This window comes from Brassica napus, chromosome C5, assembly GCF_020379485.1.
Source record: "Brassica napus cultivar Da-Ae chromosome C5, Da-Ae, whole genome shotgun sequence".
Lineage (NCBI taxonomy): Eukaryota > Viridiplantae > Streptophyta > Magnoliopsida > Brassicales > Brassicaceae > Brassica > Brassica napus.
Genome location: NC_063448.1, coordinates 45054488 through 45123428, shown reverse-complemented (window position 1 = coordinate 45123428; position 68941 = coordinate 45054488). Strand labels below are relative to the sequence as shown.

Here is a 68941-nt window from a genome sequence, read left to right as displayed (position 1 = left end):
AACCGTTGAATGGTTGCTTACACAAGCTAAACCCAAGATCATAAAGATCGCGAACAGCCTTTCTAACAAGTTCAATCACGGCCGGTTCAGCAGCTGCGACGAGTCTCAACCCAGTAAATATACATTATTTTCTAGTTTAAAGTCTACTAAAGTTTCTATCTATTATGAAAAATCTTGGTCTTCTTCATGTTTAATTTGACATTGTAACTTTCCAAATTAATCAAGGACCGGCGTTAGGATTGATGGACACATCGTCTGATATATTTGAACTTTCATCAATGTGGACAGTCGAGGATAGAGGCAGCAACACTAACATGAACGGTATGTGGTTAGTCGGTTAGTCGGGAATTCGTTGGGAAGACGGTCACCGAGAATTTGTCGGGAATTCGTTGAGGTTTTAAAATTATTAATTAATCTATATGTTTGCATTAGAAACAAGAGGAAATAAGGTAGATAGGAGATCGGTGAGAGGGAAGAGAAGGATGTCGCAACCGCGAACTCCCATTTTGAAGAAGTTGTCTAAGGACGCGAGAGCGAAAGCAAGAGAGAGAGCAAAGGATAGGACAAAGGAGAAGATGATGAAGAGAAGTGCACAAGTGAATGTTGTTGTAGAAGAAGAAGTTCATAATCATCATGATGAGATAGTCCAAAAGAATAATAAAAGCAATGTGAAGGCGACGCCCTGCGAAGAAACGATCCAAGAACCTCTTTGCAAGAACGATCGTTTTGCAGTTTGCAACGAAATTGTGGTGGATAGAAAATATCACATTTCGGACGAATTCAATCCATCATTTCCGATGCTTGATCACCATCGCAGCCAATGGGCAGCTAGTTCCATAGAGGTACCTTTGTTCTGTATCTACGAGTCACATTTTATTAACTTTTAAGAGTTCTTATTGGTTTGTATATTCAAGTTTTATAGGCTATCTCAGATCCCGATATACTAAGATCAAATAATTAATGTTATATAATTAGATTAGGAGTTTGTTTATTAATCATTACTATATAGTTCAACATCAAAGATTAATGGGCGCCGTTTTTCTTTCGGTTGACCAAGTTTATGTAGTATTTCCCAAATTAATATTGTTTGGTTATATATCTTGCAGCAGCAGCGTCTTTGCGGATCTTCATCACTTCTTGGGGAAACCAAGAGACCTCGTGTACAACTACCGTAGTATGTGCTGATATCGATTTGTATCGTTACTTTCTCAAGTTAATAATACTTTGTTGACAGATATGTGTGAATCAGAAGTTCATATGCAAATGATTCAATCTTTTCGTTCATATCAACGCCAAACATGAAAATACATTAGTAAAGCCAAATATAACAGACAATACGGGGAAGAGGTTTTGCATTTTGTTTAGAGCATAAGGTTTGCTCAAGTGTATCTGTTTCCTATGAGGTTTTGTGTTTTGCGTAGAGGTTGTTACTATAGATACAAGTTAGGAAAATTGTCCAAGAAAAATTAAGTGTCGTCAATTTACTGAAAGGAATATGGAAATATATTAAATTAGTTAAAATAAAATTCTATAAGAGAATAGAATTATATAAAGTGAGCAAAAAGACATTTGAAAAAGATAAAACGAATAAGTACACAAAAAGTTACTTTTATGTGTTCTATAATTTATTTTAAAATTTTATATTTTATGTGAAAATGTCGAATTAGATATTTTATATCTTTATATCATATCACCTTGTCGATAAAAAAAATATGTTTATATTTTATTAGCTAGTCGACCAAAACATATGTCTACATTCTAAAATAATAGGAAGTGCTTTGCCAAACATAAGAACCCAATGAGATAGTTATAACATGTTTATGGTAGGTATCTTAAATTGTGTCTCTTAACGTAATATAAGATACGGTCTCTTAGCTTTTAACTAAAAAAGCTAAGAGACGTCTTTTATATCTCTTATCTAAGAGACGTCTCTTAGCTTTTTTAGTTAAAAGTTAAGAGATCGTATCTTATATTACGCTAAGAGACCCAACCTAAGAGACCTTCAATAAAAATGCTCTTAGAAGCCACTCAACAAAAAAAATTAAAAAAGTATTTGATCAAAGTGTTTTTGCCTTAACTTTGAACACGCCTAGCGAAGATAGTACGATGGTTTCTGAATAAGCAAAGCACAAATAAGGTCGAATGACATGTTTGGAAGATAATGAGAAGGAAATTCGGAGGATTCTATAACCAAAGAGTTACAATATTCTTAGCGGAAAAGATGGTATAAGATAAAGTAAAAAAAGAAAACCAAAATCGACTGTTTGAAGAATAACAAAAGGTCGAAGTAGGCCTGAGAATTTCGGGTATCGGTTCGGTTCGGTTCGGGTATTTCGAGTTTCGGGTAGTTCGGATAGGGGTTAGAGGATCCATTTAGTACTTGACCTATTTTCGGTTCGGTTCGGTTCGGATAGTTTCGGGTTCGGTTCGGTTCGGATAGTAAATGTAGGAACCGGAAAATATCCGGAAAAAGTTCGGTTCTCATTTGGATCCGGTTCGGGTAGTTTGGATAATTTGGATAAAATATCGGTTATTTAGGGTAAAATATCAAATAATTAAGATGATTTACATAAAAATTTTGGATATTTTGGATTACTTTGGATATTTCGGATAACACTATCCGGATACTTTCAGATACTTTCGGGTAGTTTGGATACTTTATAATAATTTAGTTATCCTCAACTATTTTCAGATACTTTTAATAGAATTTTAAATTTAAAATATATATTTAATGATGTTATATGTATATATAATTAATATTTTTATATATTCGGGTACCTGTTCGGTTCTCGGTTCGGTTCCGGTTCGGTTTGGTTATTTCGGATATAAAAATATAGGAACCGTTCGAATATTTGAGGATATTGGTCCGGTTCCGGTTTCGGGTATTTCGGTTCGGTTTCGATTCGGTTCTTCAGTTCCGGTTATTTTGCCCAGGCCTAGGTTGAAGTATGTATCGAAAGTGGTCCCGTACCTGTATTTGTCGAGATGTTAATACATATTTCGTGGAATTCAAAATAAACTTAAATTTATTATACGCGGCAAAGAGTAAATGCAAGAATTAAATGGGAAATTTTTTTGCAGACGAATTAAATGGGAAATTAGTGCCGACATTTAGAAAAACTCAAATTAGTTAAATAATTTGATTATTTATGTTGTGGAAACGCCAAAAATGTCAATTTAAAACAACTAAAAGGGGTTTCATCTCCTTTACAAGAACAAAAATCTGGTAAGAAGAACACAACAAAAACGATTAAACCAAAACGAAAAAAACAAGAACCAAAAGATATGCAAGATTTTATTTCTCCTCAATTCCAATCAGTAAAGCTGTAATAAAAGCCTAATGACGGTGAGCAAAGCTAGACGAAATTTTAAAAAGAAAAGAGGGAGAAAGCCCTAGATCTGAGTTACCAAAAGAAAGCCCTAGATCTGAAACCAGAACTTAATTTGATTGTTATTACAAATAAAAAAAAAAGAAGCAAAAGAATCCGACCACAAATGTACTTGATAGATATACAGATCCAAACAGATATATAGAGAACGAGACCCAGAAACTGCAAAATTAATTAAGCCGACATTGTCTTTTTTTTTTCCAAACCCTACTAATTAAAAGCCCTAGTGAGCGAGAGACAGTGGCTTTGAACGATAGATATCATCATACCAACCCTATAAGAAATAAGAGTAGAGAGAGAAGTGTACGTATCCGGCAGCAATGGCGAATTTTTAGGGCTTCCGGCAAATCTTGTTGATTTCGTCTTTCTTTATTTTTATAGATTTATTTTTGCTAGGTTCAGATGGAGAAGTGAGCCATGAAGAGGGAAGTGGCTAAATGTTTTTTCTTTCTCAGTTGCCAATTAGGCATTGCATCTTATTTGGTTCATTAGGTTAACAAATCCACTTTTTACTGCCCATCTTGTCATCAAATGCGGTACTGGGTGTTGAGCCTTGTCCCCAGCCCAGGTATAGCCCTCCCGGGTGAAGTGGACCGCTGCCTAACCGGGCCCAGGGAATGATCCACGTAAGTGGGGAACCCTGGATTATCAAAAAAAAAAAAAAAAAAAAAAAAAAAAAAAAAAAAAAAAACAAATCCACTTTTAATTATAACTAGACGATAATCCACGCCCGCTTAGAGTGAATTTTTTAAAATATATTGTACTTAATTATTATAAACAGTATACATTTTGTTATCAATAATTTTTTTTAACATTTGTTTAAATGTGTGCATTCGAATATCAATTGGTTCGGTTCGTTTCGGATCCTTGCGGATTTATTTTGGTTCGGATCTTTGCGAGTCTGGTTCGGGTTTGAGTTTAGATTATCTATTTAATTTTTTTTTCAAAAGTTAAAGTTCATATATACTTGAAATTTTTCAAAATCTAAAAATAAAATAATATATAACATATAAATTTGAATAATGTATGCCAAAATACTTAAACTTAACCTAAAAATTGGTTTACCTTAAATATTTGGATAGGAAATCAATAGATATTTGAATTATTTTAGGTACTTTAAGTATCGTTTAGCTATTTTAAACATGTACTTATAACTATTTGTATATATTTTCAAGTATTTTGGACAACTCAAGAATATGTTTTATATTTTGTATATTCTTTTTGATATTACATTTAAAAATAATTGATATATTTAAGTATATAAATTTGGTTCGGATATATTCGGATACCCGAAATATTTCGGTTTGGATCGGATTCGGTTCCGGTTCTCTAGATACCAAAATTTTGAACTCATTCGGATATCTAACCAATTTTGGTTAAAATTTAATACTATTTTTTGGATCGATTTTGGTTCTTTTTTTTTATTCAGATTTTTTGCCCAATCATATATTTTTAGTGTGACAAAACTTTAAACGAAAATGATGATGGTTCATATTGATTTTGGGTATGCAATAAAATTTAAACCAAAACACATTTTACTATGTACATGACCCATTTAGTTAATCATTAAAAATTGTTTTAGGCTCATTTAAGAAAAACAATGGACTGAGCTTAAAAAAAAGTTACAATTTCAGATTGTCAATAGACATAGACACTTATCAATTCCTATTGAAACATACTACCAAAAACAATTTGAAATTATCAATTAATTAATTATAAAAGTAAATTGTGGCCACTCGTTATTTACACACCATTTTCAAGATATATTTTTAGTAGGTAATATTGGAGAATGTGAATAAGTTTATTCTCGGATTTACGCGACCCACCGTCTGTGTTCTCAGCAACTTAGCTGGTGTTTTGTTCTTCCTCTTATCAAGCGCTCCAACAAGAAGACTTAGCAGTCCAATTGTGGGCTCTGGCTAGCAAATTTTCTTATTTTAGTGAAGAAAATTTAATTAAGTTGAGAATGGAGCTCATTGTAAGGTTTTGTTTCTGAAGTTTTCATTAACTTATAAATCCACACCAATAAAGCGATTGATAGACAAAGATCTTAATTGTAACAAGAAGCACAACATTGTCATTATTCTCAAGCATAAATAACGATGGGGCTTCTCACAACGTGGACACCATCAGACCATATCAACTGAGCTGACACCATTTTACCGTCGTCCAGACCATTCCCTGAGACAAGACAGTAAGTTTGAAGGATTTCTTCTCATGCATTGTATACAGACAATGCTTCTACAACTACTCTAACTTCAACTTAGTTCCCAACACGGAACCCATCTCCAAATCACGCGCTGCACGCGCCCCCTTTTGGCTAAAACAGAAGCGAACAAGTCGAACCCATCTCCAAATCGATCTTAGTGACCTCGCCGTCTGAATCGCCGGAAGGTCCAAGCTTTTCTCATCCCTGGCGTCTCCTCCTTGTCTTTCTTTCCCCTTGACTCACTCCGCCATGGCTTCGAACGGTACCTTGGCGTCTCCATCGAGTCAAAGCGACAAGCTTCAAGATCCTCCGCCTGTGGCCTTAGATTCTTCTTCAGCTCCACTGGAGGTGGAACTTCCGATTCTCCGTGGCTGTGACACTGACATCGTTGCTCCTCCTTGTACTGAAGCTCAGGCCTCTCAAATCATCTCAGCTTCTCATCTACCAACTGTAGAAGCAAACGTAACATCCGGTTCTACCACGAGTAACCAGTTTGTGCCTTCATTGGGTTCATGGGAAAAGCCACTCATCTTTGTGCCACCTACTACCCCTCCTGTTCCATCCACTCCAACGGAATTTGATAAAGCACTTGTAGGAAATCAACTTGCTTCTCTTTGGCCAACCCTTAATGACGGAATCGTGAACAAGCAAGACAAGAACAAGCATCCTAATCGTTCCTTACAGGTCCCATTAGAGAAGCTGCCACTTCCAGAGCTTAAAGCCGATGGATCTCTCCGTTTCCCGTGGGCTGCAAGGTTGGGTCCCCAGTCACGCAATCTTTTACGGGCAACATCACCTACCTATCGCCTTGATGGCACCCCTGAGGTAACAATACCTTCAAAAGTCCTTAGGTTAGGACCTGAGAACAAGGATGAATATCTCATTGGGAAATTTCATAGATGTTCTTTACCCCCGGGTGGACTTGTTCATGCTGTGGTCAATAAAATTTGGGGAAGAAGCTGCAAAATTTCTTGCAAGAAGATTAGTGATTCATCCTATATGTTTCATATCCCACACCAATCTACTCGTCAGTGGATTATACAAAGGGGAGTTTGGCATATTGATGACTGTCTGCTCTTTGTGTTGCCGTGGACACCTGAGGGCTCATTCAAAATTCCAGAAGTTTCAACTCTTCCGGTATGGGTGACTTTGAAGGTTATTCCTGACTGCTGCTACTCTAGACTAGGAATTAGTCATATTGCATCTGGTCTTGGAGAGCCTATATTAACACAAAAACCTCGGCTTGATCCTACTAACTTGGGGGAAACAAAAGTATTGGTGGAAATGGAATTGGATAAGGACTTTCCAAAGCTTATAGCCCTTGATGATAAACAAGGTAACATCTTTCTAGTTAAAGTTGAATATACTTGGATCCCTTCCACATGTGATAGGTGTGGGTGTTTAGGCCACAAATCTAAAAGATGCCTTCAGCCTCCTAAGACTCCAGAGGATAAAACCTTATCATCAAATTCAGTGGCTTCTAGTGTTGATGTACCCGTGGTGGATATTGACATCATTCTTCACCAAAATGAGAGTGTTGTCCCATCTCCCTCACCGTCTACTCAAAAGGTAGTCACTGAGCAAGAAAGTCTTCCTGCTACTAACTTGGCGTGCGAGGTTCCAAAGATATGTAACCAATTCAGTGCACTGGATGTGCTTCCTGTCAGTTCTGAATCGAAAGAAACAATCACTGAAAAAGCTGCTACAAACTCAGGTTTGGGTTTGGCTCAAGATCAAGAAACACCATTTGTTGCACCTAATGTTTCTACGGAAAGCCCAGGAAACAATGTAGCTGCACACAGTTCTATCTTATCCACAAGGATTCAACAAGGTATTCAAACTACCCCGCCAAGCTTGATCACTTCTACACCCATATTAGCAGATTTTCAGTCTGCTCAAGCTGCAACACCTTCTATGGAATCTTCTCCATCAACAAAAATTATCAACAATGAGGATCAAAACACTTATGTTGTTGATCCCTCAACCACAACATCTGATGTTAATGTATTCGAGAGTCCTTTTCGTTTTTCAGCGCTAGGTGATGTGGATGGAGCCGAGAATGAGTCACTGAGCTCGCTTGGCTTGACAAGGGGTGGGAGAGAGACTAGACCTCCTATCAAGTTCCAAGATTTGGAATGGAAGACAGTACAAGGACGAGGAAAGCATGGCCGGCGTGGTCGTGGTTCTAAGCACTAGCTATTGTCTACTATTTCATCATGGGTTTTCTAGTTTCTCCCTAAGTTGTTTCATAGGGATGAGATGTTATCTATCATGATATGTTCATGCAAGTTTTATCTCGCTATAGGGTTTCATCATCCTATCTTGTAAACTTTTAATGTTTTTTTAAATTTAAAAGCCTTTTTCTCAAAAAAAAAAAAACTTAGTTCCCAACACCTTGTATTTGGACTTCCGCATACCCACGTTTGTTACTGTTCTAGGGAAGCTCACTTGGAAAAGTTTTGCAGCCGCTCTCTAGCTCTTGTGTTGAATTAGTTGATTGTCCACCTCTAGTCAGTATTTGTCACCATCTTCCCCATGCTCATGAGCAAGAGCGAACCTACACTTGGAAGAAGTATGGCATGTGACACATGCTAATTTAAATAAACTTTATCAAATTTTATACTCATCTTAAATTTGAGATTATGAATTGTCATCGTCGTTTTTATATATTTTCTAATACACTTTCTTATATAGTTTAATAACCTTTACTTAAGATAGGTTCTTATTTCTATTTATTTTTGCTACCAAATAGAAAAGATATTTTCACTTTTTAATATTATATTTTCTAAAATAAAAGTATGCTTTTCTTATATTTTTCTTATGTTTTACTTATGTTTTACTTAATTTACCAATTATTTTATTAAGATTGTATTTCTTTCAATACTTAAACTAAAACAATAAATGGAATGATTTTTAATATTAAAAACTGCACCTATTATAAGGAAAAAATATATATTCAAGTCACGAAGATTATGTGAAAATTGAAATCATTGAAGGAGAGCAGTTCTTGCTAAAATGAACTTTCTGATTTGAAAATTGTGGTCAACTATCACTAACGGGTTTACATACATATTCATGTAAATTATCGTTGATTTCGAGAAATTGGTTTTAAAATACCAAGTTAATTCAATCATTGATTTATGATATTTTGTTTTCATGTGGCTAACAGTCTCACCAAAATCTACACATATTGTACTACTATTTTAAAACAATCTTGCCTATGTTACTTTTTCCAAAGTTTTATTTCCATAAAAACTTTAAGCACTAATAATTGTTGTCGTGTCGCATTTATATTCAAATTGAATCACCAAGTAGAATATGCCTCCCATAAGGATGTTTTATTACATGTTTTCCCATAAGACTAATTGGCCACTACCAAACAAACATACCACTTTTACAATTCTAGCTACATTATTTTCTTTGAAGTATATATTTCAGTAAGAAAAACTTAAATCACTAAAAATTGTTGTTTAATTGCATATATATGGACTAGTTACGTTTCTCGCTTAGAATTGTGATAAGCTAAAGAATGAATTGGAAACATTAATGTGAGGTACTAAAACTATCTCCAACCCTATTTTATTTTTTATTTTTTTTACTTTATTTTGAAAAATTCTTTGCACCAGTTTTACTTCATTCTTGCTTCAAAATTAGATGATGAACAATGTTAATTCAAATTTGAAGATATATTGTTCATATCTTCATTTTCTTAGATGAACTTTTTAAATTAAAAATTAGTCATTAACTTTTACTTATTTTTTTTCCGCCAAAATAAATTATATATGTCAATATTATCTTATTACTTTCTTTCTTTTTTGTCATCATTATCTTATTACTTTCAGTCATTACTTTTATCTAAATACATGTTTGTATCTAAGAATGCGAGAATATTTTATTTCTAAGAAATTTTAACTCGAAAAAATCAAAGATAAATATGTTCATTTTTAATTACTACTAAAAAGAACATTTATAAGGTGCTTCTTTATAAGATACTAGATATGAACTCGTGTGTTGCAACGGATTTTGTTTGATGTTTTAATTTAATAAAGAAAATAAAAGTTCTGTTTAAAAAAAAAGCAATAAATCATTTTATTATACTTGTAAGTTTTTTTTTTCATATGTTGTGTGAGACTTATTTTATAATTAAGAACTCGTTATTACACATAAATTCGAGTTAATATTTGTATTTTAAGAACTCGTTTTTACACATAAATTCCAATTAATACAGAAAACACTCATACTCATTTTTATCAAGTTTCTACTTAGTGCTAGAGAAAACACTCATACCTATAAATTTAAACCCAACCCAACCCGAATTAAGAAAATGAAAAAAAAAATTGAAAGTTAAATAAAGCCAATCGAGTCAATGACAATATCATACACTTTCGTATGTAATAGTTTAATATTTTATTAAACTTATCTAATGCTTAATAATTTTATTAATTCATTATTTTTTAATGATATATTTCCATGATAACATTTTAATTAAAAATGAAGTAGAAAAATATTTCATAGTCAAAACAAAAAATGTAATAAGATGACGATGAAACTTGTTTTTTTTTTTTTGAAAAAATACATATAAAATCATTTACGTGACAATAATAATAATCTATTTCTTATGACCAAACATGAAAATATATATCAAAATGAGTTTGATTTTCGTATGATCAAACATGTGTATTAATTTCGTATGACCAAACAAATATAAATAGCACTCATAACGACATCCTAATTTTTTATTTTTGTTAATTAAATAGTTTTAACATCATACTTGTCATCAAATTATTTTTTTTAAAAAATGTTATTAAATAATTTTAAAATTTTATTTTGATAGGATTTTTTAAAAAATAGCTCCTTTTCATTTATAATTAAATTACACACACACATATATATATATATATATATATATCAAATACTCTTTTAAATTTTTGGTTTAGGATTTTAGAAAATGAAAATTACTATCATATAACCTTATACAATTATGTTCTGTTTAAAATTTTGGAAAAGTTAAATTGTTATTAAAATAACTGTTTATCGTTGCTATTAAATAACTTTTAAAAAATACTATTTATACAACTCGTATCAATACCAATTTTAAACAGAGGGAGTAAATTTTTAGTATCATGTTCATCATCAAATTTTCTCTTAAAAACATTACCAAATAAAGTCTTACAATGTAATTTTGGTTAGGACTTAAAAAAATGATAAATATGTCTTTTGTTTATGATTTTTTAAAAAATATCAAATATTCTCTTACAGGTTTTAGGGTTTTAGAAAAGGAAATTAATATTACATAATATTTTAAAATTTTATTTTGTTTAGGATTTAGAAAAATAAAATAACTATTAAATAATTTTTTCCAGTTAATATTAATTATTTTTAAAAGTTCCTATTTTCAAAATTCGTTTTTTTTCAATATCACTAATATTTTAACAATTTTTCTTTGTTAATTAAATATTTTCTAGTATCATGTTTATCAATAAAATTTTAAATTTTAAAATTACTATTAAATAGATTTTTACAATTATCCTTTGTTAGTTTTTTTAAAAAAAGAAAAAAAATATTTGGTCAAGATTAAAAAATGAATAATTATTTTAAAAATCTCTTTTATTTAGAATTTTAAGGAAAAAAAAATTTATTTTCACATAATGGCAGGTTTTTATTGAAACATTAACAATCTAATTTTTTTATTGGCATATGAAAAAGTTATTTTGGTTTATAATTTTCTTAACACAAAATTACCTATGAAAAAGGAAAGTTAGTTATTTATAAGAAAATTAATTTACAGTTTTATTTTATTTAGATTTTTAAAAAAGGAAACCTACTTGTTTTAGGTTTATTTTTTCTTTAATATTTTTCATTAAAAAAATTCTTGTTATTTTATAATTAAATAATAAGAACATTTTTACAATTTTCTTCTGTTTAGTCTTTTTAAAAAGAAACATTACTTATTTTATAGTTTGTTTTACTTTATGATTTTTATTAAATAATTTCTTGTACTTGTAAGATTTTATAATTCGTTTTTGTTTTATATATTTTTTAAAGTTAATATTTTATTTTACAATTTTCTTTCTTTAGTATCTTTAAAAACGAAAATTATATTTTTTAACAAAAAAAAAAGAAAAAGTACTTTCAAATAACTTTTTACAATTATTTAGTTGTTTAGGATTTCTAAAAAATGAAATAGTATCCAATAAGTTTAACAATGTCTAATTGTAAAAAACTATGTTATAAAAATTGTGTTTTTCTAAAATCTTAAAAAGAATCTTAAAATAATATTTTTGTAATAATAACTTTTATTTTCTAAATCTCTTTTAAATAATAAAAAAAGTATCATATTTTTGACACATGTCATAATCTTAGAAAATATATTTACACATGTCGCGATCATGTTAATTAGTAACTTTGAAGAACCAAGCTTTATATAATAAGATAATATTCTTTGTTTGTTTATTTATGTTATGTAATAATTCTATTAGATAATAATGTTTAGTTTGTATTATAAAGATCCAAGTTTTCTTTACCTGTGTCGCCATCATTGTTGCTGTAAAATGTATTACTTTTTTTTTTTGCCAAAATGTGATTTTCATATAAATATGAGAAGAGTTTGTAATTGCTTACAAATTTTTTTTTAATAGATATGGGTTAATAAAAAAAATGCATATCGTTCCGGTCAACTACATTTTGTGTTCCTTAATATTCTAATTAATGCACGTGCTGGATTGGCTAACCACCTACGTAAAGTGTTAATTAGGTGTTTTCCATGTGAATGATACGTAAGAGAGAATCAAGTGGACTACTGGACCAAAGGAGATTTAATTAACTGATAGATACACACCGAAATAAACTATTGTTTAGTAGAAACAAAAATCTTCAAGTAATATGATGTTTGGAAGGAACGTAATGGCAGGAGATTCGGGGAGGAGCCTAAATCAGCCTCGGTTCGAAACCACATCACCAGCATGAAACATCGAGATTCATTAGCCTATCGAAAGGCCACGGAAACATGGTTTTATTTATGATAAATTAAAGTGATGTATATCTATTGATTTCTATTTTCTCTCCTTAAAAACACAATTCTAGTTGTAAAAAGTTTTTTTTGTTGAATTATATAGCATTCTCTCAAAAGAAAATCCTCAAGTAATTACAATCATATACGAGTTAAATTTATTTGCAAGCTTCTACTTCAGGCAGTATGCTATGTCCTTTGGCGTGAAAGGAACCTGAGATTGCATAACTCAACAAGCAGATCAGCCCACCTCCTTATCAAGGAAATTCAAGTGATCATGAAGGCAAAACTCATAGGAATGGACCGCAGACCAGTTCAACCAACCCAACGCTCTCAATCTTTTCAGGAGTCTCATCTTGTTACTTGGTTTACGTACTTCCAGCCGTAACGACGTCTTAACTTTATCGCTTTAAAGCTTTCGTTCACATGAGTCTCTCTTAAAAAAAAAAAAACATTAAGTGTTTCAAAATGTGTAATGTTTTCTTATATGTATTTAGTTATTTAAAAAAAAAAAAAGTAATTACAATCATACGAGTTAGATAAACAATTAAAGAAACACACTACCTATTCAGTAATCAATCCCCATAAATCATAACAATATCTTCACGTTGTGGTGATGGTATTAGAGCCAGAAGAATCTTAAATAATATATAATATAGATGGATCAATCTATTTATCACCGAATGATTTTAGGTTGAAAATCCATCTAATTAACTTAACATGATATCAGAATCCGATCCACGTAATTCAATCTGATCCATATCGTTTTGTTCCAAATTTGGTCCATCGATCTTTATCTGAACATTCCGAGATGACAAAGTCTTCCACATAGTTAGTTGGAATTTGGAACGAATCTTATAAAACTTAACAGATGCTTCATAACGATCAAGTTCATTTGATAGCTTTATCCAACATGTAGAGGATATATATAAATCGTGATCGTGAATTCATGATGAAAACGCCTTTGCAAGTGTGACTAGGATATAATAGATCCAGAACACCTTTTGCTTTTGTAACTTGTCCAAAACACACTTACACTAAGCCCTTTACACATTTAACATTAACGAGCTTATTTAGAGAGAAAATAACTAGAATCTTATATAAATCGGCCGATCCATAATATGTTACTCCAAAAAGAGGCTAACATTAAATTAAATGATCTCTTGTCTATATAATATTTCTCATAATTGTAATATCATAATAAATCAGCATTAAAAAAAAATCTTCGGAACTAGCCTGTTCTTTTCATCCTTTTAAAATTGTTAATGGCGGAATCAACTTGTTGCAGTGATATATATACTGGCTAATCAGATAGTTTTGAATTTTTATTTTTAATAAATAAAAACTGACGCATGTTTATTGCATTTTGTGATAAAAAGAACTATTACAGGTATAAAAGAAAAGGAAGAGCTGACAAATTCAGTTATACAGCAATTTAATTTTAATATCTTTTGTCATAGAGCTCACGAAATGCACTGAGATAACTAATATTCTGCGATGAATGAATTCAAACACGTCAGTGTTTTAGATAGAGATCGTTGATGCATGCCTCTCGCATGCTCGTTATGTATCATTCACACCCAAAGAATTCAATCATCGATCTCAATATCTCATATATTAAGAAGTCATCATTGATATCATAAGAGATCATCACAAAGAATCAAGAAAAGGTCAACACAATAAAATATGTCAACGCAAAGGCTACTGGATTAGCCTGTAACCTAAACATCCTTTTACGTTAAGTGACCTACTTACTTCAACCCGTGGAGTTATATAATAAAACGTAACTCAATCCATTTTCGGACCAAAAGAGCATCACAACAACAAATCAAATATTTTGAGTTTCAAACCCTTAGAGCATGGAGATATCGAGGAGGGAACATGTTTCATCGGTCCACCAGTGTCTAAGCGTGAGCTTCCACGTCTCTCTCATAGTACGTTGTGCTAGATACGCAAGCCGAGTCTCCAAGAAGCTTAAACTCAAAGGACGTCCTAAGGAGCTTTTGACGACTTTAAGCAACAAGGCCAAGACTATGGCTGGTCGGAAGAAAAAAGCTTACGACGGCTGTGGAGGTACAAAAGCAAAGACGGGGTTGGAGATGGTGATAGAGGAGGAAGAGGAGGAGGAATATGGCATTTGGCAGAGAAAGATTTTAATGGGAGACAAATGTGAGCCGTTGTGTTATTCCGGAGTGATCTTCTACGATTGTAGTGGACATCAAGTAAAGGAACTGCCTCCGAGATCGCCATGTTCCATTTGGGTGCCGGACCGGCCGACCCGTTCACATGTTGGGTCGGTGTTAAGCTCGACAGAAGAGGAATTTTAATTGATGTTTTGTTTGGTGTTTCATGAGGTGAGTGATGATTAAACTCTCTAGAAGTTTCGTTAATCCCTTGTGATTGGTGGATGCTATCAAATATTTTACGCAGATTATTGTGTAATCTATTTGGCAAACTAATAAGGAGCTAGTGAAGAAAACAATACTGTATAATAAAAGGCTAAGTTTCTTTATCAACCGTTCATCATTACTCTCGTCGTTCTTTGAAAGTATATACTAATACATTTCAGGTGACGAACAAAAACACCAAAAATCTTATATTTAACCATATATATTCATTTTATTATTTATAAACGGAAACCAAATAACAAAATATGTAATAGTATATATATTACCGTGCATGAACCATGTTTATCCTCCATATACGGAACAGGTCAACTATCTTCCCCTGAACCAGATTATACCGACCGGTTAGGGTTAAGCACCAGGGGCTGCATCTTTAGCCCTACCGTGGAAATATCCACCGTACTCTCTAGCATAATCTTTAACGTGAGAGGCCGTGTCATAGATCCGACCACGTGCATAATCCATTTGATCCGATCCAACCGGGTGCCTTCCACGGAAATAACGGTACGCCCACGATACGACAGCCAACGTTCCAACAAGAAAACCGGCGACCGATAAGAACCCGCCAACCCCGATAAAAACCGGGATCCATACCGGACTCGAGATGATGATCAACGGAAGAAAGACAACGAAGCCGATCCCGACCACCGTCACGGTTACGCCTAGGAGGAAGAGGAGGATTCCGCCGGATATGAAGAGAGCGAGGAAACCAAAGAGCTGTGAGGAGGTTGGTGAATGAGATCTGAGAAGGCGGATAAGAGAAGCGTAAGGGCTGTTTCTTTCGGTGGTGTTGCTGCTACCGTAGATGGGCCAGTATTGGGCGTCGCCGCGAGAGAACGTTTCCGCCATTGTAGAGTGACTTGTTGCTATTGTGCGGTGACGGGAGAACAGAAATAGGAAAGGGGTAAAAAAAAAACAGATGGAGGACAAAATTTTCAGCTTTGAGGTGGCATTCATGCAAACACGTGGAGATTGGTCTCTGTTTTCATGTTTGTCTTAAATGGAGAATTTGGTTTAAATCCGGTGTAACTAAAAATGAATTTGTTGGATTTGGTTTGGTTTATTTGCCACAAAATAGTAAAAGGACCAAGTGGCAATATAAAGAACACTGAACACACCCTCAAGTTACAAGAAGAGAAAACTAGAATACCGAATCAGTAGTAGCCAACGCCTCTAAGCTCAGCAGAACTTGGCTGCTGCATATCACCGGCTTTTCCTAGAAACACAACTCTGCCTGCATAAAGAAGAAACAAAGATCAAGATCTGACTTTTTTTCAAATAAATCTGAGTGAGTAAAAGAACGAGTCCTTGGAGTTGAGACAGTTCATACCGTTCCTACGGATGGCTACTTCTCTAATACGCCGAACCAAACCAGTAACAGGATCAGTGAAAATCTTCGTCTCCAGATTACCCTCCAAGTAGACAACAGCGCTGTTGTATATAAAGAAGACGAGATACGTTATCCATCGACACAAAACAAGAGCTACCATTTCACTTATCTAACACGAATCTAAAAACCTCAGAGAAGAGAACTAACCCGGGTTCAACGTTCTTCAAGACAAGATCAGCCAAACGCTCAGGGTAAACAGAGACACGGTGCCACTGCACGGCAGAGCGGTTCGAATACTCTCTCGGGTCTTCGTTGATCATCGGTCTCCGGTTGTTCCTGATGCCACCGGTGCCTAAAGAGAAGAGAGTGACAGTTCTACCACTCTTGAGCTTCTTCTGCAGAGGAAGCTGCCCCACTTGCCCCACCAATATCGCCTGAAGAAGATCAGCAACGATCAGATTCAAGAGATACCATTTTCAATTGAAGTGTGGTTGGTTGGTACCTTGAAAACGCCAGAGTCAAGGCCGTTCTCGAGTGGACGCTCCTCCATCACGCGTTCCTCTCGATGGTTTGGATCTGAAGCCTTCGTTTCAAGGGGCGATTCAGTGTCTGATAAGTCGGAGATGTTGTTGGTGCTGAAGGGCATGGAAGCCTGAGAGAATCTGGGGTTACAGAGAAGAGATCGGTAGAGTCTTCTCGAAACCGTAGCCATTGAATCGAACGGATTCTGGGTGTTACGTCTTAAACCCTAAATAAACGGATCAAAGCGGTGAAAATGTTTTTGGGAAGAAAGGCCTAAACTATTCTAAATCTAACAATTTTTACCAAAACTTTATAAGATAACAATTTTAACCAAAATGAGAATAAATTTGCTTCCGTCTTCACCAAAGATACAAGCAAGCCACACACGTATCCTTATTTTAGTTATTAATAGTTTTATTCTAGATTAATATTGGTTGAAGTATTAATTAGAGCGAAAACAAATTGTAAATGATCCTTATTTTCACCAAATTAGTTTCAATAATTCTTTTGGAAACACACATTGTCCACATAGTTTTGAATTTTGTGAATTCAAAACACGATAAGTAAATATCGCACAAAATCTGATATAATTCCTCAACAACTTTGAGTCATGCTGTTTCCACAAGTTATCTTTTGTTTTCAAAAATGTAATTTACCAAGTCAAAGATAGTTAATTATCCCTCAAGATGTGGAGAAGAATACTAACAGACCTCGAAGTCTCACCTCTTTTTAAACTCAAAACCTCAGAGCATTCTCAAACCATAACGGCAGAGAGAAAAAAAGTACTCTCTGGTAACTTTACAAGTCCAATAAATATTTTTTGTTAGAGCTCCCTCCCTTTGATATCAATCCAAAATACAAGAAATGAGTCCACTGAAGAAGATCACTCTCGTCACTATTATTGTTTCGTTTTATATGTTTTCATCATGTGTTTCAAGCACTGAGTTTGAAGTTGGAGGAGATGATGGTTGGCTCGTACCACAATCTAACAAGACTCATGGAGATGTGTTTAACCAATGGGCTTCACACAACCGCTTTAAAGTTGGCGACACTGTTCGTATGTATTCTTTTTCTGTACACAGTTTTCATTTTTACAAACATAAATATGAATAATGAATGAACTCTTTTATTATTTTGGCGAAGGTTTCAAGTACAACAAAGACTCAGTGTTAGTTGTGTCATCAGAAGACGAGTACAAGAAATGCAAAACTACTAAACCGCATTTTTATTCGAACAATGAAGATACTGTTTTTAAACTAGACCGTCCCGGTTTCTTTTACTTCATTAGCGGTGTCTCGGGCCACTGCGAAAAGGGTCAGAAGATGATCATCAAAGTTATGGAGCCGGAGGAGTCTACTCCAGATTCTCCTTCTCCTTCGTCCCCTTCTTCATCTTCTTCTTCTCCTCCATCTCTCCCGGCCTCTACTCACAAGAAGAGCAATGCCTTGAAAACAACAGTCCAGTTCAGTAGTTCCGGTTTTGTTGTCTATGCAATTATAGCTGTTTCTGTTTTTGGTTGGGTTTAGTTTAAGAAGATTTTAGGCCGGTTTAGCATTTTGTTCTCTTGAGGTTCTTCATTCACCATCAGTCCATCAGGCTGCTTCATTCTTAGGCACTCACTATTTCGAATAAACACATTGATTTATGTTTCAATCAAAATATGTTCTCTTTTCTTGTAGCCTCATTATTTATATGGATCTTTACACTTTCTTTATGTGTCTTATTAGTGTTTGTTTCAGAAAAAAAAAAATATTTAGAGAAATCTGCCACTAACGCAACCAATACATGTTAAGTACTCTACAAGAAACATTTCATTTCAATTAAAAATCACAGTACTATAGTTGTTAATATATACATTAATTAAACTTGGTAGTGAAGAAATTGCCTTAAATAAATTAAACAATTCATATAACAAATAGAACTGAAGTATTACAAGAAATATTTAACCTAAATTAAAAAAAAAAATAGAGTACAGTTTATGGTAACAAAACTTGATGGTAACTTTTATAAAACAAATAAGAAAAGGTTTTCCAGGCAGTCCTAATCTTTTAGGCCGGTGGAGACACTTCATGCCTCTTTGGGTGTGGACCTGACTTTGCCATAGGGACTGTAAGGAGAGAAGCCATTACGCGCTTGCTGATTCCTAGCTTTCCTCACCTTCCCAGCTCCACTTTCTATGTTCAGATTCACTTTTGGCGGCGATGAGAAACAGAACGATAGAGCAACCGCCTGTCACAACCCCCCATTACAAAAAAAATATGAAAACCCACAAAGTTATATTGCAAGAACAATGGTTTATACGTGTGTGAACAATACCTGGAGATCGAGCCGGTGAACATTAAAGATGTCCTTCAGAGAATGTGAATTGTATGCTGCGATGTAAGCCCTGTACGCGTCCTTGGCTGTCTTGTTCAGATTATAGTCACTGGCTACATACTTCTCCTGCATGACGAGTACAATAAAAGAACGGTGTTGTTACAACTAATCCAGCTACAGATGCAAAATCATTCACCAACAAATAGACTGAATCAGAACTATTACCAGGGCGGATCGGACATTCAGAAGCTTCTTTTCATTGAACTCAAGCTCTTTTACAGGTACTTTTGCAGCCTGTTGATTAGAGTACAAATCAATAAACAAGTAGGTTGTTTACCCACAAAAAAATTCCAAGATACAATTAATACCTTAAGGTAACGAATAAACTGAAGCTCTTCAGGTATCAAGACAAGCAATGCCTTTCCCTTTGCTCCTTCTCCACGAGCTGTTCGGCCAACCCTATGGATATACTCCTGCAAACAACAACAACACCCACAAACAATCAAAGATTCACATAAACATAGAGATGAGGTATATGAGCTTAAGTATTTCTCCTACCGTTGGCTTGTCTGGAGGATCATACTGTATAATCCAGTCCTACAGATAATAAGATTCAACACAATATGTTTTCAGTAATACTATTTGAGTATTTATAATCAATGAGAGAACCAAGTGTGTATACGTACCACCGCAGGAATGTCAAGACCACGAGCAGCCACATCAGTACACAACAGAATACCTTTCTCTGCTTTCATAAAGTCAAAAAAGGTTTTAGTCCTTCGGTTCTGGTCCAGTCCTCCATGGATGTCACAGCTTTCCACGTTGATTAGTTTCATGATCTCGGCATGGAACTGTACAGACTTGCACGTCGAGAAGAACACCATTATTTTTTTGTTTAGATTCTTCTTCAAAAAAGAGATTAGGAGGAGAAGTCTTTTCTCGCTCGGAACAACACAGTAGCCTTGCTCCAATCCTTCATTTGTCACCTAAAAGTTTTGGAAAATCATTTAAGTTAAAAACTTCATGGCATGCTCGTTAAATTTTCATTACCAGAATGTTTCTGATTCATACCTTGCGTCTACCGTCATCGACATCAACTAGAACAGGAGAGGTCAATGACACCCGAGCAAGATCTTGAACCTGCAACGATTCAAAAGAGTAAGAAACAGCGAGTACTAATAATGACAATACCGCAGCTAAAAGAAAATAACCTTGGAGGTTTGAGTGGCAGAGAATAGTGCGGTTTGCCTAGTCTGCATATACGTAGTTATAACTTTAATCACAACAAACTCCAAACCATAACATACATAATCCAACAAAACTATTTCACTAGTGGGTTTTGGCCGAGGATAATAGCAATACAATGCCATGTTGATTTATAGGAAAACTTAGAGCAAAAAGCAAAGAGAAGGGATCTATGATACTGAAAGGTTATAATTTATCTAGTTTCTCATTTCTATTCTTATTAAACCTTAATTAAGACCCAGAGAGATAATTTACCTTCGGTAAAATCTTTAGAATCTTATTCATGTCTTCCTCAAAATTTTCTTCCAGGATTCTGTCAGCTTCATCGATCACAAGGCACTGCAATTTACAGGAACGCATGCAAAGATAAATATCCAATATTATTACAAATACAGCTCAAGCCAAAAATTTAATTATAAGCCAAACATTCTGAAGTTTTCGCTCTCTAGTTCAATCAAAAGGCGGCAAAATGACTACATCATAAGCTGGTGTATACCATTCATCTATGGCTCTTTTACTTGCTTTGTTTATCTATAAGAAAAGATGTCTATGTGGCTCAACAGTAATAGTTTACAACATCTACTTCCCCAAAAAATAAGACAAGAACACGGTCCAAATGGAACACTGAAAAGGAGAGTACCTTGAGGTGTTTATAAATGAAACCCTTTGTGTGTTGAAGATGGTCAAGAAGACGCCCAGGGGTTGCAATCAACAAATTAGAACCATTTGCAATACGTTGTGCTTCTGTCCTTCTGTTATTGCCACCAATAACCATGCTGACCGTCAGCGAGTGATGCTTGACTAGCTCCTCCGCCACATTTTTTGTCTGCAATATCAAAAATAGTACAGTGAAAAAATGGGAACGTACAACAATATTCACACTTTACAAAACCAATGTAATTACAATGAGTCAGTCAACTACATGAAAGATGAGAAACTCACAGATTTTTTATTACAGGACTCATCTACTGACAATGACAGTATGGTAGATAAATTACCTGAATAGCAAGTTCTCTTGTGGGGCAAATAACGATGACACCAGTCCTGTTGCGAGGAGAGAAATGCTCTTTAAAGAGCAACTCTACAGCCGGTATGAGAAAAGCAAGGGTTTTACCAGAACCAGTCCTAGCAGCACCAAGAACATCTTTCCCCTCCAAAAGGGGAGGAATTGATCCAGCTTGAATCTAAATGATAGCAAATGATTTAAGAAACTTAAGAAACATACCACAAGAAATTCAAAACCTGGTCTAAATATGAGAAAAAAGGTTCAAGATTTTTTTACGTACTTGAGTCATGTGCTCAAAGCCCATGGCCTTGATAGCTTGGAAAGTCTGCTCAGATAAGTCAAGGGATTCAAAAGTCTCATTAGTCATTATCCCTTTACCAACAACCACCATCTTCTTCTCTTCTTCTTCATTTGCTTCCACCTCTTCTTCTTCATCTTCATCAGTTTTGCCTCTTCCTTGCTGCTTCTTCACTTTCTTAACCTTTTTCTCCATCTTGTTCTGGATTCCATCTGCGTTTTCCTCTACCTTGTGGGTTTCTTCTTCTTCTTCTTCCGCCTTTTGCTGGTCGTTCTTCTTCCCACGGTTTCGCTTCCTGACTCTCTTCTTGAGCTCATCACTGGATTTCTTCTCCAGCTCAACCATGTCTGCTCTCTTTCAGTTAATCAACTCTCTGCATCAAAAATACAGAGACTATATTAAATTGAAAAAAAAATATCAATTTCGAGAGTAACTATAAAAATCTCATAAAGAGGGACCAGTTCCAAAACAGACAATGCAAGCCGACCGAAACCAAGGTTTCTCCATCAAACGAGTTCGCAATTAATAATGAAACCGACAATTTCGATTCTCAAATCCAAAAACTTTTTAGGATTGTATTACCAAACTAAAAGGTGTGTACGGTTTTGTAAGAGCCCGTAAAAGGAAGTGATACTGGAAGAAAATAAACAGCAAAGAAACTTACATGCGATGGTGAAGAGCAGTGGAGAAAAGTGAGAACGCGGCGGAGAGAAAAGGTTTAGGGTGGAGAGAAAAGGTTTAGGGTTTAACGAGTCTTTCTTTGTAACGTTTGACTTGTGTTGTTTTTTTTAATAAATCTTTTTTTTTTAAACAGTCAGCTTAATTCGTATGGAAAAAAAAAACCTTATAAATAACGTTTGTTTCAGTTTAGACCCCAACAAACGTTAAAGAACAATGATTTCGATCAAACGAAATGCAAACTTATATCCATTCTTATTGTTTCTTTTGCATATCCATCCCCTATATATTATTTGTGAAACATTACAACTTATTTTTATAATCACGTGTCATCACTAGAATGATTCTTAGAATTATTAGAGAAATACGTTGGTCCATCTAATTATATTATAAGCTTTTTATTAAACTAACCATAAATTCATTAGTAATGTCATTTATTATTTCTTTAAATAAAAATTACAGAATTGCCTAATGTGGCTAAAGTATATATGACAATTAATGATTTTGAATAATAAAGATCTGATAAAAAAATAATATATCTTCTATCAAATTTGTTTCATTTTAAATTATTAAAAAAATTTAAAAAAATCACAATAATCATATTATAAAAATTTAGATTTTTCTGTATATGTTATATTTTGAATTTTAAAAAACGACTATAAATTACTAAAACTGTTAAAAGTCTCACATTCAAATTTTGCGATCCATGGTTTAAAATTTTTGTTATGACAAAATACAAATGATTACAAAATCATATAAATAAAAGTCTAATTTAATTAATCATTAAGATTAAAAATATATATGTATATATATCATTCTAAACTAAACTATAAACCATATTGAATAAATAAATATTTTAATTTCAAAATTTACTTTGAATAATTTTTTTTGATAAAAGTTTTGAACTAACATTGATATATTTTTTAAAATTATAAATTACTAAAATTATTAATCTCACAATGAAAATTTTGTTATCAGTAATTTAAAGTTTTTGCTATTAAAGATACACATGATAAAAAAACATATGAGTAGAAAACATCATTTAATAGACATTAATATTTAAAATATACTATGTATGTTAATATCATTTAAATTTAGTTACATATCCTATCAAATTTTAAAAAAAAATTGTTTGGATTAATAAAATTGATTTATACGTTCGCACCAATTTAATTATATATGTAATAGTTACTAACTTTTAATTATTCAATATATATTTATTATTTCATAATATGTAATAACATATAATAAATAAAATAATTTTTATATATAATGTTTATCTCGGGCAAGGCGCGGATCATAATCTAGTTCTTATTATTTGTTTACAATTATTTTGTTCGCCATTGAATTAGGTGAATTGTGATACCTATTTATGGTATATATATTAAAAGGTTTAACAAAATTGTTTTGGTTATCTATATATTTTTTAAGTGTATTTATTTAATTGTTGGTTATATTCAGAGTTAAGCATACTTGATATATAGTAATGAAACAGTGGACATGGAGAAATTATTTACGATATTGATATTGTGCAAGTGAAGTTAAACCACGCAAAAAAAAATCTTGCGTAATTGCAAGACTCAGAAAAAAAATCTTGTGGTAATTGCAAGACCAATAAACAAAATTTACAAACATTTGAAAAATTAACAAAACATCACATGAAATAGACCCATCAGAAATCGAATTCATAATTTTTTGTGCCATTAACAAGAAGTACTGGTTGTTTAATCCCGGTCCTCGCAAATGTTAAGACTCAAACCTTAAACCTCTCCTAGGGTATTAGAAATGGTCTAAACATAACATCAATTTTTCTCAAATACCAACTTTCCGTATTGAAAATACCATAACAAAAAAATTTCATAATATAATATGAAGACTATAATCAACTTTTAAATAAAACATTAGACCAACAATAAAACGAGCCATGAGTTTAAGCAATTCATTAAAAGTTTCTACCAAAGTAAAAATGTCACACCAGCAAAACTTTAAGCAAACAAAAACAAAACTAAATCCAAGAGTAACCAAATCATCATATAAGCTTTAGAGTTTTTCTCATAAACTAGGCAAAAAAAGGGCTGAAAGATACTAGAATAAAAGAAGAGCCAAGCTTTTTCACTAATCATCAAAGACGATCTTCTTCCCTGCAACGACAATATATACAAAAGCAAAAGTTTACGAGAAGAGATTCTACAAGTCACAAAAAGCTTCAAGGGACGAGTAGAGAAGAAACAGACCTTCTGCTGAAGCAAATACACTTGGTTTGCTGGGTGTTCTACGGTCACCACGACCAGGAGGAGCTCTTCCAGGGCGGCTACGACCAGGAATGCCTCTTCCAGGGGGGCGACGACCGGGCCTAGTAGCTGTGAAACGATCACCATCATTATTTCCATCAGAATTCCATCCTCTTGGTTTACCCTCGAGCACCAATATGTTCCATCCTCCCAGTTCACTTCCGTTTAGTTCCAATGCCTTGTTGAATCCATCCTCGTTGATAAAATCTAGATAAGCCATCCTGAAATAAAAACATATGTTCAATTAGTATCATCATTATCATTCACCAAAGAAGAGAGTTACTAACCCCCTGGTAGCACCAGTCTCTTGATCACAAGGTAAAGAAATCCTTGTGATCTCTCCACAATCACTAAAATGCTCTCTCAACGCACATATCATCTGGCAATGTTCACAACAGATTATTATTTTATTTTTTAAATGTTTGCATCATAGATAGAAAATGGTTTAAAGAAAGTTGAAGATGAGGATCCATACATCACGTTCAGCCACAGACTTATCGAATTTTGAAACAAAAATCGTTTTAACTTGGCTTCCTTCTCCTTTGCGGTTGCTCTGGAAGTTGCCATCAGCATTGCTGCAAATCAAAATGATATTTAGCCCGGAAAACAATTATATAAACGACATGTTATTTGTATGGCAGGTAAGAAAAAAGTACCTGCTTCGTGGAGCAGGCTTGGCGTTAGCATCAGATAGCCTAATAGTGCGGCCTAGTAATGGTTTACCATTCATCAGTTTCAATGCCTGCACATTCCAAACACCCAACGATACATTCACAGTAATATTCCAACATCAAAGGTAACGACTCCAAAGAAAAGAAGGGCAACTTACCTTCAGAGCTGCTTCTGCAGAAGCAAACTCAAAATGCCCGTATCCTTTAAGACGGCCATCTGGATGTGAAGCAAATCTGACATCGACGATTCCACCAACTTCTTTGAAGAAATTCTCTCTGTTTATGAGTTATATAAGTATCAAATAACAGCATTCTATCGGAAGAGCATTAAGAAAAAAAACACGTATGTGCACTTACACGTCAGATTTCTCAATTTGAAAGGGAAGATTTCCAGCAAATAGTGTAGTTGATCCTCCTCGAGCCTGAGTGGTTGGTCTCTGAGTAGTTGGCGTCTTCGGCTGTAAGATTAAGAGTTATTACATTACAACGATTACATAAAATGTAGCCATAACCAAGGAATACAATTCACAGCCTCATTTAACAGGATTAAGTTCTTACTTGTTTTGCCTCTGATTTCTGCTCTGCCTCTGCCATTTCAACATCAGTATCCTGCTTTTTTTTATCAAAAGATTGATTTAAAGTTAGAATAATGATGTATCATCTTACATTCTACATAAAAGTACACGTTACCTTTTTCTTTGGAGCTACTTTCTCATCTTCACTCTCCTCCTCACTAGATTCGCCACTGCTGCTTTCTTGTTTAGAAGTTTTTGTTGGAGAAACTTTAGCCTGCATAACAAGGCAAACCAGTTTCCCTCTATTTCCTGACACTTGTGTGACTAAAAATAATAAAAAATAAATAAATACCTTCTTTGTAGGAGGTTTCTCATCATCACTTTCCTGGAAGTAAGGCAAAGTTATGGACTAGGTAAGTTAAAAGACAAGGAAACTATCTGTTAAAAAGTGTACGAAGAACTAGAAACTGTGTAACAAACCTCATCATCAGAATCTTCCTCTGATGAGTCTGATTTGGTTTTAGCAGCAGCTGGAAGCTTCTTTGTGGCAGGTTCCTTTTTCTATACAAAAATAAAAGAAACAAACAATTCACTTTTCTGTCCTGCTGATTGTGTTTCTGAACGCAAGTAACAATGCATTTCCATACCTTCTCATCTTCTGAGTCTTCATCCTCTGAGGATGATGAATCTTTTGCAGCTGGCTTGACACTCTTGACAACTGTTGGTTGCTTCTTTGGAGGGGCAGATTCCTATTTATGTTTTATCAACAGACAGTGACAACAAAGTCAGTATATGATATTCCTGTAACGTTAAGCTAATTAACATGACTATGCAATCCTTACCTCGTCAGAAGAAGATTCATCCTCCGATGATGAACTGCTCTCTGCCTTGGCAGCCTTTAGAGTAGTCGTCGGTTGCTTCTTCGCAGGGACGGATTCCTAAAAACGTTTTATAAAAGAAATTGCAAACTAAAGAATATGTGCTAAGCAGAACTTAAGAATAAGACATGAAGTTTTTCTAGCATTGAGCTAACAAGTAATGAAGCAATTCATACCTCGTCTGAAGAAGATTCTTCTTCGGATGAGCTGTCTTTCTTAACAACTGCTGGTTCCTAATAAATCATAAAACAAATATACAGATGAATATGACATTCCCTAACATTGAGCTAAACATGTACTGACGCAACTCATACCTCGTCTGAAGAAGATTCATCCTCAGATGAGCTGCTCTCTACCTTGGCTTTCTTAACAACTGCTGGCTGCTTCTTAGCAGGGACGACCTCCTAATAATAATTTATCGAAAAACAAATTGCAGATTAGTGTGACATAACACAAACATTTTAACTAAGCATGTAGTGCTTGCTGCATTTCATACCTCGTCTGAAGAAGATTCATCATCCTCAGATGAGCTGCTCTCTGCTTTGGCTTTCGTAACAACTGCTGGTTGCTTCTTCGGAGGGGCGGCTTCCTATTATAATTTATCCAGAAAAAAATACAGATTAGTCTTATGAGACGACAATTCTCCAGCAATTAAGCATATGATATGAAACTTCTCCAACACTGTAACAATGTAACTCATACCTCGTCTGAAGAAGAAGAAGAATCGTCAGATGAGCTGCTCTCTGCCTTGGCTTTCTTAAGGGTTGCTGGCTTCTTCTTCACAGTGACAGCCTCCTGATAATAAAACAAAAGTGAAGCATGTTGATTCCTTTAACATCAATAGAATGTTTAACGAATCATGATGTGATTAATACCTCATCCGAAGATGAAGATGAGTCATCCTTCTTAGATAGAGGTTTCTTGGCAATGGCTTTCTTAGTCTGAATTTTCAAAAGTAATAGATTTAACGTGAGTAATCAAATAAAACTGTTAAGTAATTTAAAGTCAAACCTAACAAAAGTTCTGAACATATCAACAAAAAGTCAATTTTACCAAAGATCTACACAGCATCAAGTGAATGATTGAAGTTATACCCTGACTTCATCCTCAGAATCAGAACTACTACTGCTGGTCTCTACCTTCTTTGGTGGTGGTGCCTTTTTCTCAGCTTGAACCAACTCTTTCTCTTTCTTCTGCTTCTTTTTGATGTCTAGATCAACTTCCGCATCTCTCTTACCTTGAGCAAACAAGACGAACGAAAACAGCCAAGTCAAAAATCAAACATTGTGTTGGGTCTTCTTAAGCACCAATAATCAATCAATCATAACGCCTTCATCGTCGTCAAACAGACGGAACCAGAGAAAACAAGTCAAAATCAAACACCATGTTTGAGCCAAAATCGAACACCTTGTTGGATCTTAAGTACTCATGTAAACAACTACAAAGCCCCGATCATCAATTACAACACGAAAGTACTACGCCAGAGACAGACAGCGAACAAACAGCTACGAACCCAAAACGTTAAAAGGACACTTACTTTTCTTCGATGGCTTCGTCGTTGAGACAGGTGCTGCTTCGACCTAGAAAATCCCCCAAAAACAAAACAGAGTTTAGATCACCCCCAAAAAATCAAGACAGCACAGAGAGCGAAGACATCAAAGCTAGAAGGAGAGAAAGATGATTACTTTTTTAACGGATTCTTTCTTAGACTTGACCATGGCGACTGCTCTGGAGATGATGACGATCGGATACTGTTTAGTTTTTCGAGCGATCTGCTCCGAAAGGGTTTTGGTGATTAGGGATTGTAAAGAAGATTAGTATTTATACGTCCACGTGACAGTCGATGGTTAGACGACACTTGACTCCCAAGTTTTAGAATTTTTTAATCTTTCGTATTTTTGTCAAATAAAGAAATTGTATATTTTCTTCTTTTTTATGCTTGTTTTACACTTGACTCCCAAGCTTTACAAATTTCAATTAATGTTTCTTTGTCAGATAAACAAGTGTATATTTTATCTTCCGTCTGAAAAAAAATAAAACTGTAAAATATACTTTTCATGTTTTTAGTTTATTTTTATTTTTAAATTATGCGTTTCAGTACAGATTTAAGTGTAAAATATAAATAAACTTTTCTTATATATATATATATATATATATATATATATATTTAAAAATATTTATTTATATTTCTAAGAAAATAACATAATGCTATTTTATAGATATATATTAAATATCTTGACATTTATTTTGGAAAAATATAATAGCAAAATCTATTAGAAATAGTCTAAACATAACACTAATTTTCTCAAATACAAATTCTCCCTATTGAAAATCTTACAAAAGAGTATAAAAACATCTCCATATTGATAAAATATCTTAACTAAAATATTTCATACTATAATATAACTATTATAATTAAATTTTAAATAAAAGGAATTGACCAATAATAAAAAGACAATTAGTGAAGCCATGAGTTTAAGGAATTCATTCAAAGTTTCTACTGGTAAAAATGTCACACCCGCAAAAATTTTAGTAAAGAAAAAAACAAACTATATATCCAAGAGTATCCAACTCATCATGTAAGCTTTAAGTTTTTTTTCTCATAAAAAGGTAAAAAGGGCTGAAAGAAAAGACAAGCTCTTTACTAATCATCAAAGACGATCTTCTTCCATTACATTTGCTTTGCTGGGTGTTCTACGGTCTCACCATTACCTCGTCCAGGTCCTCTTTTGAAGCTGTCACCCGTTGCCACGTCCAGGTCCTCTCTTGGAGCTGTCATCACCACTATTTCGATCAGCATTCTTTTCTTTTGGTCTAGCTTCAATCACCACTATGTTCCGTCCTCCTAGTTCACTTCCGTTTAGTTCCATTGCCTTGTTGAATCCATCCTCACTAAAATCTAGGTAAGCCACACTGAAAGATTAAGAAAACATATGTTCCATGAGTATCATCATCATCATCATTCACCAAACTAGCAAAGAAGAGTTACTAACCCCTTGCTATCACCAGTCTCTTGGTAATAAGGAAGAGAAATCCTTTTGATCTCTCCACAATCACTAAAATGAGCTCTCAAGGCAGTTTTCATCTGTGCAATGTTTCAGAACGCAGATTAATTTTATTGTAAACATGTAGAAGAAATTGGTTTAAAGAAAGTTGAAGATGAGGGGAGGGGATCATACTTCATCTTCACTCAGAGACTTATTGAATCCTGTAACAAAAATCGTTTTGACTAGGTTTCGTGGACGTGGAGCAGGCTTCGCGTTAGCAAAATCAAGCAGAATATTGCGGCCTAGTAATGGTTTACCATTCAGTTTCATTGCCTACATATTCCAAACAACAACCAAGGATACATCCAGTCATATTTCAACATCCAATGTAACGAACGACTCCAACGTAAAGAAGAGCAACTTACCTTCTGAGCTGCTTCTTCAGAAGCAAACTCTACATGTGCGATTCCCTTAGCAAGTCTAACATCTTTGATTTCACCAACTTCTTTGAAGAAACTCTCTCTGTTTATGAGTTAATATTAAGTATTACAAGCATTCTATCTGAAGAACAACAAGAAGAAGAGTATATGCAACTTACAAGTCAGATTTTTCAATGTGAAAGGGAAGGCGTCCAGCAAATAACGTCTTGGGCTGTAAGATTTAACAATTAAAACATTTACATGAAACAATAACCATAACTAAGGAATATACAATTGATAATCCAGTATAACAGGATGGAGTTCTTACTTGTTTTGCAATTGGTTTCTGCTCTGCCTCCGCCATTTCAACATTAGCATTCTGGGTTTTTTTTTTAATTAAAAGATAGATTTTCAAGTTAGAATAAAGATATACTTTAATCCTATATTTTCAAGTTGACTGACATTTATGCAACTAAAAAAATAATAATAAAGAAAATAGCTTGGTGGAAGAAAGAACCTACCTTCTTCTTCTTTTTCTTCTTCTTGTTGTTCTTCTTTGGTGGTGCCTTTTCCACAGCTTGAATCAACTCTTTCTTCTGCTTCTTGGCATCCTTTGGGATGTCCAAATCAACTTCAACATCTCTCTTACCTAACGAAAACAACCAAGTCAAAAATCAAACATCGTGTTTGGTCTGAAGTACTCAATGTACACAAACCACAAAGCGCCAACAATCAATTCAATTACAAAACAAAAAGCTGTTGCCTTTTCATCTTCGTCCAGACAGAGGGAGTCAAACACACAAAATCACTAAGCCAGAGCCCAAACATCGAACACCCACGAAGATAAAAGTAAAGAAGAATCTTACTTTTCTTCGACGGCTTCGTCTTTGAGTCAAGTGCTGCTTCAGCCTAGAACATCCAAACATAGTTTCGATTAATTACCCCCAAAATTACAGACAAAAGAGGTAGAAGGAGAGAGAGAAAGATGACTCTACTTTGGTAATGGATTCTCTCTTAGACTTGACCATGGCTGGCGACTACTGCCTGTTTAGGGTTTTCGAGTGGCTGCGAAAAGAGTTTGGGGGTTTTAGGGAAGCTGTGTATTTCGTGTTTTTTAAAATGTTTAATTTGTATTGGGGCTGTATTAGAAAACTATTTTTTTTTAATCCGTTACAATAACATAAATAACTCTTAGTATAGGGACCAAAAAACAATAATAGAAAACTGGGCGACTAAAAGAAGAGCCAAGCTTTTCCACTAGTCATCAAAGACGGATCTTCTTCTTCCCTGCAACAGACAGAGGCAACTACACTTGCTTTGCTGGGTGTTCTACGGTCTCACCATTGCCTTTTCCAGGTCCTTTTTTGAAGCTGTCACGTCTACGTTGTCTGAGTGGACGTCCGCGTCTACGTCCTTGTCTACGCCCACTCTTTCGATCTCCGTTCTGTACTCTTGTGCTAGCTTCAGTCACCACTATGTTCCGTCCTCCCAGTTCACTTCCGTTTAGTTCCAACGCCTTGTTGAATCCATCCTCGTTGATAAAACCTAGGAAAGCCATTCTGAAAGATTAAGATAACATATGTTCCCATGAGTATCATCATCATCATCATTATCATTCACCAAAGAAGAGTTGTTACTAACCCCTTGGTGGCGCCAGTATCTTGATCACAAGGAATAGCAAACCTTGTGATCTCTCCACAAGCACTAAAATGATCTCTCAAGGCAGTTTTCATCTGTGCAATGTTTCGCAACAGATTATTTTTTAATGTTTTTCATCAGAGAATTTACACAAAATATACAGCTATTGCAACATGTAGAAAAGATTGGCTTAAAGAACAGTTGAAGATGAGGATCCATACTTCATCTTCACCCACATACTTGCCGTTTTTTTTAACCAAAATCGTTTTAACTTGGCTTCCTTCTCCTCTCTGGAAGTTACCATCAGCATTGCTGCAAATATCCCCCCAGCAAAACAATCATATAAACAAACCAACTTTCACTTTCACAACATGTTAATGTTTTGTATTAAGGCAGGTAAGAAAAAGCACCTGCTTCGTGGAGCAGGATTCTTGTTAAAATCATCAAGCTTAATCTTGCGGCCTAGTAATGGTTTACCATTCAGTTTCAGTGCCTACATATTCCAAACAAACAACCAACGATACATATTCGCAATCCAACATCAATATATAACGAGACTCCAAAGTAAAGACTAAAGAATAGCAACTTACCTTCTGAACTGCTTCTACGGAAGCAAACTCAACATGCGCGTATCCCCTAGCAAGTCTAACAACTTTGATTTCACCACCAACTCCTTTGAAGAATTTCTCTCTGTTTTCATGAGTTAGAAGTATCAAATAACAGCACTCTATTGGAAGAACAAGAAGAAAAAAAACACTTATGTGCACTTACAAGTCAGATTTCTTAGTTTTAGATGAAAGATTTCCAGCAAATAGTTGATTTGATCCTCCTCGAGCCTGAGTGCTTGGTGTCTCATTGGTTTGCGTCTTATGATTAAGAAGAAGAAAAACATGTCATAAAACATAATACAATTCACAGCCCCAATTCAACAGGATGGAGTTTTTACTTGTTTTGCATTTGATTTCTGCTTTGCCTCTGCCATTTCAACATCAGTATCCTGTTTTTTTTTTAGATTAAATGATTGATTTAAAATTCAAATAAAGATGTTTTTATTCTACATTCTATACAGGTCATAGGGGATACATAAAAATAATGTTTTATGAATTATGAAGCGGTTAATATCTCCTCAGAGGATGAGTCATCCTTCTCAGATATAGGTTTCTTAGCAAGGACTTTCTTAGTCCGGATGTGATTTTAACATATCAACTAAAAGTCAACTTAACCAAAGCTTTTACACATCATCAAGTGAATTGAAGTTATACCTTCTTGAGTTCTTTCTTAGAATCAGAACTATTGCTGGTCTCTACCTTCTTTGGTGGTGGTGCCTTTTTCTCAGCTTGAATCAACTCTTTCTTCTGCTTCTTGGGATTATTTTGGATGTCCAGATCAACTTCCGCATCTCTCTTACCTAAAGCACACAAGACAAACGAAAACAGCCAAGTCAAAACCAAACATCGTGTTGGGTCTGAAGCACTCTTCTAAACAACTTCAAACACGCCAGAGCCAAACATCGAAGCAACAGACAACCCCACAAACAAACAAACAAAAAAGACTCTTACTTTTCTTGGATGGCTTCTTCGTTGAGGCAGGTGCTGCTTCTACCTAGGAATCCCACAAAACCAAACAGAGTTAATTTAGATCACTCCCCAAAAATTCAGACAAAACAGACGGCGAAGACATGGGAGAGAAAGATGATTATTACTTTGGTGACCGATTCTTTCTTGTACTTGACCATGGCCACGGCTGGAGATGACGGGTGCTTAGGTTTTCGAGTGATTTTTGCTGCTAAAAGAGGTTTGGGGGTTTAAGGCTTGTAAGTAAGATTAGTACTTAGACACTTGACTCCCAAGCTTTACCAACTTTCAATTAATGTTTTTTTTGTCAGATAAAAGGATAAAATTGGAAAATATGCTTTCTTCATGTTTTTATTTTTATTAAGTTTTGATTTTTTTTTTAAATAAAATGATATGTTTTGCATTACTGATTTCTAAAAATAATACGCATTAATCTAGTCTCATATAAATTAATTAATGTTAGTTTGTGTTGGGCTGTATTAGAAACATAACTTAGGGGTTTTAATCCATTACAGTAACATAAATAATTAAAGTCATAATAGTGGGACCAAAAAAATATAATAAAATACTTACCGGTAAACTAAGGGGATGATTATTGGGAAATTACCGCAAAAATCATATTTATAGTACTATTTTTCATGTTACACTAACCACTTTTACCTCTTTACTTTTTAATGAAGTATAAAAAGCATTTATACATTTAAGGTTAACTAATCTAAACTTAAAATTTATAGTTGAAGGGTATGGTAGACTTTTTGGAATGTGAAATTTAAGTATCTAATAAATATATAAATAAATATTTCAAAAAATAAAAAAAAAATAAAAAATAGTTTCAAACATAATTTTCGGTTTTCAAAAAGAAATTTTGAAGAAAAAATCGAAAAAAATTCAAAAAAAAAATTAAAAATGTTCAAATTTGAAAAAGTATAATTCGAAAACATAAAAAAATCATTTTTATTTTTTTATTATTTAAATAATTATTTATTATATATAGAGAACACGTGTATAAGAGTCTTATGTCACTTAGTGAAAAATGTATTTTTGAAATTCCCCCATGATTGTTTATTTGGTTTCAAGATTTTGGATTTTGGTTTTAAGTTTTTTGTTTTTGGATTTTAGATTTTGACTTTTAGTTTTTGATTTTGCAGTAGATATTAGTTTTGGAAAAACATGAATGCTGAGTTTAGATTTTGGTTTTTAGCTTTTTTTATTTTTGATTTTAAAATAAATTAAAATGTTCTTAATAGTAAAATATTTATGGGGGGTTTTCCAAATATGACTCAAAACTTGACTTTGATTGCCAAAGTATACTCAAATTTGAATCAAATGCAAAACTAACCTAAAAGCCTTGTGAAATTACAGTAAGCCCAATGTGACCAAACAAAAAAACATAAGCCATTTTTACGAATATAGTCTCAGTAAGTCGTCTGAGATGCTGGAAGTCGTCTAGACGACCTACAAGTAAGCCGTCTCGTGTAGTTGATCTTAAAAATATTTTTTCTAAAAAATATTTTGACAAATGAAATATTAAAATCTTGTAATTATAAACAGTTTTAAGTAATGTGAATTAAGATATAATTAAATTGAATAGTTTTCAGCATATATGAGTGAAAGTAGTTAATCATGATATTATTTGGTTTTATGGTTTGACAACAGATGTTGTAGTATTGTATGTATTCTTAGGGTTAGATTTTGGAAAGCTTGAATATTTTTTTTTAAATTTTTTTTTTACCTATAAGTGTTTATTTTTGTGTATATTAAACACTTTTAAAGTTTAATTTGATTTTATGAAGTGTTTAGTTAGTTAATTAAGTTTAGGAGTTATGTTTAGGGTCTAGACGACTAACTTGTAAGTCGTCTGGTGAATAATTTAAAGCAGACGACTTACATGTAAGTCGTCCAAATATTCCCGCCTAAAATTTTTACAAAAATTATTTTTCCGCTTAAATAATTTAAACTAGACGACTTGTCTAGAAAAAGTCTTCTATTTTAGTTTCCCGATAAAAATATTTTAGTTTCCCGCTAAAAATATTAAAGTCTTCTGGGTGATTTACAAGTAAGTCGTCTGAATCAAAAATATTTAACCTAATTGGATTTTTTTGTCTCCCTATATAGAAAAATTTACACATTTTCTCTCATTCTCTCAAATGGCTGCAATAAAAATATAATGTTCATCATTCTAAAACTCTTCAACCTCTCTCTAATCTCTTCAAACTTATAAACACTAAGTTTTATATCAATTTATTGTTTTTGTCTCGTGTCTTATCCCACTGCTCTATCTCATCCTCTTTTTCTGGTTTTGTTAGTGTTCCGTCAATGAAACCCAACTTTCTCTTGGTGCGCAAGGCGTTCCGCACATGCTTTGCCCAATCCTCATAGTTTTATCCCTTTAGTTGAACTGTCGTGATCACGTTTCCTGGTCCATCTGATGGATGAAGGTAAAACGGTGACAGAGTTTTCTTCTCCATCCCTTTCAACATACCAGCGCCGCCGCTGCCTTCCGCAAGCCCTCCGTCATCTTTCTGTGTCTCCATCATTTCTTTCTGCAAAATTTTCTTCTCTCTTTTTTTATTTTATTTTTTGGTTAATTCTTTATGAACAAAGAACCCTTGTTGCTCTGATACCATATCAAAGAGAGAATACAATCTCGTGCCGTCTTATTAATCTCACAAAAGGTTTATATACATAAGAGGGTAAGCTCTCGTATCATCTCCATATAAGGAATATTCACATATAGAGACATATGATTAATATATTATACAATATTTATATATGAGTCCTCGATAGGAGGTCGTAAGAGTAGAGGAAGAAGAAACCTAATGTTATGTGGGTTCTGATATTTTTTTTCAAAGGATTGGGTTTAATACAAAAATGTAATAAAAGCCTAGTTAAAAAAGGAGAATGAGATAACTGATTACACAAAATATACGTTTGGTTTAGTGAGACAACACGTGTCCAAAGATGCTCATGCTTCTTGATGATGTGGCAGCCTGACAACTCTACTTTATATATAAAGATTTGATTGTAAATTCATTCATGTCCATGACATGTCCACTCTTTTTTTTTATCATGATGAGATACAAAGATAAATTTTAATACAAATCCGTGGAAGTCAAGTTGCGAGTGTCAATCTATATCAAAATTTGTTATTAAAAATATAACCAAAGAGGAGTTAAATATTAGTTTGTTAATAATGTCTTGTTAATTTTACTTCAAAATTTGGTTAGATAGCAAATTCTCCCTTTTTAAAATTTGTAGATGTGATTCTTTTATACATAATACATGATTAATTAATGTATTGCAAAAAGATGAAAACAGTCGTAGTACTAGTAGAAAACCCATAAAATGTGGGTTCTAGTTTTTATGTACAAAATGGTTAAAGAGGTGCAAATCTAGTTTTCCTGAAAAATAGAAAATCTAAAATCTTGATTGATTGGATGAAAACTAATTTTGGAAAAACAAAAAACAAAAAACTAGTCATAGAATCTACAAACAAGCAAAAAGTAATTTTCATTAATCGCCGCTGTGTTCAGAGACTTATCTCTTCTCCCTTACTTCCGATCAAAAATTCCCGGTGTCTTACGCCGCCGTCGGGTCGGTACCGGAGATTGTTCAACAGTGTTAGCGCAAAAGAGAGCGATAGAGAGAGAGTAGAAATTTTAGTTTGTTAATCTCATCAGACGTGTATCCGATAAAACACTTGTCAAGAATCGGATGCCTTTGTGCGTGCTCGAGGTCAACAAACCATCGGATCTTTTCGTAAAGGTCGTAGCTTTAAGGGGAGCTGATAGTTGTGTTGTTACTGCGAATCAACAACGTTGAACCTCCCCCACCCCCCAAGATTGGAGCTTTCGAATATTGTAACAGAGGGAATCAGTGAGTGAGAACGTGGTTGTTCATTGTTCCGTTTGCTTTGGTTGATTACACCTTTATTACCCAGATGATTCATGGGATTGTCTTCTGTGATTTGATGCATTGATTGCAAAGACTCGTTCCCAAGCTAAGAGGGGAAACACGTTTTGGGTTTTGTTTGGTTCTTCAATAAAGAAAGAGCTTATTTGGGTTTCTGATTCTTGACTCTCGTGGGATTACTGAAGAAGAAGCCATGGAAGACTCTTCCCAGGTTTGTGGAACTTTCTCTCTCTCTCTCTCTCTCTCTCTGGTCCATTTCACTGAGTGTGTGTGTGTGTGTGTGAATGCAGTCTTGAGATTGCTTTACTGATGTTAGGAGATCGAAGCTGGTCACAGTGTGGATTTTGGAAAACGCTTATTAATGCCAATAGGGTCTTGTAAATTAGTGATGCAAATCCTTTGTATCTGAGCTTGCTTCCTGAATAGGAAGGTTTTTAAGTTCAGAATCATTGGTATCTAGTAGAGAAATGCTGAGGGAACATAATATAGTTTAGGACAATCAGGAAGCTGGGATGTCTTAGTGTTATTGTGTGTTACTGTTTATACATTTGAGGTTATGCGCTAGTGACTGCATCTGATACTGATTTTAGAGTTAATAAAGCATAGTGGGATTGTTCTCTTGCAATGGTTTGAAAGAGCGAACTGAGAAACAGCGTTAGGCCCTCAAATATATAACGGTTACTTCTTTTTTTTTGTCTCCAGGGGAGTTTTGTTACAACCATAAACGAAGATTATGAATCAATCTGCTGGGGCTGTGGACTGAACCTAGTTCTTCCATCATACGCACCTGTTTTCAAGTGTGGCTGGTGTGGCGCAATCACGAATCAGAATCCAGTCAGACCTGAAACCAGAAGCCTTGGGCTAAGACGTATACGTGACCGGTGTTTTGTCGTTATTCTTGCTGTTTTCATGCTCTTTGTTATATGTAAGTTCCTCTAAATCATCTAAAAGAACCACATAAATCTAGATATCTGCCATTATCCTGTTAAATATACTCTGTTTTGGGTAATAAACTGCAGGTGGTGGGATTTGGGCAGCTTATCCGGTCGTGTTTTCCATCAGCTTGGCTTGCGGGATTTTCCATTCTGTTATAGCAGTGTCTCTGGCGATCTCAACGTTATCTACATTCATGGTTGTTGCTTTTAAATGCGCGGGGAAACCGATTGATATTGTTTATGGAACCCACCCTGGAGTAGGGAACGGCACACTCAACAACTATACCTTTTGTCACACCTGCTCCAAACCAAAGTCACCTAGAACCCATCACTGTCGCACGTGTGGCATGTGCGTCCTCGACATGGATCATCATTGCCCCTTTGTAAGTCTCATGGTGTCACATATGAATCACAGACTTAGTACCAAGGCTAATGACTCTCCTTGTGTTGTAACAATCATAGAAGACTTAGTTACTAGATTTGTTGATCAACACCTTGACCTGTGTCCTTGTTTGCTAGTTAAGAGCTTAAGGCTAATGACTCTCCTTGTGTTGTATTTGCAGATTGGTAACTGTGTTGGTGCGGGCAATCACAAAAACTTCGTCGCCTTTCTTATCTCGGCCATTATAAGCACAAGCTACTCTTCTGTTATGTGTGTGTACTCCCTGATTCATATCTTGCCATCCCTAGAAAATGGAGCAGCGTATGCATCATCACATGCTAATAATAGTGGATCGATTCTGAGAGGGGTGAAGAGTATCGTGCTTGCTTACATATCCAACGCTATCTTCATCTCTGTACGAGGCCTTGTTCTATTATACCTCTTTGTGGCGAGTGTTTCCGTGGCCATTGGGTTGAGTGTTTTGCTATGGCAGCAGCTTAGCTATATCTATGAAGGGAAGACTTACTTGAGCCATTTGAGTTCTCAAGGAAGCGAGGAAGATGGTGAAAAGAGCTGTGGGAATCTTTTGACGTTTTTTGGATGTCCACTTTTGATTGAGAGGCACTTGCCAACTATAAGGAACTTGAGGAAGAGACATAAGACATGAGAAGAAGAGGAGAATGGTGAGTCAATGAGCTTGTTTTTGGTTATTGAGAATCATTAATCATACTTGGAGCTAACAGGTAATGAAGATGAGCAAAGTTTGTATCTCGTTTGTGAAAACTAATGTTCATAGAATATAGTAAATTTTGTTTCCATGCCATAGAAATTTTGTAGCACATCATCATCAGTGACTTAAGGCCAGCTCAAAGCTTCTCTGGCTATCTTTCACGCACTTGTTTATAGTTTTAACATATCCCCACCATCGATACTTTTTTAACTTTTCCATGCTTTGTAGCAACAAGGAAGTTCTACAGTTAAGCAGTACTAATAAACTACACAACATTCTTCAAAGAGTACAAAATGAAGATACAGTTTGCAACTACTTTGTCAAATAGTCGGGTACACTAACAGCGTATGCTTAGTCGTCTAGACTGCCATGATAACATAATAAATCACAAAAGGAGAGCATTGAACTGTTAAAGCTTCAAGCTTTGTTCACCAAAAATGGTTGGCTTCCCAAGAGCACTCTTCACTTCCTCCTGGCTTTAACACTGAGGTCAGAGTTGCCAGTCTATAGGGGGAGTGCCCATTTGCTCAAGTAGCTGGTTCGCTCGAGAGAAATGCCTGTCCAAACGTGGAACATTAATGACAACATAAGCTCAATGCGCAAGTCATGGCATGTTATGCAGACGCACGGAAACTTTGGTTACACTATGCATTTGAATGGGCATGGGAGAGAGAGAGAGTAAAAGGGTTTAGTGGACTTGAGCTAACCTGCAATTGAAGAAGCCTCTATGCGCTGACAAACCAGACGGATGAGCTGCTGTGAGAATGTGATGTTTACTCCCATCTATCAACCTGCAATGATCATTAAAAAAAGCTTGAAGTCTCATACAAGATAAGCAACGGAAATGCATAGGCGTCAGAGAAACTAATAAGTCTACTTGGACTTCTCTTGAGCGTATTTTCCCCAGAGGAGAAAGACAACACCTTCCTTCTGCTGTGAGATACTTCGAATAACAGCATCGGTGAACTGTTCCCATCCTTTCTTTGCATGTGAATTAGGCTGCTTACTCCTTACTGAATCACAAGGCACAAAAACCAACATATGTGAGAAGATTTGACTAATGACAGTTCATATACTTACTTATAACGTCACCGGGGGATGATAGACTTTAGTCACATTACCTGTGAGAACAGCATTCAACAGCAAAACACCCTAAAAGAGGAAGTCAAATATGAATTCCAAGATCTTCTCCGAGTAAAAAATGAAAACTGATGTAACAAATAAGCAGAGAGATGCATATTTACCTGGACAGCCCATTTCTGTAGATTGCCATGACGAGGGATAGAACAGCCAACATCTTTCTGAAGCTCCTTAAATATATTCAAAAGACTAGAAGGAAGCTTCTCTCCTTCAGGGACAGAGAAAGACAAACCCATAGCTTGACCAGGTCCATGGTAAGGATCCTAAAATCAAACAAAATCAGAACTTAAAGTACCATAACAAGAAACCAATAAAACCATTGTTCCTTCAAAAATGATGATGTACCTGTCCGATAATAACAGCCTTGACACGATCAAAAGGAGTTGTATTTAGAGCATTGAAAACCAAATGCTGCGGCGGGTAAATAGGAGGGGCTTTACCGTCAATGATGATCTCACGTTCAAGGAAACAAGAAAGGGTCTTGGCGTAAGGCTTATCCAATTCTCCAGGGAGAGCTTTGAGCCATGATTCTTCAACTACGAGCTCGGTCAATGGCACGTAGCAGCTTCCTTCACCTACACAATTTTCAAAATCAATCTAAACCAGAGGGTTCTAGCTACTGTAATGGGAGAGCGGCGCAAGAAGACAACAAATCAACTAAAAAGGACAAACCTTTAGCTTTTGCGACCTTCTCGGAGCAGAGGGCGAGGTTGCGCTTGGATCTGGCTACGGATTTGTTGAGCTCTGAGCGAGAGATTTGGTCTGGTGTAAGGCCGGACGAGTCGTCGGCGACGGTTACGCGAGGCGGCGATTTTGCTGCAGAATCCGAACCGCGGGAGCCACCGGCGGCGGAAACAGCGGGAAAGGAAGAAGAAGATTTGTGGCGTTTGGGAGGTTGGAAATAATCCATTAGGGTTTTAGTTTTAGATGTCGGCGAAGCCATCTCCGTTTCAGATATCAAATTCACTCAGGAAGAAGAAAGATTCCAACTTTTTTGCTATTCCCGGTTAGATCCAGAGGAGAGAGTTTTTTAAAATGGCGGGAAGCGACGACGCTACAAACCGGTTTCAACCGGTTCGTTGCTGTATGTCTGCACCTTTTTTAAGAACAATCTACACTTCCAGTTTTAGTTGGATGAAGTTGCAATTTAGGAACATGTTTCTTTCAATTAACTATGGTAGTTTTCCTGAAAAGAACATGAACAAAAGGGATCTTAGACAAATCAAGATTTTTACAAAGAGATGAGGGGATCTCTGATATTTGGTTTCTATAAAAAGATAACACACAATCTTGGTCTATCAGACTGGACCGTATGACTGTGTCGATAGACAAAAATAAAAAAATTTGGACAAAATCTATCAGAACTGAAAGATTGTAAGACTGGACCGTACCAATCTTTATTTCTACTGGAGTCGGTGTTCGCGCCGATAACATGTTTAATTAAAGTAAATTTATATTTTATTGCTAGTTTTTAGTTTAAAAAAGTGTAAGTTAATTTTTGTTTGTCGTAAAATTAACCCTTAGAGTTTTTGTTTTAATGTGATGCGGTGATCAGTTTCTCTTTTCTAAACAACAGTAAGTTTGAATAATATTTATTGTCTTGAGCAATCAATTTCCGAAGGAGAAAATAATATTTGAGTGTGTCTTTTTAATGTAGCGAACGGTAATGTAAATTTAAAATCAGTTGACTAGTGTCGTTTGCTGTCTTGTTGTTCGATCCCATGTGGAGTTATGCCATCATGCTTAGGTTAGCAGTTTATTCTTCTTTTGGAAGCATTGTATGATATCAATGTCGTTGTCAAAGTAAAAGCGCGATTCGGGTGTGGTTGTGAGTGCTAGTTTCCCTGTAATAGTAAAATATTTGTAAGCATTTATACGGACATAAACCTTATGTTTAGTTTATTACCTTCATATAACCTTGGAATGATACTTGTGATGATTATGATTTGGTTTTTCCTGGTAGATATGCGATTTAACTCTCTGAAATTAGTCGCCTCTTTGTCTCATATAGTCAGACGTACCAATTTGGATCTACAAAAAATTATTGTATTATATATTTATGGTTAAAAACAAATATTATTTAATAAAATGTTAGTACATGTGTAAAAGCAATCCAATGATGATCTTTGTATTTGTGTTCTGGTTATATATATATCACTTCCTTGGATGAAGCATCTTCGGCCAACAACATCTGGGGAAATAATTTGTTTTTAGTGAGAAAAAAGAGAATTTAATGGTTTGTGAGACTAGTAATCGTTTTTTTTACCTGGGAGGAAGTTGGTTGCAATTGCTAAGATGATCAACTGGGGGTAGCGTTGGGGCCGGAATATGTATGAAGGTATTGGTGGAATGTTTTTTTCAATCAGTGTAATAATTGTTGTTTCATTGATATTGATTATGTATGGTTGAACGGTAAGCATGTACCGTTGGTTATTGGGAAGAAGATTAAAATATCTAATGTGATAAATTTTCCCTTCCTTCTTTCCATTTTTTGTTCACGTTGAGTGGTTAAAATCAATCATTTCAAATGTAGTGGAAATAATAAAAACATAGTATTTTTTAGACAAATCTGGATGTCAAGACAAATGAAAGTTGTTCCTATGAAAGCATTTTTGTTTTTGTGATTTGTGATGGGCCACATCCTAATGATCCTAACGATTATTGGTTGTGGTCTAAGGTTGTCGCTTTGGTTGTTGTGATCTTCGGCTGCATGTTCTGCATAAGAATGAGAATTATTTTATATTGCCTATGTTTTATAATTTTTATTTCTATGAAGTGAACATAGATATAGTTTGTAGTTTTTAATTTTTTGGAAAATTTTAAAAATAAAGTATGCCTGGCAATAAGTATTTGAATTAGGACCAACCATGAGTATTTGGAACTGTTAATTATTAAATTAATTGGGTGGGTTTGATAGGAGATTTTATTTTTGTGATGTTTTTGAATATACATAAAATCTTAAAAAATAATTAGTATATAGAATTATAAATCTATTTCGGATACATTCGGGTACCCGAAATATTTCGGTTGTTCGGATCCGGGTTTGATTTGGTTGTTCGGATCCGGATTTTTTCCCAGCCCTATTTTTATATACTCATAGTCCCTATTTCATATGTATAATTTAAATAAGACCCAAACCACCCATGATTATTGACTCAGACTATTAATTGCATGTCTGATTAATTATTGAGTTATCAACTTTGTTACTCATAGCTACCCCTGGACCCACGTCTTACCTTTAATGCTTTAGTGTATGAATTATCTATCTATATGTACAATACTAAAAGTTAAATATAAGCCATGGAGAGGGTGTCCACGTCAGCTCAAATAATCAACCAATTAGAAAACAGCTATGTTAATGAATAATTCCACGTCACCCGAAGCACTTCTCTTTCGCGTTCTCACCATCTTACCGACGACCAAAGAAACCGACCTAATTTGTCGTTACAGTTCAATCGTAAATTCTACATTCAATTATTTTTTAACAAATAAGAAACTCTTCAAATTCATCATGCATTCCACATCACTATATTAATCGATGGCGAGTTCTAGATTCGAAGATTCTAATTACGCGAAGAAGCTGTTTCGTCTCTCCTCTTTGTTCTACGGCGCAATGAGACGCCTGAGCTTTTTCCTGATCAGAGTCGACAATGATTCAAGGTTCTGATCTGATCTGTTGCTACTAATTGCTTTCTCCAGTAAACTAATCTTATATGTTGTCAGTTGAATCATTTTTTCTTCTCATGATTCTTAGTTTTTTTAAAAAGACTTCGATGTCCATTTGTTTTTACTAAAAACTTCGATGTCCATTAAAATACTTTTGTTTATAATTTTGCTTCTGCGCTTTTTTGGTTTTCTATGAACTGACCAATTTGTTTTGATTTGTTTTTTTTTTTGTGTAGAGCTTTTGTAAACTGGGAAAACACTGAAATATTTCGATAAAAAGAGTTGACCTTCCACCCCAAAAGACCATGGAGTCTTTCCAAATTACACAGAGGTGGCATCCAGCTCTTCGATTATAGAATGGGCGCTTTGATCGATACAGTTGACAATCACGAAGGCTCTGTTTGTTCTCATTCCATAGCCTTTCTTCTTCTGAAGAGGTAAGATAGGAAATCTATGTACATGATAAAAACTGCACACTACAGAAGTTTACTGGATTTTTTCATTACCCATACGAAATCTATGTACATGAATAGTCTTCTAGATTGAGATACATAAGCAACTCACATATACATTTTAGTTTTGTTCATGATGTCTGTTATGTTCTTGATAAACATTTACACAGATGATAATGCTGGTGAAAAATGTAGATTAGTACCTATTTAAAATCTCAGAATAGTTTAAGCAAACACATATAAATATAATTTTGATGATTGTACACAGAGTTGCTTGCATCTCTTTGTTTTCTTTTGCTTCTTTTGTTTTTCTGTTTCTCTATATTCTATTTTTGTGGTCAACCCTCTATATTCTGTGTAATTATAAGTTTTAAATCTCAGAGAAACCATATTGTCTGCATCCAAGAGTTTTATTGCAGATTATGTATATCCTATTTAATTTAAAGCTTGGTGATGCATACTTTTCTTTACGATATCCCTTGATTTCCAAATCGGGCCTTTAGATAAGATAATTATTGGTATTTATTTTACACCACACAGTGATCTGTAGAAAGTAATGAAGAGGAAGGTGGTGCTTACAATCCACTGAAGCTGCCAATGGGTTAGGACGGGAAGCCAATACCATACTGGCTCTACAAGCTTCATGGACTTGGCCAGGTTTTTTGAAGTTCTTAGACCATCGTCAATGTTAAAGTAGACAGTGAAAACCACTATGTTGACTAATCAAATTTGGTGTTGTTGTGTCGTGTAGAAGTTTGAATGCGAGATACGTGGAAACAGTGTCTACATGGGTAGAAGGGCTTTTGAGAAACATTTCAAAAAGAGTTTCACCACCAAATGGAGGCCAGAACTTGAAGAAGACTTACTCTGATCTCCAACGTCAAGGTTGCGTTCCACCTTTTTCCATCGAACGGAGCCGTTGCAAGACCTTGACAAAGAGTGGCACATCTCATTAACTCAACTTCGTAATTGATAGATGTGGGACCTGAAAACCTTAAGGAGGTAATGACCATACTTCATGTTTATATGATCCCTGAAGCATTTTTCCTCTAATTATTTGTCTTCTGTGTCATTCAGGCGCTGGGGGCACTGGGGCTGAAAGTTGGTGGTACTTTGCAGCAACGTGCCTAGAGACTTTTCCTTACAAAGGTTCGTACACTTCCATTTTGATTTCAAATTTCTTTATATAAATAGATTAGAGCAACATGATGATTTTTCATGTTTACTTTTCTGAGGTTTTAAGACCAAGAGCCTAAAGTGCTCCAATTTTTCTTTCAGGACTACAACTGTTCGTCTCAGTGCTTTCGATGTTCAGGCCAGCCAACTTCACCAGAACTTATTTAGGGTACGTGTTGAGCTTACTATCATTGTTGCCACCAGAATTAGTCCCAAGTTTGTTGGAGGTCAAAACCATCTCTCTACCATCTCTGTTTGTAATGTTTTCCTGTAGAAATATTATGATACTGAATACACTTAAATTTGCAGGTCGCCTATTCATGATGATTCAAGTTTATATATTTTGGAACTTGCAAATAAAGAGATGTTGACTTGACCAACCGCTGGTTTGGGCGAGTCTGGAGCTAGCTGCTCCACAAGTTCTACTAAATATGGTGGTGTAAAGAAAATTGCGTCTGTTACGGTGTCCTACCTAAATGCATACGCTCTCAATGCTTCTAGCAGTGTGACATATTGTAATGCGTGTTGACATAACGGAAATAACCACCCCAGTGGTAATTCTATGCCTGGCGCAGTGGCGCTATATGTGTGTCCTGTATCTGCTCAAATGGTCAGAAGTTAAAAGAAACTGACATAGCTATAGGCAGTGGTGAAATCCCTGTGAACCCAACGCCTCTGCTGAATGAAACCACAACAGCTGCTCAAACAACTATGATGAAAGCTTAGCTGCATAAGTTACCCATATATAGTTTCCTGCATTTTCTGAAACTTCATTTGCATTGTCTTTTTCAAAACATCGTTTGGTCTCAATTTCATGTTTCCAACTTATTTATCAATAAAAGCATATTTCAATATTGGACCGGATACACATCAATTTCTTATAGTTCATTGATGTGAATAGATCACTAACCATTTGTTTTCTTTTTATCTGACGAAGTACTTATTTACTGTGTAGGTCAGAATTACCTTTGACAATTTTTACGAAAATTTGAATGAAAATTATTTTTAACATGATCATCTAAATTATTTTTTAATTGAAATTTCAGTAAGTTTAGTTTTGAAAATGCAAATACTTAATTTAATTAAAGATAGTTATATTTGTTTGTAAAAAAGAAAATAAAATAAAGCATCTATGCGTTGGAAATTTGCACTTTATGCCACACACCTAAGTGGTCCATGTCTATTTTGTGTGAGCTTAAAAATTTAATCGATGTTAAATCAGACCAAAGCAAAAAGTTACTAATAGCCAAAAAGTTCATATATTCATAACCAAACAAATTGAAACTAAACCAAAACCGTAACAAAAACAAATTAGATACCGGAATATCTAAAATATAGCTTTTATATCAAAAAATATTAGCTTTACAGTATTTAGTTTTAAATAACAAAATATCCTTAAACACTATAATAAACCATTATTTGAATATCTGTTCTTTTATTTGATGTTTCTATCCGAACAACATGAATTATTAAATATTTAATCTAAAAATCCAAATTATCTACTTTTTTAAACGAATTATTCAAAATTACTTAAAAAGTCAGAACTGAACCAAATTGGATCCAATATTAATAATTTATAGAACTTTTATAATAAATTAATAAATTTCGTCGGTCCTAAGTTGGACTCAAAATATCACATAACGATAAAATAATAAGATAATATGTATCAAATAAAATCAACTATTTTCTCATTTAAATCATATGAAACATATTTTCTGTATACTAGATAGTATAAAAGCAATATGAAAGTCAAATTTAATTTTTAAAAATAATATGTATAGAATAAAATCAACTATTTTCTTATTTTATACAAAATATATTCCAAAATATAAAAAATCTAAGAAATAAATCTTTTCATAAATTAATTACTCTATAAATTAATAAAATATTAGTCCCAACATTAGTAATTTATATAACTTTTATAATAAATTCAATGTAAAATAAACTTTTTATCATTTATTTTCAAAACCTAATTATGAATTCAAATAACATGATTTATCTGATTTTAAAAATAATCACATATAAAATTCAAACAAGCATATATATAGTTACAATTTGTATAGGTTTTCCTTTACTTACCTATTTTAAGTAATTTTTATTATAGTAAATAACATATTTCCTCATTGTATGACTTAATAATTTAAAGAAATAGAAAATCAATAAGTGTTGCCAAATTCAAAAAACTAACATATAAAATTAATTCATGTTTTATGTGTTTAACATAATTGAGTACAGTTTTAAAACAATTTTACTTATTAAAAAGTTAAAATTGAACATATATTGAGGACAAAGTAAAATAATAATATAAATAATAAAAATGCAATGAAAATAGAGAAAGTTTTTAATTGATAATAAATTAGGCATTTTAAATATTTTATTAAAAACTAATGCAGACTTTTTTTCCATTCAAGAATTAATATTAGGAAAAACAAACAATTTTGACAATAAAACAAAGCCGTTACAAGGCTAAACATTTTTTCATAATGGAAAACAATGACTATGGTAGAGGTAACTATCTTGGTAAGTATATCTATGCCATAATTTTACTATGCATAGCAGAACATGAGGAATGTATGAAATTTATGGATCGTCATGAACGACAAACCGACATGTCTGAAGCTGACAAATGATGGAGTCGACTAAACATTGCTTTTCTAATATCTCTATATTAAAAAATAAGTGTTATAGAACTAATATAATATTTATAATGCCACCAAGAAAGCTCCATATCAATAATCTGGAAAATCGTTGCATTGATTGTTATTACTATAAAAAAATGGTAAAGTTCTTGGAGTTGGTTTTAAGGTGACTAACAAGTGTCTACACTTATCGACCGCTACTAAAGTTTTCACATTTTCTGTTTTCAATGTTTTTTTATATTTTGATTAGGTTTACTTTACGTTCTTCGCATTCAATATAACATTCTACTTTAAATAAGAAATGGAGTTTTAAATAATCACCACTTCCACTCGAATACCATATCGAAAGATTATGATTTCAACATAAATTACTCACAACTCAATCCTTCTAAACCCAAAATATTACAAATCACCTGAATATTGGATCAAATTTTTGTTAGAGGAAACAACATGAAGACCATTTGAAGCCTTCACAACATATCAACGCCACAATTCTTTAATATAGAAACAGCTATTTAATTTTAAATATATCTTATCACATATAATCTTTCCATACTTCAAATTTTCTGGAAAACAAAAATCATTATCATATACTTCTCTTGCCAATACAAATTTAAAACACAATTCCCAAAATCACACAAAAAAAATACCATAAATCACATATAAAGAATATTCCGCCCGTAGGACGGGTCGACCCCCTAGTAATAATAAAGTTGGGATATACTCTCTCCACAGGCTTCCACTTCAGCAGTTTGCATAAGGGTTTTGCTGGCACGTGGCAACATAAGAAAACTCTTTGTTATCGGCTTGTGCGTATCCAACCCTTTCGTTTTGATTTTTCTCGCCTCTGCGAAACTTGAACGTCGTCCGTTACAAATCAAAGGCATCACCCACTTCTTCCATTAATTAATTATATATTCTCCTCTTTTAAGTTTGTAATCGATTTAGAGATAAAACTGTTTTTAGAAAAGCTATATGAGTGGTTAAGGGATTCGGTTTTTACGATCCCGAATAATCTGAGAGGAATTTTTAACTACGATGGCGACTAACCCAGAGGCAGAGGATTGGCTGGAGATGAAATGAATTTGGGTAGAGAGGAAGTAGTATTGGTGATGAAGCTAGCTTGCCGCAATGAAGTAGCGGACAGAGATGATTGCGGTCGCACGTGTGTTGTTGATCATAACATGAGAGGTAGGTATTTCCGTGAGTGGGTTATTTTATTTGAAGTAAATTGTCGAGAGTAATACTGAACAGCTTTTGCAATGTATCCACCTGCTAAAAAAGTTCTTCAAAAGCAGAGGAAAAAAGATCTAATGCTCAGTAAGGCTCAAGTGTTTGAGAGCTGGTTATTGATTCCAATTTTTTTTTTTGTTTTTACAATTATTATGCTTGCTATCTTTGAGTCTTCATTATCATCCTCATTGTTCTATTCCTCAATTTTTGACCAGTTGTGGATTTTATTGACATAGACTGAAGTCTTGCGAAGTTATTCCCATTGTAAAAGGGGATGATTTTTTAATAATATGTAAAATTCCATTTTTACCTGCAGACAAGGACATGGAAAAGGATACTTCAACAGATGATGATCCAATGGATTTTGGGTTTGGCTCACCAGCAAATAAAGATAAGAAGAAGAATTCGTTCAAGCTGTGAGTGTAACATACATCATATGCTTCTTAGACCATGTATACGCCTAATCTAATGCAGTTCAATCATGGATTTTTTTCTCCTTCATTATGCTTCTTAGATTACTTCTCTAAGATACAGTTGGTTGACAAAAAGGCCTAATGTTTCATACCAAACATTTGACTAACCGCCCCTAATCAATCAGGTTTCATCTATTTATCTCCCTCTCTCTATTATGTATCTTCCCTCATTATTTCTAACCAGTTTTATGATACCTTCATTGGAGCTAACTGGTAGATGTGTAGTTGAAAATGCTTCAGAAGGTTAGTTTGATGAGTTGTTTTTAATTATTCTGAGGGTATGATATAGATATATTCGGTGAGGGTTTGAGGATTCTAAATTTCTGAGTTTCGTATGAATGTGAAAAATATAATCGAGCTTTGATTTTAATGAGACTGTTGAGTTCATATACTATCACTGTTGGTTATTGTTGTGGAGTTTCTAATATATCACTTCTTTTGTGACTTGAAACTTGATACCCCAGAAAACAGAGGTGTTCTTCTTCTTCTTGAAGGTAAAAACATAATCCAAACTGAAGAGAAGTATCAGAAGAGCAAGGGTTGCAAGATAAGCCATTCTTTCGCCTCTATTAAGAGAAATCATGTCGTCTGAAAATGACAAAAAAATCTACCAAAGCCTCTTTAGTTTGCTCTGACTCTCCATCGACAATGTATGAACTCATGTTGTCTCTCAGTTCTGACTCATGTCTAACTCCCCCACCACAAATTCTTACACAACAATAGACAAGAATAGCTCAAACTTTATCTGATCACCGGATATACAGGTTTGATTAATGGACTACACCCTACATACTACGGCTTCACATCACGAGGTTAAAACTTACCTACCATTCTTCTCATATTTTTGCAGTAATTCCCCATGAAAGAACATATGCAATTTATGTTTTGGTCAATATTGCAGGCTCTGCAATTGTTCCAATTTTATGAAGACAGCTTCAAACTCCCCATTGAGATCTCAAAAATATTCATGCACTCCAAACAGAGGTGATTTTAATCCCTCCCTAAATTATTTACACTCTATTATATAGAGACAAGTTTGTTCTACTGTATAGTATAGCATGGTGATATATTCATATTTTCATTCATACCATGTATTCAACTGATAGTGAGAACTAAGTGAATATGCAATTTATAGCAAACGTCATCCCCAGTCCAGTACCAACCAACGATTCTGATTCTCCACAAATACTCACCAACATCTTCCAAAACTGGTGAAAGTCTGAAAATTTCTTTGAAAATATTACCTCATTTTCCATTAGTAAGGAATATTGTTCCCTATTTAGTACCAAACAAACACATTTAAGCTTCACTTACTCGGAACCAGTAAGTTTCTTTGTTTTGTTTTTTTTGCTTGGAATATTGCTAACTATAAAGAGCTAAATATAAAGAAGAAGATCTTAATCAGCATCAAATTTTGGGTACTAATTCTATCTGCAAAGCTCATGTTATTTCTTTTATATAATGTATTCCATGTTCTTGAGATTGCACTTTCTTTGGAACAGGCGATCCAATGGGCGAAAGGTATGAGAGAATAGAGATATCACATCTTTGATCACGGCCGTAGAGAAAGACATGAGCAAGAAGATACAAGAGAAAGATCAGGAGATGATGACCAGTGGTTAGAAGTGTTAAGAACAATTCATAGGAGGCTATAGGCATCCATTAGTTTGGTGTACTAATATATATCCAGGAAGAGCAAGAAGTACTCATTGAGCAACTTCGGAAGAAAATGGCTTAAAGCAAAATGAATATTTATGTTTCGTGTTTATCAGAAAGAAATAGATCCTTAAATACACAACAACCGAAAGCATGAATTACTCTTAAGTTATACTTTCATCATTTGTTTCATATTTTCAAACTATACTATCAAGTTAGAATAAGTTTATTTCTATGAGATTGAAACAAAATCCCTACTTAGAATTGGTACTTGGTCAAAAATTTTAACCGTAAGCTTCATCTCTCTCTCACATGTGTTTTATAAATCATTTAACTTCAAACCTACATACACCAGATCGAATTGTATTTTCCCTTTATGAGCTGGATCCAACCTGTTGTTTGATGTGTGACAAGAAACATAAGACTTTGGAGACCTGTATGGTTCACATGCATAAGCACCATGGTTTCTTTGTTCCAGATGTTGAGTATCTAATCCAGAAGGGCTTCTCACTTACCTTGTCTCTACTGCAGTGAGCTGTGCCATGCATTCAGCAGCTTAGAAGCTGTAAGAAAGCATATGGAAGCAAAGAGTCATTGCAAATTGCATTATGGTGATGGTGATTTTGAGGAAGATGCTTTGTTTCCTGTTTCCTTTTATAAAACAAATGTCATTGTTTACTTTACTTTTTAAAGACAAATCTGAATTTACATTTCTTCTATCATGAATATTTTTAAAAAGTTAATTTGTTGTTTGCTACTTTTGAAATTCATTAATACTCCCTCATGTACTAACTCCTACTATCAACTTTCCGTTTAGGATAAACCAATAAACTTCAAAAAAGAAAAGAAAAACAAATCCCCTATACATACGAACCGTAAACCAATAAAATGCATTGCCTGCCAAAACTTTTAACATTTTCATCCAGCAGGAGTCAAAAATGCATTCACATACTTTCGAAAGTTAAGGACTCCAGGCCTGAGATCTCCTAACATGCACTCAGAAAATCCATTCATGACTCTCAATTCTTAATCGTCAAGAACTAATAATTCTATGTTGATTGGACTAACAACTAACAAATGAAAAATAAAACTAATTGAATTCAAAAAAGAAAACAACGTCTGAACCCGGTGCGTAGCGCCGGAATACCCCTAGTATAATAATAAAGGAGAGTTGTCTATCTCCACAGCCCCCCCCCCCCACACACACACACACACACACACACATGGGGCATTTTTTGCCACATGTCACTTTCTCATTCTGACGATAACACGGTTCTTTCTTCGCAAACAGAGTTTAGCATTTTCAGAAGTTTACCTGTTTAATTTATGTAGCCCAGAACTAACCAATCTTGGCCCACCAAAAGTCCATATGAACTTCCATTTTTTTTCCTCGGCTAGGAAACTCTCGCTTCCACAACCTCTGGGATACCACCTTCGTAACGCCTCTCCTCTCCATTCAATTAAGTAAGATACTTCAATTCAGCCATCCCATTACTTGATATTTAACTCACGATAATCATCACCAGTTTTGTATTCTTCTCTGAAACGTCACCACCAACACGAATCACATATACAGACCAGAGTAAAAGATAGAAACATAGAGAGAGAGAGAAAGAGAGAGTGGAGTTTACTAAGATAGAGATGGGAGGTGTGACTTCTTCAATTGTGTGAAGGTGGCACTCTTCGGCCATATCAGTTAACTTACAAGGCAATCAGAGACAACACATACGGTGGTCCGATGTTGGAGCTCTCGATCGAGCTAAATATTCAGCTTTGTGTCAATTTGATGGGGTTAGTTCTTTTTTTCTCTTTTGTGTGTATTCACTTTCTACTGCTTCAACTTCTCACAACTCCTAATATCATCAATACTTTCAATGATTTGATCAAAAAACGAGTACGGTTTCCAAAGGGAAGGAAATCTATCTAATTATATCAAATTATATCTTTGCCATTGATATATTGGATTATTATATCTTTGCTATATAAATGTTTATATGTACCTGCAGCCTCCAGGGTCCAAAGTACCAGGAGAATGTTATAATTTCTCGGTTTTGGCGGAAAAACGTAATTTCCGATTTTGTTTCGGGAAAACGTAATTTTTTAACTTTACAAGAAAACATGATTTCACGATTTTGGCGAAAAACATGATTTTTCTGGTTTTTGCTGAAAATATAATTTCTTGGTTTTGGGGGAAAACATGATTTCACGGTTTCGGCAAAAAAACATGGTTTTCCGGTTTTTGCGGTAATTATAAATTATCGATTTTGGCGGGAAAATGTGATATCTCGGTTTCGGCGGAATAACGTGATTTTCGGTTTTTTTTGCTGGAAAACGTGATTTCACGGTTTTGGCGGGAAAACGTAATTTTTTTTATTTTGACGGGAAAACTTGTTTTTTCGATTTTGGCGGGAAAATGTGATTTTCTGGTTTTGCAAAAAAAATATAATTTCACGATTTTGGTGGGAAAAGGTGATTTCTCGGTTTTGGCGGGAAAACATAGTTTCTCGGTTTTGGCGGAAAATCGTGATTTTTTCGGTCTCGGAGAAAAAAAGTAGTTTTGTTGAAAAAGTAGTTTTGTAATTTTTGAGAGAAAGTGTAATTTTTAAAGTTTAAATTATAAATTATAAATTAATAGTTATAAATACTATTGGGTATCCATGGGCATGCCCATTTAGACATTGTCTCTATTGGTCTTGGACATTTGTTTGGACCATTGTCCATTATAGATCACCCATTACTGCCCATGGTCCAACTGGGCAAGCCCAATTGGGCGCTGGACGAACCATTTGACAGCTCTACCTGCAGGGTCCAAAGTACCAGGAGAATGTTAATATTCGCTTAGGTGATGGATCTATGAGACGTGGTCAGGTCATGGAGGTTGATGGCGAGAAAGCTGTTGTCCAGGTATTCTAGATTGAATTCGACACTACGCCAATGCACTTGGCTATACAGGTTCGATGTTCTCAATAATTAATTTTCTTTGGTTTCAGGTTTTTGAAAGAACATCTGAAATTGGCACCGTTCAATACACTGAGGTATTTACTATGACAGTCTCTTCTTTTAAGCGTTTCTCGGAACCAATGATTGCTTATAATGATTTTTTTAACCTTTTTTGTTCATTGTACGATTTCAGGTACTGAAAACACATGTATCTCAAGAGATGTTTGGGCGCATTTTTAACGGCTCAAGAAAGCCAATAGATTATGGCCCTCCTATTTTGCCTGAGGCATGCCTTTATATTTCTGGTGAGTGTTGATTGTGCTTTATTGTCTGATCTCTGAAACAAAAAATATTGTTGTTGTTTTAAGTTGTGTCGGTAATACTTATAGGAAGCTCAATCAACCCCAGTGAAAGAACTTACCCTGAATAGATAGTACAAACATGATTTTTTACCATTGATGTCATGAACTTATACTGTTCCTTGCAAATGTGCATGAGACCATTCAGGAAGACATCAATCTTAGAGGAGACTTAAATTTCTGTGCTAAATCGTCATTCCTAAGGTACTGGTTCTCATCGGATATTAATTGCTGCTGTTCTATATTTTGTTACAAGCCCCTCAGTGTCGCTTTGTTGATGCATCTACACCGCAGGCGTAGTGCCAACATCTGTGTATACATCTAGGAAGTCCTCTTCTGGAGCTGGATTGACTGCAACTGTGGGTAAAGAACCTGAAGCTGGTGAGTTTTGCATTGTAATTTTTGAATTGATGAACTGTTCCTCGCAATAGTGTTTTTTCTATGTTCCTGGCTATGACTAATGCCATCTTACTCTTTAACAGGCTGGTGCTTCAATGCTTGATAATGGAATATTTTGCGTTCATGAGTTTGACAAGATGGATATCAAAAACCAGGTCAATGATCATTAATTACTTATTAGTATAGATGATTAGTTTTCTTGGAGTGTTATTAACTTAAATTAATGTTACATTTGGGGACTAAGGCTGCAATTCGAGAAGCCATAGAGCAGCCACAATAAGCACTATTTTTCTATGTGTAGATCCGTCTACTTCCCATGCTTGAGCAGTATAACTTACTCATGCAGTAAAAGAGAGAGAACACCGAATCCAACGGGTATGTACTTATCTTCTTTCCATCAGAATTTTTTGGCCAATATAATCTTCTCATGATACTGGTTTCTGCATGTTAAAAGATCTGATGAAGCTCCAAGAACAGCTCATAGCAGAACATGAGGCACTTTACGGGTCAAAACCGAGTCCATCAAAACCCCTTGGTGGTTTAAAAGGCTCCTGGAATGTCAACCGGTGCCGGTGGTGCTGCAACCAACCGAAGAATTTCCTTAAGAGACGGAATGTTTTGGGGCAAAATGTATTAATTATCATCAGTTTGTTACTCATAAGCTTGCTCTGTACAACATAGAGGTCGGGGCACAATGTGTTGCGAGCTCTGCATTTTGTTTATAGGTGCCATTGGAAAGTAAACATTTGTCTGTAACCTAAACGGTCTTATACGCACTGCAAGTTTTGATAAGTTTGCACGTTCTATGCAAGGATGCATGACTATTGACTTTACAAATCCACTTGAGATAAGTCTTTTGTTCTGAAAATGATTTGCATTACTTATTGGAATAACAACCACCACATTGAGTTTTTTTTAACGCTGGATAATTATGCTATTACAACTATGAGAAATATTACAGACGATTCTACAGCCGACAATTCTACCTGCCATATGAAGATTCACGCATGACTGCATCACCTGAGCCGCCCTATCGGATCCACGCTTGACGGTATTCCTTGTGCTATGTTGTAGATCTCTTGTAAGCTTTTTCTCATTTAATTCGCATAATTCCGCCTTCTCCGAGAATTGAAACCCAGATCTTCTGGCTTTGAAGCATTAATGAACCATTGTCAAACCACTGAATCAAGAGGGCTTCCACAAACCACATAGAGTTTAAAAAGGAGAAATAGATCTAAACAAAATTGAAAAGATGCTTTATCTATCTTATTAAAGTAAAAGTACTTTAAGCTTTTGTTTGGCAACATAGATAGTAGTTAAAAAAAATATAGTGCTGTTTGGAAACATGTATAGTAGTAAGTTAGGAAAAAAGTAATGGGCTTATTCTATTAAAAAAATTGAAAATTCATTACATTATATTAAAAAGTAATGGGCTTATGTTACTTGATATACATATTCAAATCAAAATAATAATTTAAAATTGATTTATATCAAAATGCATTCAAAAATATAAATATATTCAAAAAATTAATTTTTACTAACATATTTCCAATAAACATTATAAAAATGTTTTCAATATATATAATAAAAATACAATACAAAGCTCCATTTCAAACACCAACTTAAATTATGGTTTTTATATTTCACATTGAAATTTAAAAATATAATATATGTGATTATTTATATGATTGTACATATAAAATATTATTAATTATAAGATTACTTATTTAATGGTACGTATAAAATACGATTAATAATATGATAACACATATTATTGTAACCTATGATGAAACATATAAGATATATAATAGTGATTATGGGTGGGCGTTCAGGTTCATTTTCGGGCCTGTTTGGGATTTCGTGTTCGGTTCAGATATTTGAAGATTCGGTTCGGATTTGGATAACCAATTTAAATTATTTTAAAAAAAATTTAAATTTATTATATTCTTTAATTTTAAAAAAATCTATAAAAAAATAGAATATATTACATATAAATTTGAATAACATATGTCAGAGTACCTAACTTAACCTATAAATTGGTTTGGTTTAAATATTTGGATAGATAATTAATAATTATTTAAGTATTTTTGGAGTTTTGAGTATATTTTAACTATTTTAGATATTTGCGTTTGATTATTTGTATATATTTTCAAGTATTTAAATGAACATAAAAGTATCATATATATTCTGGATGTTTTTATATATATTAAATCTTAAAATAATTAGTATATATAAGTATATAAATCTATTTTGGATATCCAAAATACTTCGGTTCGGATCGGATTAGGTTTCAGTTCTTCAAATACCAAAATTTGAATAATTCAGATATTTAATCAATTTCAGTTCGGATTTCGTACTGCTTATTCGGATTGAGATCGGTTCGGTTCTTCGAATTCGAGTTTTTTGCCTAACCCTAAATAGTGACATTAAAAACAAACAGCATCATAATTTTTTAAAAAATACACTCGGGCGCGCAAGTCAAAATCTAGTTACTAATTGAAACAACAACCACCACACTGAGTTTTTTTTTTAAAAGAAATAGATTTAAACAAGGTCTATATAAAAAAAAAAGAAGACAATTTTCAATTTCGATCCGTAATCATATTAACAAGGTTAAACATTCTCTTTTCAAGCTCTCCTCACCTTATCAAAGAGGCTACTTACAATAAAAAAAATTAATAGAAAAAGAAGGAACTTTCATAAAAAAAAATACATTGTGATATTAATTTCACATTTCATCAAACTCAAGACAACTAAAATATATAAGAGTTAATCTGACATACATTTCCCCACTTTAATCACTAAACTCAAGTTTTGAGAAATAAATAAGAATAACAAAATCTCAATAAATGATTAATATATAATCCAAAATTAAAATTAAAAAATAGTTTGAAAGAGAAAAATAAAAAGATATAACAAATATAACACGAAATTTATCAAAATATATAATTTATCCAACATACATAATATAACACCAAATACATAAATTTAAGAAAAGATTGGAGAAATTCATAACAACAAAAATTAGACTAAGCCATTTACAATATTGTTTTCTTGCATTGCGTCAAACCAAAGTAGACAAAAATTAAAATCAAAAATATTGTAACTCATCAATTTTTCTTCTTTTTGGTTTAAAATAAAGTCAAGAAAAACTAATAAAATTATTGAAACCATCACCAAAAGTAATACATAATTAGAACCAAAATTTTCAAAATAGTCAGAAACAAGCAATACAAATATAATATATATTTGCGTGAATAGTGAGAAACCCTATAAAATAGAGAAAAATGAATGATATAAAGCACAAATATGAAGTTGTTTTTCCATCTTTATTTATCTAAAACATACTCCATTCATGTATTGAAAACATATAAATATATAACTTAAGTTGTTTTCGTTAATCAAGTAAACACCATAAAGTAAACACTATGCTAATGAATGACAATAATTTAAAAGAGATGATATGAGAGCAATTTTTTGACAGAAAACTAAAAAAAAAATCACATCCATATAAAACATTTGTGAAATAATATACTTAAAGTAATTAAATAAATTCTCGCGAAACGTGGACACACCTCAAGAGAAAAAAGGTTGAATAAGAACATTCATCATGCTTGATCATCCTAAATAAATTCAGAGTAAAATTCACTTAGTGTTTGTATACTTCATTTGAAACGTTTTAATTAAATATAGTCTCAATAATAAAATTCAAAATGCGGTAACTATTATGTACTATACAGATGATACTTAATAGTTTATTTATATTCTCTAAATTAAATATATATTCACTACTCAAACCATAACAAGCTCATCATCAGCGTGGATGGCAAGATGTTGGCGGCTAATTTCCGTGAAATGTTAGGAATTGAAATCATGTTTGGTATAAATTCCTTTTGGGATATTGAATATTTCGGGTTCTATTAGATATCCATTTAGGTTCATATTCGGTTCGGATAAAACTCATAACTCAAAATACCATAAAAGAATATTCATTTGGTATTTATGTCAGGTTCGGGTCGATTCAGATTCATTTTTATCGGATCGGATTCGGTTCAGATTTTCGGGTTTAGTTTATTTGCACAGCCCTACATTTTTCTTTTTCGAACCTCAACTTTACTTTATGTTTAAAGTTCAACTATATAAATTTTATTACGACTATCAGCTATATATTCTATTTTTATTGAATCGATCAGTGAAAACTACTTATGCTATACTCCTTTGACCTAACCAACTTCAAAACAAAGTGATACACTACAATCGCTAACTACTATCTAATGAATCGAAAAAACTATCATTCTCTTTCAACATATTTACATCTTCGTATATTTAAAAATATTTTATTTACTACAACCATAAAATTAATTTAAAATTTATTAAAAAAATAAAATATCTGAACCCGGCGCATAGCGCCGGAATACCACTAGTATAGTTATATAACACACTACTATGACAATAAAACCGGACAACTTATACTAAATCAACATGTAATCCGTTATAAGTAAACCAATCTATTAATACGAAATTAAAATAAAATTAGACCGAGTGTTATATAGAATTAGATTAGCAATAGAATAACTCTCATTGGACTTCTTTTTCGTATATATGAAACTTAGCTTTAAGTTGATTGACCCTTGATTTTTTCTCTCTTACCAACACGATCATCATCACACAAAAGAACATGAATATGGTTTATCCTATCATTGCTGAATCAGTTACCTGTGTCATATTTTGATAACCATATTAAACAAAAGTTGAAGAAGCTAAGCTTTTTTTTCCATTTTCTTTTCTTGATCCAGAGAAATTGTCAAATAGTTAGCACAACCCAAACCAATCCGGCTTAATATGAGTTTACTAAATTGCAAGAAATTATATGACCATCAAATATTCTTTCTAACCCAACAAATAATCTACGTTCAATTCCAAAAAGATTGTAGTCGTTGCAAAATATGATAAGTAAAGTGTATAGACTATACCGGCTTGATCTTTTTATTTTTTCTATTATTGATTTACTTAAACGAGTTAATCCTAATATTTATATATGAACCAAATAGGATTTTTCACACGTAAAACAAATATACGTGCCTAAATATATGATACAATACTAACTGAAATCTTTGACTTTCTCACAAATTTTGATATTATGTAAATATGTTTTTTTTTAACTAACAATTTTGAAGATAATATACGACTTTAGTGAAATTAGCTATTCTTCAAACTTTTTGGTACTCAACGATTTAACCTAATTCATTATACTACAAATACACCTCCCATATTTCTTCAATGCATGAAATCACTCTTGTGGATTTAAAAGATGGCTAAAAAAAAGCTTTTGCTTACAAAATAATTTCATATCCAATGGTTGCAATAAAGAGAGATATGAACCTTCAATGGAAACTTTGATTAGATCTAGAAAAAATATATCAGTTCTACTAATTTTCGTAGCTATATTTAGAAAAATAAAAATGGTTAAAAGACAACACAATGTTTTGTCAGTGTTAAAGTATCGCTATATTAAGATATTAGAAGATCACATAACAATGCTCAGTATTCAGTTGTATTAACGGGTCTCTTGCAAAAGAAGTTTGATTTTAGTAAAGTTTTAGATGATTTTAATGAATTGCAGTGATTAAAGTGATTTTTGTTAAATCATCCTAGAATATCACTTAAAACCTTGAGATTTGAGTTTAATTTTTTTAACTAATAAATTCCACCAAAACACTCTAAAATCAGTTGAAAAATTAAAATTCCACAACTTGGAATATTTTTAGTAGCAGTGGATTTCAGAGTACTTCATAAAATATCAAATTCAATAACACTAAATTTTAAATAATTTTTTAATTCATGTTTGAATAATAGTGAATTTGTCATTTTGATACAAGTAACTTAATATTCCCAATTGAATATACTTCCCTTCCTCCAAAACAAAATTCTAAAATAATCAACTGAACATACCAAAAATAAACTCCATATTTAATGCAAATTGTAAAAACATTTATAAAACTTATTTTGCATAAATTTAAAATTTAAAATAAATATAATCCCGCGCTAAGCGCGGGTTAGAATCTAGTATATTCTATTAATTTAGAGTTCTATTTTTATCTACTTATAAATGTTTTCATTTAAGTTTTGTACTTATTCATATTTCACTAGGAATAGATATCAATTCATTTAAAAATAAGATCTTTTTGAATTTCTTTTAATTTACTTTCAATATTACAAATGTGTCACTCCTATTTTTATGGTTAACAACATTAATTTCATCCTAACTATACATCCCTAAAATTTTCACCATTTCTTTACATTTAACTATGGACATGTTAATTGTTTCTTATTTATTCTAGCATTTAAAATTTTAAAAGCCTAATAGAATTGTTGTATTTAGTTGTGCTGGGTCAGAAATATACAGCAACATTGCTTCGGTTTTGACTATTAATATGAATTTATGATTGGTAAATTATAGTTATACAGCTATATGATTTTTATAATATAATTAACCTTTTATATTTTCATAGCTATAGTGCTATATAAACATATAGTTGCTATATTATATGATTTTAATTATACATATTTTTTACTCAAATGTTGGCTAACATATTATATCATCAACCTATACAGGAAAATTATAGACTTACACAATATATAACATTAAAATTTAAGTCATATATTTAAAACGTTTAAAATAATATCAAAGTTATACATTTATAAATCAAAAAATATTTGTACGTACGTGCGGGTTCAAACTCTAGTATTATTTTTTTTTAAATTACATCCTTTTTAATCCACCTCTTTATAAGTGTTGCGGAGAGGCAAATATCCACAGCTCAATTCTAAAAGTTTTTAAGAATTAAAAATCTTAGAATAGCCTTTTGTTGCCAATAAAAAATAAGAATTAAAAATCTACCATTACAGAAAAAAGATAACTACAGTTATAGTTCTACAGCCAACAAATATTACAAATCTTGTGGAACCGAACCAAACCCGACAAGATTATTAGTAAAACTCAAATGGGAGTTAAAAATAATATGGAAAATCCGAAAATTTGAATCAATAGAACCGGATCCGACGGCCCCAAAATCCCCATGCCTAATCTTGCCAATCAGAGAGACATCTGCAATAGATGTGTAAACTGTGGTATGGGCTGTCCATTTGCAAGAAACTTCGCTATAGTTGCTGACATGTTGCTAATCTGATTGATATGTTCCCTGGTCACATTACTTTGGCCCGAAACAAACAAGTTTCTCGACGATTAAATGATGGATATATCTTGATAAACTTGTCCACTCCCAGGATTGCTCAAGTTCGAGCCTACTGAGAAACCTGCAGCAGCCGCGCATCTATCACTTGACGTTGACTTCCTCCAGCGGTCAGTGAGTTTTGGTACAGCAAACACATTTATAGGTTGTCCATTATGGAAAATAATGTTGCATGCCTAGTTTCATCTTGTTCAGAATAATAACTGTTAATGTTATTCTGTGAGACTCTGATTCTAGTCCTAGCTTCTACGTAGTGCTGATATCTTCCGCAGCAGCAGACCTCCTTCTTGCAGTACGCTCTCTTGTTGAAGTCTACTTCTTCGTTTTTCTCAATGCAAGTTGTTAATGACTAGGTGACAGATGGGAACGTCACAACAAAATAGGCTTCCATTAAGCAAACATTAATTATTATCATTAAAAAGTCTCAGAATAGCAAAAGCTGAATAGAGACACTCATGTAGATATTATTGTTAATAAACACAAAAACCAAACTCACAATATAGTTTGTCACGGTGCAGACACAATTGACAAGACAGAGAATGATAACTGTCTTCTAAAATATATATAAGAATATATGCTTCTATATGTTATTAAGAGACATTGCCAGAGATCAAATCTCCTAGAGAGGTCTGATGTTTTGTGTTGAACGATCCATGTATTGAAAACCCGGTGGTGCTCTTTGTCCTTGATATTGCACAAGCTGATTTGAAAACCCATAGGCATTGTTGTTGTTGTTGTTGTAGCCGAACATGTCCATGTTCTGTAACCCGCTAATCCCAGTACCTTGCGTCCAAAGTAACCCCGAATAATCTTCCGAACTCACGTTGTTGATGCCCCCAAGAAAGCCGGAGTAATCTTCCATATTGTAAGAGTTCTGATGAAACTGGTTTGGAAAAACATTAACATTGTTGGTGTTGATGTTGTTGTAGGGTAACATGGTCATGCTCAGGAGCTCATTCATTCCAGTTTCTTGTACACCAAGTAACCTCGAGTAACTTTCCATATTAGGATTATGGTGTATCGTCAGTGAATTCGGAAGCGGAGCTAGAGATTGCGACTGGTTAAAAGCTGATGTAGAGACTGGGAGTTGCGGTAACGTACCGGTTCCATGGTTATACTGATCCATTGAAACCTGGTCTGAATGTTGTTGAAGATGATTCATCTGTTCTTGACCAGCCATGGTAGTATAATACATATTCCTCTGTCTCTGAGATTCAACAGCACATCGAAGCCTATGTTGCAGTTTGGTTTCACTATGCTCCAAGGACTGGATCAGTTCCGTGAGCTGCTCCACAGAGCAGTTATCAAACCTCGGATCCCAATCCAAATACTTGCAACTGGATTCAACTTTCACTTTCTTCTTCTTGGAATCCTCTTTATTAATCTTCTTGAGAAACTTGTCAAGATCGTCTTGTCCTTTGCGCCGCTTCATATCGCTTAACTGACTGTACCTTCTAGCCATGTCTTTGACCTTCTCTCTGTCTTTAGGCCATGTCTTAAGCTCTCCGTCTGATCCGTAATAGATGACGCAGACTTCGATTCCACAGAGAATTGAAAGCTCTCGAGCTTTCTTGAAGACAGTCACTTGTCTTTTAGCTAAGCTTGTAGCTTTCAAAGAGGAAGTTTTCTGGAAGTGGTTTTGTCGAACTAGCGACGAAGACGAAGGTAAAAAAGACGAAGAAGAAGCCATCGTTATGTTTGTGTCTGTAACTGGTGTATTGAATGAAAAGAGTTGTGATTATTATTATTGTCCATTATGTTTCCAAATATATACAAGACCTAATTTGAGATTTTCTATTTTCAGTCATTAATCTCGAAAGATCATTAATGATTTGTGAAATATTCGGTTTACTTTTTTATTGTATGACTTTCCATTTTATTAATTTCGATGCTGTATAAACTGTCTTTCGGCTAAATAATTACGAAAATCTCTACACAGATACAGATTGAAGGTGATCATGATGTATATACATTGCATGCTGCACAAGTAAACAATGATGTCATTGTTTAATTTACGTTATTTAACTGCAAGTTATAAATTATTTACATTTTCTGTATATATAATTATAATTTTGCTAACATTATTTTTTTGTATTTTAAATTAGCATCAGAAGTATTCTCTTTAAGTAAATTAGACCATGATTATCGGGTAAAACCCAAAATGGGTTTCTAATTTTTTTTTTCTGTCTTATCTGATTTATAAAAAAAAAAAAAAAAACTGGAACCAATCGCGGGCCGCCACGTGTCGTGGAGCCTGCAAAACAGTACAAGGATCACTCAAACATCGATCCTTAAATGGCGCTTTTGGTTACCGATTTTTATGTTTTTGTGCCCCCCCCTAAGAAACTGCTAAAAGGCCCCGATGCACATGCTCTAATAGCGTACATCGTTAGGTTATAGGAAAATCATATTCGAAGGAGATAACCTCGGTATCCTTAAATGCATCAAAGAAGAAGCCTACAGTTTTGTCAACACCTGATCAACTCAGTCATTGCATGGAAGTCTCGATTTCTCTCAACATCATTTGTGCATGTTTATCACGTTTATCGTCAACATAATGGCTGACTTATTAGCAAAAAAAATCTATTATTTCTCCGACTGATTGAAGCTTGTTCAAATCTTGTCCAGTTTTTTTGTACAACGACATTTGTGCTGACAATAATTAATAAAATCTTTTAGCCAGGAAAAAAAATAAATAATAGCGTAAACTTGGATGTAAATACATGATGAATAGGTTTCAACATGTTGTTAAATCTACACAAAAAAAACAGTTTATTCCAATTAAAAGAAAAAATATAGGAAAAATTAGTTATACATCTGATATCCCCTATATATTAATTGAGAAGCATTTGAAAAATTAGAACCTTAATTTTGTATTAATTAAAAAAAACCTCAAATCCTAGGTGACACTCTAAATGCCTTCTAAATTCCATTTCAAAGAATTCTAGAGCATCTAATATAAAGTATAGTTTAATCTAATGGTGTCACATTATTCCATAATTATATAACACTAGAGAATATTATATTAACCTAAAATATAAGAAGTGTGTATTCTTTCCTTAAATAAAAGCTACAGAATTACCTAATATGATTTACATATATATGGCAATTAATGATTATGAATAATAAAGATTTGATAACAATTTTTGCATCCTTCTTCATTTTTGTTTAAATTTATATTATTAAAAAAAATTAAACAATCACATTAACCATATAATAAAAAATAAGATTTTTTCTTATATGTTATATTTTAAATTTTTTAAAATGACTTTAAAATACAAAAAAAGGAAACCTTATATGTTATATATTTCTTTTTTAAAATGACTTTAAAATACAAAAATGAAGACATCTTATATGTTATACTTTTCTTATATGTTAGAATTTTCTTATATGTTATATTTTGAATTTTTTAAAAACGACTTTAAATTACAAAAATGTAAGTTTTCCTTAAGTATACGACTAAAAACATTAAAATGACATGTATCAATTCGATGGTTGATTTGAAAGCTTTCAAAACCATATTGAAGATAAAAGTCAAAATAATTTAACTGTGGAAACAATACTGTTCACTTTTTTCAAGAATGTGTTCGATGGAAAAAATAAGGTTTGTATGTCATAATTTGTTTAATGTCCACTAGAGAACATTATATTAACCTAAAATATAAGAAGTGTGTATTCTTTCATTAAATAAAAGTTACAGGATTACCTAATATGATTTACATATACATATGATAATTAATGATTATGAATAATAAAGATTTGATAACAATTTTTGCATACTTCTTCATTTTTGTTTAATTTATATTATTAAAAAATAAACAATCACATGAACCATATAATAAAAAATAGATTTTTTCTTATATGTTATATTTTGAATTTTTTAAAATGACTTTAAATTACAAAAATGAGGAAACCTTATATGTTATATTTTTTTTTAAAATGACTTTAAAATAAAAAATGAGGACACCTTATATGTTACATTTTTCTTATATGTTAAATTTTTTATTATATGTTATATTTGAATTTTTTAAAACGATTTTAAATTACAAAAATGTAAGTTTTCCTTAAGTATACGACTAAAAACATTAAAATGACATGTATAAGTTCGATGGTTGATTTGAAAGCTTTCAAAACCATATGTAAGATAAAAGTCAAAATAATTTAACTGTGAAAAGAATACTGTTCACTTTTTCAAGAATGTGTTCGAGGAAAAAAATAAGGTTTTTATGTCATAATTTGTTTAATGTCCACTAGAGAACATTATATTAATCTAAATTATAAGAAGTGTGTATTCTTTCCCTAAATAAAAGCTACGAAATTACCTAATATGATTTACATATATATGGCAATTAATGATTATGAATAATAAAAATTTGATAACAACTTTTGCATCCTTCTTCATTTTGTTTAATTTTTTATTATTAAAAAAAAATAAACAATCACATTAACCATATAATAAAAAATTAGATTTTTTCTTATATGTTATATTTTGAATTTTTTAAAATGACTTTAAAATACAAAAATGAGGAAACCTTATATGTTATATATTTTTTTTTAAAACGACTTTAAAATACAAAAATGAGGACACCTTATATGTTATATTTTTCTTATATGTTAGATTTTTTCTTATATGTTATATTTTGAATTTTTTAAAACGATTTTAAATTACAAAAATGTAAGTTTTCCTTAAGTATACGACTAAAATATTAAAATGACATGTATCAATTCGATGGTTGATTTGAAAGCTTTCAAAACCATATGGAAGATAAAAGTCAAAATAATTCAACTGTGAAAACAATACTGTTCACTTTTTTCAAGAATGTGTTCGATGGAAAAAATAAGGTTTTTATGTCATAATTTATTTAATGTCCAATCCGATCAATCCATGATGTATTAATTATAGTTTTGTTCCATTATTTTTAATAAAAATTGATCCGATCCACCGGAAAAAATTATATAATAACAACAAAAAATATTTTATGTATATAAATAAAATGATCAAATATATAAAAGAAACTATCGATAATATATAAAAATAAATTCACCGGTCTTATCCTATAGTTTACCTAATTTCACAGGCAAAATAAATATAATGAAAATTCATTAATATATACATGTCTATATGTATCTCGTCACAAGTTATGGCCGGGAAGCGAGGTTTTCTGGACGGCGGTGATGGCCGGTGGTATTGGTACAAAAGACTCGTAGTCTGTCCAGTTTGATTCTCCCCAATGCCGCAACATGCTTTTCCAATTACACAATCTATCGATGCATATCTTGAATCTCGAGTCCTTCACTCTAATTTTCCAGTGGCCGTCGGCATAGTTCGCAGCCTCAGCTTGCCGGCGATCATATTCCAGCTGAGCCTTTTGCTTGGATCGCAAGTAACAAAATTGGTGAAGCTCCTACTAAACATCATCACACCTTTACCAACTCACCTCAATTTTGGTATAAAAAGAGAAAAATGTTATATCTAAAATAAAAATTTCTTAGATTAATATGTTTTCCAATTTGAATAATAGAATAATTGTTTGATGTTAGAAAAATGCTATAATAATTGTCTAGCTAATGCCTAGAAAATGACGTCTGTATAATGAGTACATTAAGGGTTTAAGACAAAGATTTGGTCGTGTGATGTATCTAACATATTTTTTAGGAAGGCAGTATTCGAGGTTAATTCGTCGTAAACGGGGTGTTACGACGAATTAACCTCGAAAGACGTTTCATTGTTAAATGTCCGCTGTAACGGAGGTTTCGTCGTAAAGAACTCGTTACGTTTACGACGAAATAAATTCCTCGTAAAGCGAAAGGAAAGGTTTGGTCGTAAAAGACACGTAACGCTTCGTGGTAAAACCCACGTAATGCATTCGATATAAAGCACACGTAAACGAATTCATTGTAAAGCCCACGTAAACGTTTCGATGTAAAACCCTCGTAAAATTTTCGATGTTAATCACTCGTAAATTTTCGATGTAAACTCCATGTAATGTTTACGAGGAGTTTACATCGATTCTTATTATATTATATATAATAAATTTATATTTATATTTAATATTCGAAATTTAGAATATTTTAAATTTTAAAACGAAATATGTAAATGAAAAACATATTTTAAAAAAATATTTAAAAGTCATACAATAATATTTAAATTCATAATACAAACTGAAATATATAAAAAAACTACATATTCTCGAAGTAGTCGGTGGGGTTGCTCGG

The 68941-nt window shown here is 33.4% G+C and overlaps 11 protein-coding genes and 2 long non-coding RNA genes across 26 annotated transcripts in view; 6 read left to right on the top strand and 7 right to left on the bottom strand.

The window, feature by feature from the left end:
- Nucleotides 1-1276, top strand: part of LOC106385409 (transcription factor TCP18) — a 1980-nt gene extending 704 nt beyond the window's left edge. Inside the window, exons 1-4 of the mRNA XM_013825330.3 lie at nt 1-113; nt 226-321; nt 433-842; nt 1107-1276. The exon at nt 1-113 is cut by the window's left edge and continues 704 nt beyond it. Coding sequence (XP_013680784.1) covers nt 1-113; nt 226-321; nt 433-842; nt 1107-1175 — 688 coding nt within the window. The 3' untranslated portion in view covers nt 1176-1276. The remainder of the gene's footprint in view (nt 114-225; nt 322-432; nt 843-1106) is intronic.
- A 13021-nt stretch (nt 1277-14297) lies between these two features.
- LOC106383744 lies at nt 14298-15119 on the top strand. Its single transcript, XM_022713969.2, has one exon. The coding sequence runs from the start codon at nt 14467-14469 to the stop codon at nt 14932-14934; it is 468 nt and encodes a 155-aa protein (XP_022569690.1). The 5' UTR covers nt 14298-14466; the 3' UTR covers nt 14935-15119.
- Nucleotides 15079-15969, bottom strand: LOC106387556 (oleosin G-like). The gene has a single exon (XM_013827436.3). The coding sequence runs from the start codon at nt 15967-15969 to the stop codon at nt 15364-15366; it is 606 nt and encodes a 201-aa protein (XP_013682890.1). The 3' UTR covers nt 15079-15363.
- Nucleotides 15970-16038: 69 nt separating this feature from the next.
- LOC111212429 (single-stranded DNA-binding protein, mitochondrial-like) lies at nt 16039-17202 on the bottom strand. Its single transcript, XM_022713968.2, has 4 exons — nt 16845-17202; nt 16550-16776; nt 16343-16443; nt 16039-16246 (listed from the first exon to the last, which is right to left on the bottom strand). The coding sequence occupies exons 1-4, from the start codon at nt 17052-17054 to the stop codon at nt 16167-16169; spliced, it is 618 nt and encodes a 205-aa protein (XP_022569689.1). The 5' UTR covers nt 17055-17202; the 3' UTR covers nt 16039-16166.
- Nucleotides 17203-17389: 187 nt separating this feature from the next.
- LOC111212990 (mavicyanin-like) lies at nt 17390-18571 on the top strand. The gene is made up of 2 exons (XM_022714644.2): nt 17390-17921; nt 18008-18571. Exons 1-2 carry the CDS (start codon nt 17729-17731, stop codon nt 18388-18390), a joined length of 576 nt encoding a protein of 191 aa, XP_022570365.1. The 5' UTR covers nt 17390-17728; the 3' UTR covers nt 18391-18571.
- A 163-nt stretch (nt 18572-18734) lies between these two features.
- On the bottom strand, nt 18735-22554 carry LOC111212991 (DEAD-box ATP-dependent RNA helicase 51-like). 2 transcript variants are annotated; one of them, XM_022714651.2, is made up of 13 exons: nt 22394-22554; nt 21712-22102; nt 21424-21609; nt 21066-21251; nt 20681-20764; nt 20392-20433; nt 20252-20320; nt 19867-20166; nt 19739-19777; nt 19549-19653; nt 19406-19474; nt 19181-19306; nt 18735-19093 (listed from the first exon to the last, which is right to left on the bottom strand). In XM_022714651.2, exons 2-13 carry the CDS (start codon nt 22072-22074, stop codon nt 18932-18934), a joined length of 1731 nt encoding a protein of 576 aa, XP_022570372.1. In that variant the 5' UTR covers nt 22075-22102; nt 22394-22554; the 3' UTR covers nt 18735-18931. The 2 variants fall into 2 exon arrangements, with proteins under 2 accessions (XP_022570372.1, XP_022570373.1); XM_022714652.2 differs by lacking the exon at nt 20392-20433.
- A 1778-nt stretch (nt 22555-24332) lies between these two features.
- Nucleotides 24333-28600, bottom strand: LOC106387558 (nucleolin 2). Of its 12 annotated transcripts, none has more exons than XM_022714645.2 (21): nt 28448-28599; nt 28300-28342; nt 27857-27999; nt 27638-27703; nt 27465-27557; nt 27259-27351; nt 27077-27166; nt 26939-26995; nt 26727-26822; nt 26532-26633; nt 26365-26445; nt 26237-26269; nt 26060-26158; nt 25928-25981; nt 25727-25827; nt 25528-25645; nt 25355-25440; nt 25174-25273; nt 24986-25077; nt 24642-24919; nt 24333-24548 (listed from the first exon to the last, which is right to left on the bottom strand). In XM_022714645.2, the coding sequence occupies exons 1-21, from the start codon at nt 28478-28480 to the stop codon at nt 24523-24525; spliced, it is 1884 nt and encodes a 627-aa protein (XP_022570366.2). In that variant the 5' UTR covers nt 28481-28599; the 3' UTR covers nt 24333-24522. The 12 variants fall into 12 exon arrangements, with proteins under 12 accessions (XP_022570366.2, XP_048612878.1, XP_048612877.1 ...); XM_048756921.1 differs by having other exon boundaries at nt 25727-25821; nt 25928-25978; XM_048756920.1 differs by having other exon boundaries at nt 25928-25978; nt 28448-28598.
- Nucleotides 28601-29433: 833 nt separating this feature from the next.
- LOC106446820 (nucleolin 1) lies at nt 29434-33674 on the bottom strand. Its single transcript, XM_048757529.1, is given in 21 exon segments — nt 29434-29509; nt 29511-29675; nt 29756-29847; nt 29942-30082; nt 30175-30271; nt 30348-30400; nt 30497-30547; nt 30690-30817; nt 31035-31077; nt 31164-31205; nt 31394-31400; nt 31476-31727; nt 31810-31901; nt 32028-32118; nt 32217-32299; nt 32397-32496; nt 32578-32672; nt 32753-32803; nt 33069-33214; nt 33366-33408; nt 33509-33674. Coding segments are annotated over 21 exon segments (1881 nt in total). The 5' UTR covers nt 33542-33674.
- A 3130-nt stretch (nt 33675-36804) lies between these two features.
- On the top strand, nt 36805-39500 carry LOC106446823 (protein S-acyltransferase 11). The gene is made up of 4 exons (XM_013888631.3): nt 36805-37503; nt 37995-38217; nt 38312-38610; nt 38791-39500. Exons 1-4 carry the CDS (start codon nt 37486-37488, stop codon nt 39274-39276), a joined length of 1026 nt encoding a protein of 341 aa, XP_013744085.1. The 5' UTR covers nt 36805-37485; the 3' UTR covers nt 39277-39500.
- A 38-nt stretch (nt 39501-39538) lies between these two features.
- On the bottom strand, nt 39539-41652 carry LOC106446825 (uracil-DNA glycosylase, mitochondrial-like). The gene is made up of 7 exons (XM_013888633.3): nt 41152-41652; nt 40825-41054; nt 40584-40742; nt 40461-40491; nt 40217-40352; nt 40047-40130; nt 39539-39896 (listed from the first exon to the last, which is right to left on the bottom strand). The coding sequence occupies exons 1-7, from the start codon at nt 41420-41422 to the stop codon at nt 39830-39832; spliced, it is 978 nt and encodes a 325-aa protein (XP_013744087.1). The 5' UTR covers nt 41423-41652; the 3' UTR covers nt 39539-39829.
- A 269-nt stretch (nt 41653-41921) lies between these two features.
- On the top strand, nt 41922-46784 carry LOC125587654. Of its 2 annotated transcripts, XR_007323932.1 has the most exons (4): nt 41922-45254; nt 45349-45599; nt 45675-45746; nt 45876-46076. It is a non-coding gene; the product is annotated as an uncharacterized LOC125587654 (long non-coding RNA). The 2 variants fall into 2 exon arrangements; XR_007323931.1 differs by adding an exon at nt 46083-46784 and having other exon boundaries at nt 45349-45942.
- Nucleotides 46785-49850: 3066 nt separating this feature from the next.
- On the top strand, nt 49851-54971 carry LOC125587718. Its single transcript, XR_007324017.1, has 3 exons — nt 49851-50061; nt 50160-50930; nt 51020-54971. It is a non-coding gene; the product is annotated as an uncharacterized LOC125587718 (long non-coding RNA).
- A 2767-nt stretch (nt 54972-57738) lies between these two features.
- LOC106448694 (agamous-like MADS-box protein AGL103) lies at nt 57739-65604 on the bottom strand. Its single transcript, XM_048756587.1, has one exon. The coding sequence runs from the start codon at nt 64413-64415 to the stop codon at nt 63345-63347; it is 1071 nt and encodes a 356-aa protein (XP_048612544.1). The 5' UTR covers nt 64416-65604; the 3' UTR covers nt 57739-63344.
- Between the last annotated feature and the right edge of the window lie 3337 nt (nt 65605-68941).

What these genes read in the sequence shown, in the direction of transcription:
- LOC111212990 (XM_022714644.2), top strand. Translation starts at nt 17,729, where the DNA reads ATGAGTCCACTGAAGAAGATCACTCTCGTCACTATTATTGTTTCGTTT. An exon ending in TAAAGTTGGCGACACTGTTC is followed by an intron (nt 17,922 to 18,007) that starts GTATGTATTCTT and finishes ATTTTGGCGAAG; the next exon opens with GTTTCAAGTACAACAAAGAC.
- LOC106446823 (XM_013888631.3), top strand. An exon ending in TTTCATGCTCTTTGTTATAT is followed by an intron (nt 38,218 to 38,311) that starts GTAAGTTCCTCT and finishes AATAAACTGCAG; the next exon opens with GTGGTGGGATTTGGGCAGCT. An exon ending in TGGATCATCATTGCCCCTTT is followed by an intron (nt 38,611 to 38,790) that starts GTAAGTCTCATG and finishes TTGTATTTGCAG; the next exon opens with ATTGGTAACTGTGTTGGTGC.
- LOC106448694 (XM_048756587.1), bottom strand. Translation starts at nt 64,415, where the DNA reads ATGGCTTCTTCTTCGTCTTTTTTACCTTCGTCTTCGTCGCTAGTTCGA.
- LOC106446825 (XM_013888633.3), bottom strand. Translation starts at nt 41,422, where the DNA reads ATGGCTTCGCCGACATCTAAAACTAAAACCCTAATGGATTATTTCCAA. An exon ending in GAAGGTCGCAAAAGCTAAAG is followed by an intron (nt 41,055 to 41,151) that starts GTTTGTCCTTTT and finishes AAAATTGTGTAG; the next exon opens with GTGAAGGAAGCTGCTACGTG. An exon ending in AGAGGCTTCTTCAATTGCAG is followed by an intron (nt 39,897 to 40,046) that starts GTTAGCTCAAGT and finishes ACGTTTGGACAG; the next exon opens with GCATTTCTCTCGAGCGAACC.
- LOC106387558 (XM_048756917.1), bottom strand. Translation starts at nt 28,480, where the DNA reads ATGGTCAAGTCTAAGAAAGAATCCGTTAAAAAA. An exon ending in ATGAATCTTCTTCAGACGAG is followed by an intron (nt 26,996 to 27,076) that starts GTATGAGTTGCG and finishes ATGATTTATTAG; the next exon opens with GAACCAGCAGTTGTTAAGAA. An exon ending in AGAAATCAGAGGCAAAACAA is followed by an intron (nt 25,828 to 25,927) that starts GTAAGAACTTAA and finishes TTAATCTTACAG; the next exon opens with CCGAAGACGCCAACTACTCA.
- LOC111212991 (XM_022714651.2), bottom strand. Translation starts at nt 22,074, where the DNA reads ATGGTTGAGCTGGAGAAGAAATCCAGTGATGAGCTCAAGAAGAGAGTC. An exon ending in GCTTTGAGCACATGACTCAA is followed by an intron (nt 21,610 to 21,711) that starts GTACGTAAAAAA and finishes GCTATCATTTAG; the next exon opens with ATTCAAGCTGGATCAATTCC. An exon ending in TGAATGTCCGATCCGCCCTG is followed by an intron (nt 19,307 to 19,405) that starts GTAATAGTTCTG and finishes CTCGTCATGCAG; the next exon opens with GAGAAGTATGTAGCCAGTGA.
- LOC106383744 (XM_022713969.2), top strand. Translation starts at nt 14,467, where the DNA reads ATGGAGATATCGAGGAGGGAACATGTTTCATCGGTCCACCAGTGTCTA.
- LOC111212429 (XM_022713968.2), bottom strand. Translation starts at nt 17,054, where the DNA reads ATGGCTACGGTTTCGAGAAGACTCTACCGATCTCTTCTCTGTAACCCC. An exon ending in TTGACTCTGGCGTTTTCAAG is followed by an intron (nt 16,777 to 16,844) that starts GTACCAACCAAC and finishes GATCTTCTTCAG; the next exon opens with GCGATATTGGTGGGGCAAGT. An exon ending in AGTAGCCATCCGTAGGAACG is followed by an intron (nt 16,247 to 16,342) that starts GTATGAACTGTC and finishes TTCTTTATGCAG; the next exon opens with GCAGAGTTGTGTTTCTAGGA.
- LOC106387556 (XM_013827436.3), bottom strand. Translation starts at nt 15,969, where the DNA reads ATGAATGCCACCTCAAAGCTGAAAATTTTGTCCTCCATCTGTTTTTTT.